We start from the raw sequence: 53,713 nt of genomic DNA, 5'->3' as shown, positions 1-53,713 counted from the left end.
GGCTTATTGTAAACTTCATGACATGAAGAGGAGCTACTGGATTGGCATCCAACCTGGGACGGGAGAGACCCGGAAATGGCTAAATGGAGACACTGCGACGTGAGTCCTTCCCATAAATACTGATAATCAAAAATGAAATGTTTCCCAAGACAGCTCGGTATATAATTGTTTATCAAAGAGCTTCTTCCCTAAGCAACATAATTTTGAACAAAATCACAACTCCCCTGAAATGGGAGTTTAGAATGCAATTTATTTGAAATCCTGCAGGTGGAGTGCTTCAGATCACAGCAGGTGCTACAATAACTATGTTCTACTTTCAGTGTCAGAGGCAACCAGTTGAGAGGAATTGCAAGTGGGCAGAGTGGTGCTGCACTCAGATCTGGCTTCCCACTGTGAGAACAGCATGCTGGCATAGTGTAGGGGGGCTGAGGGGTATTTTTTTGGGGGGGTGCATTCCTTACAATGCCCTGCTGTGTCATGAGCTCGAGGGCACCTTGAGAAGGACACAACAGCTCATGGCACCCTGCACCATTTTTACAAGATGGCAGTATAGAGTCAGTGGCTCACGTGCTTCTGGTTTGCACTCTTTATAAAGATTTGAGGAGTGAGGCTATCACGCCTCTATTATTGTCCATGCCGGGTCGCTGAGCCATTGCTACTGTGTGCTTTCTTTTAGCAGATCGAGATGATCAGGTGACAGCAAAAACTGCAAGGTTTTTTAGTGGGGAGCAATTAGAATAAGATAAACTAGGGCCCAGGGCCTTTTCAGTACTGGCCCCAACTTGGTGGGACGCTCTGTCACAAGAGACTAGGGCGCTGCGGGACTTGACATCTTTCCACAGGGCCTGCAAGACAGAGCTGTTCCGCCTGGCCTTTGGTTTGGACTCAGTCTGACCCTTATGTTTCCCTCCCCTTATGGTCTTGATTTATCGGCTACTTTTAAAATGAGGCTGCATTTTAAATGGCATTTTAACCTGTATTTTAAATTGCCCCCCCCCCATTATGTTCCTTTTGTAATTTTACTGGTGTTAGCAGCCCTGAGCCCGGCTCTGGCCGGGGAGGGCAGGGTATAAATAAATTGTTGTTGTTGTTGTTGTTGATTATTGTTGTTGTTGTGTTGTTGTTGATGTTGATGATGATGTAATCCCCCAAAATGTATTTTGTATAGTTTTTACCTCTATCTTCAGTACATTTTATTTTGTGGCTGTAGCTGATGCAAATAAAGATTCTTCTGATTCCGATTCTTTTTGCCAGTCTCGCAGAGCAGTGCTGGGCTTGCAGGGTGCTGCGAGTACACCCCTCAAAGCAGGGCAGGATCCGCCGGCCAAGCTCCTCACTTTACGGCCAGGCAGGAGACACAACACAGCTCCGCTTTGCTCCAGTGGGCAGGGGTTGCACCCTGCCCCACAGCACGCCATGTGCCCCCTGGCTTGTGCACGCCCACCGCAGGTGCCAACAGGGAACACTCTGCCACTGTGCTATTCACATGCGTTCCAGGTGCCTAGTGAATTGAGCTGCATTCTCCTAACTTGTCAATACCAATTTATTGTTGTAGGGGAGACATTTAACCCTTGCCTGACTCTGTATTTTGTGCTGCAGGATGAAAGTCATTGGAGAAGGAAAATGTGCCTATTGGAAAGCGCAAGATGACAACGCCACAGCCTCAAGGTGCACCTCAGCACATCAGTGGATTTGCAGCAAATCTGTCAAATCTAAAAATCACGATGAAATATGAATGAAAAACGTGTTAAAGCTAGTAAACACAGTCTCCTCCAAATGTGTTGCGCTATGGCTACCATCATCCCTGTCCATGCTGGCTGTGATTAATGGGTGCTTGCATCTTGTTCGCCACCCACCCCTGTGTTATACAGTGGTACCTCTAGTTATGAACTTAATTCGTTCCGGAGGTCCATTCTTAACCTGAGATACCACTTTAGCTAATAAGGCCTCCTGCTGCAGCCACTGGTGAGCGATTTCTGTTCTCATCCTGGGGCAAAGTTCTTAACCCAAGGTACTACTTCCAGGTTAGCAGAGTCTGTAACCCAAAGTGTTTGTAACCCGAGGTGTTTTTAACCCGAGGTACCACTGTATAGGGATGCCATACGACCCAATTTCCTCCGAAAATGGCGTCCTGGATAATTTTTCGAAAATTGGGCAAATGTCCTGGGAAACTGGCAGTGGGGTTTAAATTGTGCCAGAAATGCTTTAGAAAGCTCCAAAGGTGAAAAATTCCTGTGGCTTTTACTTTAAAAAAGCTCAACTTTGGCATCTTCCTAAAGAAAGCTGAACAACTTATGTGGGATGTAACATAAGCAGTCAAGTACAACACTTCCTGTTTTCCCAGAGTGGACACACAGGGGAATGTTACTTCAGTTGCAGGAGGACTTCCTGTCACACCTGGTCTGGAGCACCCTCCCCCTGCGGGTGACCAGGTAGGTGGCCGTGACCCTGGGAGACCCCATAAAAGGGGCTGGTCACACAGCCATCCTTCACTTGAAGCCGTGCTGCTCTCTTGATGCCATCCCTCCTTGTTTTTGTTGTTCTTTTGATGCTGATACAGTGGTACCCCGCAAGACGAACGCCTCGCGAGACGAAAAACTCGCAAAACGAAAGGTTTTTTCGTTTTCGAGTTGCCTCGCAAGACGAATTTCCCTATGGGCTTGCTTCGCAAAACGAAGCTTGCCCAGGGGACAGCGGGTCTTCTCTTTTGAAGCAAGGGGCGGCGGGGAGAAGCGATCTTCTCCCCGCAGCCCCAGGTCCGGGGACAGCGGGAAGCGCTTCCCGCTGCCCCCGGACCTCTTTTGAAGCAAGGGGCTGCGGGGAGATCGCTTCTCCCCACCGCCCCTTGCTTCAAAAGAGGTCCGGGGACAGCGGGAAGCGCTTCGCGCTGCCCCCGGACCTCTTTTGAAGCAAGGGTTTGCAGGGAAAAGCGATCTCCCCGCAGCCCCTTGCTTCAAAAGAGGTCCGGGGGCAGCGGGAAGCGCAGCGCTTCTTCCCCGCTGCCCCCGGACCTCTTTTGAAGCAAGGGGCTGCGGGGAGATCGCTTCTCCCGGTGCTCCGAAGCCGGGCGGGGGGGAGGGAACACCTGCCCCAGCCGCCCCACTTCGGAACGCTGCCCCGAAGCGGGGGGGGGGGGCGGGAACACCTGCCCCAGCCGCCCCGCTTCGGAACGCTGCTCCGAAGCGGGGCGGGGGGGCGGGAACACCTGCCCCAGCCGCCCCGCTTCGGAACGCTGCTCCGAAGCGGGGCGGGGGGGCGGGAACACCTGCCCCAGCCGCCCCGCTTCGGAACGCTGCTCCGAAGTGGGGCGGGGGGCGGGAACCTCTCACCCCGCCGCCGGGCATCGGAACGAGGTCCTGGACCTCTTCTGAAGGCAGGCGGGGGCAAAAGTCTTTGCTCCCCCCGCCTGCCTTCCCGGGACAGCGGAGACTTCTCCGCTGCCCCGGGCGATCTTAAAATGCTGGTGGGCGGGAGCGAAGCGTTCGCTGCCGACCCCCAGCATTTTAAAATCTCCTCGGGGCAGCGGAGACTTCGCTCCCGCCCGCCAGCATTTTAAAATCGCCCCGGGACAGCAGGGGCTTTTAAAATGCTGGCGGTCGGCAGCAAAGCCCTCCTGTCCCCGGAGCTTGCGGGGCGGGAGGTGGGAAGAAGGGCTTTTCTTCCCACCGCCAGCCTTCAGAACAGCCTTCTGAAGGCTGGCAGTGGGAAGAAAAGCCCTTGTCCCCCCCCCCCCCCAGCCTTCAGAAGAGGTCGGGGGACAGACTGTCCCCGGACCTGGTCTGAAGGCGGTTTCCCTAGGAACGCATTAATTGATTTTCAATGCATTCCTATGGGAAACCGTGCATCGCAAGACGAAAAAACCGCAAGACGAAGAGACTTGCGGAACGAATTAATTTCGTCTTGCGAGGCACCACTGTACTGTTGTATTGTGCTGTCTGCTGGCTCAAATCCCCATATGGGATGAGCCCACATTCTCTTCTGTAACTCTAAGCCAGGAGTCAGCAAGGCTTCACTTCACAGTACATTGATTATTGCTTTCATTTTATGGATCAATGGTCTCATTAGACAGTAAAATTCATGTTAAATTGCTGTTTTAGGGGGGTTATTTTAAAAAGTCTGGAACGGATTAATCCATTTTGCATTACTTTCTATGGGAAAGTGCATCTTGGTTTTGGAACACTTTGGTTTTGAAATGGACTTCCGGAACGGATTAAGTTTGAGAACCAAGGTACCACTGTACTGCTATCATGGTTTTCATTGCAGTAACTCCCCATCCTTGACTCATCCAAGGAAATAGTCCAGCACTCTAACCCCCACACCCCACTGGTTCCCGTAGCTGGAGTCTGCAAAAGCAGAGGGACACATGACACTGAATAAAGGACCCAGCTCATTACTAACACATACACACAGCCACACACACGCGGAACCCCATACAGTATTTCCCCACACAAAGAGGCAAGTCTGTCGTTAGACGGGGGGGGGGGGGGGGTGGACCTCTGCGACCTTCCAGATGCGGTTCGACTCCAACTCCCAGCAGCCCTTGTCAGCATAGCTGTCAACGTTTCCCTTTTTTAAAGGGGAATTCCCTTATTCCGAATAGAATTCCTCGCAAGAAAAGGGAAAAGTTGACAGCTATGCTTGTCAGGATGCCCAGTGGACAGCGGTGTTGGGAACTGCAGTCCAGCAACGAGAGAGACCCACAGGTCACTTAAACACACACACACACACACACACACACACACACTTGGGCGAGAATGCTTCTTGCATAGCGCTGCGAGATCAGCCACCCAACGCAGAGCAAGGCGAGGAGAGACCAGCGCTTCCCATTACTCATCCGCCCGCCTGTGCGCTTTTCTGGGCGTCAGGGTGCATTTTAGTCGGAGTCGATTCTCTCTCCCGGCCGAAATGGACGGCGCTCGGAGGCGGCCAGCACTTCGCTCGCTCGGTCCCCTGCTGCCCTGCGCGCCCTCGAGCCGCCGGCAAAGAGGAGTCGGAGGCGACCCCACTTGGTGACATACGGCGCCGCGTCAACTTCTCCTCCTCCTCCTCCTCCGCCCTGGAGCTCCTCCTATCAAAGGATGACGAGCTGCAATTGGAAACCCCGCAGCGAATCCGGCGCGCCGCTTTCCTTTGCGCGCAAATTCAAATTGCCAAGCTCTTCCGGACATCTCCCGTCGGTTTTGCTCTTGGAGAAAGCGCGTGCAGAACACACGGGCCAACCTGTGCAGGTACGGCGATTAAAAACCAGCGAATCGGGAGCGCGGGGGTCTCGACGTGGGGGCGACAGTAGTGGCAGTGACCGCAATTGGGGGGGGGGGTCGTTGCATTCATTGCAGTGCAGTTATCTCAGCTAAAGCATCCAGGACAGATGGCCTTCCAAGCTCTGCTTAAGAACCTTGCGAAGATCCACTAGGGAAGCTAAGCAGGGTCCGGTATGGTTTCAAATGGGTTGGGAGAACAAGTGGTGACATCCCTGCATCGCATGGACTAGATGACCCTCGCGGTCCCTTCCAACTCTGCGCAGTTTTTCTTGAGAGGAGCGAGAGCACAGTCTCTTTACCTTGTATGGCTACAGGACAGATGGAAGCCGGATCAAAATCCGAGGAAGAGCATTTGGACTCTCCCCACCCGCATGTTGACCTTGAGCAAAGGGAGGCATCAGGTACGCGCATCTCCTTTGCTCCAAGTCTTTGTTCTGCAGGTGCCGCCTAAACACTTTGCTTTTATATGGCAGCCCTTTGGCTTCAAGACCTGCTTATAGCTCTGCATTGCACTGGTCTCTCAGCCTGCGAGGCTATTGTTTCTGTTCTTAATACAGTCATACCTCTTGTTACGTTTGCTTCAGGTTAAATCATTTCAGGTTGCATCCCACGGCAACCCGGAAGTACCGGAAAGGGTTACTTCCAGGTTTCGCCACATGCGCAGACGCTCAAAATGACGCCATGCGCAGAAGATGCGAATCGCGACACGCACATGCGCAGACCTGGGTTGCGTTCTGCTCATGTTGTGAACAGGGCTCTAGAACAGATCCTGTTCGCAACCAGAGGTACCACTGTACTGCCTTACTATACAGTCCAGGCCATGTCTGCTCAGATGTACGCCTCGCTTTGTACAGTAGACCTTCTTCTCTTGCAAGCCTGGTTTGCCCTGCTGCCACCCAGCCCTCTGCTTTCTTCCCCTTTCTCCTTGTCCCAGTTGGTTCCAGTCAAAATACGCCTGGTTTTGAAGCCCTCATTGCAAGAAGCAGTGCAGGAACTGCTTGTCTCTTCTTCGATCTGTGTTTCATCTTCCAAGCCATTCTGTATAAAATGAAGCTCTGTTTCCCGTTCACTATAACTTAAAAGCAACTACAGCTTTCTCTCCTTTTGGCCAGATCAGGTGACAGCAAAAACTGTAAGGTTTTTAGTGGAGGAAATTAGAATAAGATCTGTTATTTGATTATTGATGTAAACCTCCAGAATGTATTTTCTATAGTTAAGTTTTTACCTCTATCTTCAGTACATTTTATTGCTATGGCTAATGGCTAATGCAAGTAAAGATTCTTCTGCTCTGCTCTGCCTTTCGACCAGAATGAATGAGCTGAGTAGATTAAGCAGATCCAGTGTTTGTTTTTTTGCTGGATTCACTTTCCCCCATGATCCCTTATAAGGAGGCCTGATCCAGCCTTAAGTTTTCACAAATGCTCATGAGTTTAGCTGTTCTTTTTTTTTCCTCTTTCCACTGTAGCATCTCCCAAGATCTGGAAATGCCTATCAATTAAAGATATTCTCATAGGCGTCCTCGTTTTCCTGGTCATCGCGCTTACCATTACCATTATAGCAGGTAAGTTTTCTGAACCTCAGTGTTACTTCCTTAAGCTTTTTCTCTTCCCTCTTGGGTCTGAGGTAGCTGCATGCCTTCAGCCAGCTTCTCAAAATCAGAACTTTGGCTATTGCCTGGCTTTCAGCCACTGCCATGTCTGACAGCCTTGCCCCAAATCAGGAGTTCAATGATCCATATTCTTACAAGGACACACTGAGACCATGTGCTTTGGCCACAGGTGGGAACATCTGGCATTGGGGGGAAAGAGATGCTTAGCCAGAGGGTTAGAGCAGGGGTTGGCAATCTAAGGCCCGGGGGCTGGATCCGGCCCAATCGCCTTCTCAATCCGGCCCGCGGACGGTCCAGGAATCAGCATGTTTTTACATGAGTAGAATGTGTTCTTTTATTTAAGATGCACCTCTGGGTTATTTGTGGGGCATGCCTGGTGTTTTGACATGAGTAGAATGTGTGCTTTTATTTAAAATACATCTCTGGGTTATTTGTGGGGCATAGGAATTCGTTCATCCCCCCCCCCCCAAAAAAAAAAAAAATACAGTGGTACCTCGGGTTAAGAACGTAATTTGTTCCGGAGGTCTGTTCTTAACCTGAAGCTGTTCTTAACCTGAAGCACCACTTTAGCTAATGGGGTCTCCCGCTGCCGCCACATCGCCGGAGCACGATTTCTGTTCTCAACATGAAGCAAAGTTCTTAACCCGAGGTAATATTTCTGGGTTAGCGGAGTCTGTAACCTGAAGCGTATGTAACCCGAGTTACCACTGATTAGTCTGCCCCCCCCCCCACCAAGGTCTGAGGGATAGTGGACCGGGCCATGGCTGAAAAAGTCCCTGACCCCTGGGTTAGAGGGTGGTATGGTGGTGAGGTCAGAGCAGTGCGGATGCACCAGCAGAGCCTATCTGACACTCCTGCACAGCCCTGACCTCGCCACCTTCTCAGCGCCCAGATAACACTGGTCAACAACAAATTTGTTGTCTGTGGTTTTTCAGTTGATTTAGGACGAATCTGATGCGCTGAATCCAAAAATCACATTGGGTTTGCTCAATCAGGTCAAGTTTTTGAGCTATGGCCACATGTCGTTTTTTTATGTTTTTGTTCACATGTACGCTTGTGTGGAGCGTTTTAGAAGAAATTGGTGGGGGTAAAATGCCATGTCGATCTGGGCGCTGAGAAGGTGGCGAGGTCAGGGCTGTGCAGGAGTACTATTTCTGGGTTAGCGGAGTCTATAACCTGAAGCGTATGTAACCTGAAGCGTCTGTAACCTGAGGTACCACTGTATGCCTCTCCAAATGGGTGGTTTGGGCAGGTTACCCCAGTTTTCTATTCCTTCCACAGTGACAGCCCCCGGAGAAGCCAAGCAACCGGGTCATCAGCTGGTTCCCTCCGCGCTCTGCGGTCTACCATGTCCACATCACTGGATTGGCTATGCGGGAAAGTGCTATCACTTTTCGAAGAAGAAAAGGAATTGGAACTCCAGCAGAAGCTACTGTGAGTCCCACAATGCCACCTTGGCTAGGATTGAAAGTGAAGAGCAGGTAAGAGAGGGGTCCTTTGGCGCGAAGGGGTGATGCTCGTCCCCTCTTAGGCAGCATGATGAAACGAGTCACTTTATCTATGAAGTTAACTACGCATCGTAACCTTGAATATCTTGCAGAATTTCAGTGGCTGCTTTTAAGGGCAAAGCGACTTTGGTGTTGGAGACAATCTGGAGAAATGATGGAAGGAAGGAAGGAAGAATGTGTGTGTGTGTATCCGTTTCCCCCTAACAGCTGTTTTCCCACTCAGCATCATTTCCGCCCAAATCCTTGCTTACCAGGCGAAAAAGCACATGGGGCACGGAAAATAATAAAAATAAAAATAAAAATAACACATTTTTTAAAAACCCCACTCCTGTCATTTCTCTGCTCTAAATTTCCTACTCCTGGTGCTGCTTCACTTAAAAAAGAAGGAGGTTCACTAAACTCCTGGTTTATATGACATATCATGCAAAGCCCACGAGCAATAAGAATATTATTCTGCAGAAAAAGAAGTAAATCCCATTGAGTTCAACAAGGCATAATAATAATAATAATAATAATAATAATAATAATAATAATAATAATAATAATTTATTATTTATGCCTCGCCCATCTGGCTGGGTTTCCCCAGCCACTCTGGGCAGCTTCAACAAAATATTAAAATACAGTAATGCATCAAACATTAAAACCTTCCCCAAACAGGGCTGCCTTCAGATGTTTTCTAAATGTCAGGTAGTTCTTCTTCTCTTTGACATCTGGTGGGAAGGCATTTCACAGGGCGGGTGCCACTACCGAGAAGGCCCTCTGCCTGGTTCTCTGTAGCTTTGCTTCTCGCAGGGAGGGAACCACCAGAAGGCCCTCGGAGCTGGACCTCAGTGTCCGGGCAGAACGAAGGGGGTGGAGACTCTCCTTCAGGTATACTGGGCCGAGGCCGTTTAGGGCTTTAAAGGTCAGCACCAACACTTTGAATTGTGCTCGGAAACGTACTGGGAGCCAATGTAGGTCTTTCAAGACCGGTGTTATGTGGTCTCGGCGGCCGCTCCCAGTCACCAGTCTAGCTGCCGCGTTCTGGATTAGCTGTAGTTTCCGGGTCACCTTCAAAGGTAGCCCCACATAGCGCGCAATGCAGTAGTCCAAGCGAGAGATAACCAGAGCATGCACCACTGATCTCCGATAAGTGTGTGTAAGGGGCTGGGTGGGGCGGGGAGTGGATCTGGCAAAGAGTTCAAATCCTGACTGCCTGTGGGCAACTTTGACAGCTGGGGAGCAAGGGCACAGGGCTCTGCAGGTGCCAACTGATAAAGCCAAGGATATAACAGGTGGGTGTGGTTGGGCCAAACAGAGTCACGGGGAAATTAGGACCCGGCCCAGGCCTAGTTGGGTCCATGAGCTGGAGGTTTATAGGATTATCTACCATCGTATATACACCATGGCAGCCGCTGGGAAGTGAAGAAAAGGAAGGCAAAAGAGAAAAGGGCATTGGGAGAAGGGAGTGGCACTGGTGAAGTTGTGGACTCTCCTTCCAGGGAGGTTTTTAAGCAGAGGTTGGATGGTCATCTGTCATAGATGCTTGAGTTGAGATTCCTGCCTTTCAGGGGGTTGGACTAGATGACCCTCGGGGTCTCTTCCAACTCTACGACTCTGTGACCATTGGCTTTCTCTCCACCCACAACAAACATGTGGCTTCAAGACATTACCCCAAAGGGAACGCAGCCCTTGAAAGAAAAATAGGTTGCCCACTCCTGCGTTACACATGCTAGGGAGTAAGCCCCACTGAACGCATTGAAATGAATGCATATATTATTAATGTACAGTGGTACCTCGGGTTACATACGCTCTAGGTTACAGACTCTGCTAACCCAGAAATAGTGCTTCAGGTTAAGAACTTTGCTTCAGCATGAGAACAGAAATTGTGCTCTGGCGGTGCGGCAGCAGCAGGAGGCCCCATTAGCTAAAGTGGTGCTTCAGGTTAAGAACAGTTTCAGGTTAAGAACAGACCTCCGGAACGAATTAAGTACTTAACCTGAGGTACCACTGTATATAATAGTAACAAAAACAATAAAATTTTACATATATCCCGCCCTCCCCAGCCGAAGCTGGGCTCAGAGCGGCTAACAACAATAAAAGTAACACAGTTTACATAAAATCAAAATCAATTAATTGAAATGCATTCCAAAATCAATTCATTCTAAAATCAATTCACAATCAAATTAATGGCAACCATGACTGTTATTATCAACTAGGTGTACTTGCTGACGTTTTCATCTGACATGTTGACGTGTGCCTGCGTGTTTACTGGCCGAAGTTCTTATCTGTGAATAGCGCAGGGCAGAATTCTAACATCCATTTTCTCTGGTCTTCAAAGGAGTATGTGAAGCGTCTCGCTGGCAACCATGACTTCTGGATCGGTCTCAGAAGAGACCCAGGTCAACCCTGGAAATGGCTAAATGGAGAAAATTCAATGTGAGTCCCTTTCAGTTTTCGGTACTGAGGCATCAGCAACCAAAATGTCTCCAATTCACTGTTAACGGGATGGATTTTCTGACTATTATTCTTCCCAGTATAATTCTGAATCAGATGTCAAAATTTATGCGCAGCTGAAAGCCAGGCGCAATACCAAAAAAACCGAATAAGAAACTCAGTTTCATTGAATCTCTGTAGGTAAACAGTTCCCTTTATCTCTCATAGTTTGCTTTCTTTCATAGATTGCTTTCCCCTACAATAAGCAACGGATGGATTTATAAACAATATTTAAAATAAGAAAGCAATGGCAGACTTTATAGGGATTTGTTTATTATTTTTGGTGTGCTGTCAATAATCTTGATGCATTTATGATATGCTGACGGCCGCAACCTTAGATAGAGGAAAAACCTGAAAAATTGTATGAACCACAGTTATGACAAGTGATTGAGGCCTGTTGAAGCATTCACATCCTTGGTCGCCAGTTTCATGAAAATCAGCTTGTAGAGGCTCAGAGGGCCTTCTGGCGGTTCCCTCACTGCGAGAAGAAATTGCAGGGAACCAGGCAGAGGGCCTTCTTGATAGTGGCCCTTGCCCTGTGGAATGCCCTCCCATCAGATGCCATGGAAAAAAACAACTATCTGACTTTTAGAAGACAGCTGAAGGGAAGTTTTTAATGTTTTATCGCTTATTATTTTTATTATTAATATTCTGTTGTGATCCACCCAGAGCGGCTGGGGAAACCCAGCCATATGGGCGGGGTATAAATTATTATTATTATTATTATTATTATTATTATTATTATTATATAGTGGAGATGTTTCAACAATGAGCTTCTTTCCTTTATTAAACTCTGCTTACATCTCCATCCTTTTCTGGGTCATTTTATTTTAGTCTGCCAGGTTTTTCTCCCACCCCCCACATTTGTGCTAGACTTTAGAAGAAAGATCATCTTGAGCTATGTGCCTGCTGCTTTGATACAGGTTTGTGATGCTTTGTGTTGCAGGCTCAGAATCGCAGGAAAAGGTGGGGAATGTGTCCATCTGGACAATGAAGCCATAGCTGCCGCCTCGGGCTGCCACACAGAACTTCCTTGCATCTGCAGCAAACCTTCCGCATGTACAAATTCTAATTGTTTATCAGCCTCGTAGCCCAAACACTGGAGGAGAGCTGGAGTGAGTGAGTAAAGTCAAGAAAATAAGGAGCCAAGATGACGAATGGATGAACCAGGTGGGATACCACCCTAAGCATGGGTAGGAATTTGTTCTTAAATGCAAATACACTCAGAATCTCTACTATTTGGGCAGCCTTGGAGGCGGCGATCAGATACTCCCCAGCAACTGCTTTGTGGAGCATCTAGTAAGATGGGGTACAATTAAAACTAATTATCTCGTATTTGAAAAATACTCAGCCATGCAGTTAGAATACTTAGAAGGAGTGATACTAAAATGGAATGGAAATGGAGTTCATTGTAAGGGAAAGGACAACGTGCACTTAGAATTTTACCATGTAATATAGAATTTATATATATATAAGTTTTTTTTAACATTATTTTCAACAGTAATTAAAAATACTTTTACATCTTATTCAAATTTTTGACTTCCATCAATCCTGTCTGAAAATTTTCCAATCTAATCTCTCAGTATGCATTTCTTATCTTCCCTATTACATTTCAAACTCATAACCAATATCTCTATCTTTTTCTACTTTGTAACACTTTGTATATTTCTCCTTACAAAGCTTCTTGTAGTCCTACTAGCGTAATTTGTTGATTACAGTTGCTCTTCAAATAATTCATATACTTCTTCCAATCTTCTGTGAAACTCTGGTCCCGCAGGTTTCGAATCCTTCCTGTCATTTTGTCCAATTCTGCATAGTCCATTAATTTCGCCTGCCATTCTTCTTTCGTTGGAATTTCTTCTTGTTTCCATTTCTGGGCTAACAAATGTAATATTGAAGTTTTAGGCTGAATTTTGAAGGTTTGTAATAAGTGACAGCACTGAGACAGTTTGGTGTAACAGTTAGAGTGTTGGACTAGGACCTGCGAGACCAGGGTTCAAATCCCCGCTCAGCGACAAAATTCGCCACAACCTACTAACCTACCTCCCAGGGTTCTAGTGAGGATGAAATGGAGTGGGGAAGAACCCAGTATGCTGCCTTGTGGACACTGACACATTGATCTACCCTCACTAAATAGTAATTATTGTTTTGCAAACTTAATTTTTCTTTATTTTTATAGTTTTGCAACCTAAATAATTGTATTTTTTCAAATCAGACCATGGCTTCTTCAAGTAGACAAAAATGTGTAAACAAACCTGAGGCCTTTTGTTATGTATGTGGCTGCTACGCACTTCCTCGTCAAAGATGCAATATAACAGCGTTTGTGAGGCGTGCCTATAACAGCTATTTTGAAATCCCCCTGGGCCACCAAGGCAAGAAATGGGCTCCGCATATTGTTTGTCACAATTGTGAGGAAATACTTAGAGACTGGACAAAAGGAAAACGGAAGAGTATGCCTTTTGGAGGTCCCATGGTTTGGCGAGAACCCAAGGATCACACAAGGGACTGCTATTTTGGTTTCCCAGTGGTATCTACAAGCCATTGTTATTCAGGTACAGTGGTACCTCAGGTTACATACGCTTCAGGTTACAGACTCCGCTAACCCAGAAATAGTACCTCAGCTTAAGAACTTTGCTTCAGGATGAGAACAGAAATCGTGCTCCAGTGGTGCGGCGGCAGTGGGAGGCCCTGTTAGCTAAAGTGGTGCTTTAGGTTAAGAACAGTTTCAGGTTAAGAACGGACCTCCGGAACATATTAAGTACTTAACCTGAGGTACCACTTTACTTGGTAAAGCCTTTCTGTTGTCCAAGCAAGAAGTTGACCATTTTGAGGTCCACACAGATGGTCCAGTTGTGCTCCTCACCATGTTCACTTCCTTCATCTTCAGAAGAGACAAACCCCTTAAAAACTGGAGTAGGGAGTTCCTCAGGGTGCGGGATAGGTCTAATTGCTGAAGGAATACTGGAATAGGCATCAGAATGTTAGTTGTTCTTGCCGATAGCCTTCGTATTAACCAGACAAAAATAGCATAACAAAAGGCATCAGGCTTGTTTACACATTTTTGTCTACTTGAAGAAGCCATGGTCCGATCAGAAAAATAGAAATATTTAGGTTACAAATCTATAAAAATAAAGAAAAATTAAGTTTGCAAAACAATAATTACCATGTGGTTAGGGTAGATCAACGTGTCAGTGTCCACTTATCCCCTGTGTAAATATGACATATCAGCAAAAGTCGGAAATTGAAAGATAACTATAGCATGTAGATGGAAATCGATTTCAGATTTGAAATCAGCATTGAAAGGACATATAAGAACACTTGAAAAATCTCATGCAAAAGAAAATGGGGGGGGGGGGGAATTTCCCCAGTATACTGTGTATCCCAAGGGAATACATTTTTTTGTATACCTTCAACTGTACATAGATGTCATTTTCAATGCTATACATGTCATGTTCAATGCTATATAAGTCACTTACATTTATACTCATATTGTACTACTTTGGCTATGTGTTTAATAAAATATTGAATTCTTGCATTGTGAAAAGCAGATTATGGTGAAAAGTGAAAAACATGAATTGCAAAAAAACACACCCAACCACTAGAGCTTACAGAACAAAACTTCAGATATGAAATCAGCACGTCGAAATTAGGTTAGAACAACTGCAGGTGTCAATGCAACAAAAAATTTCTTTCTCAATGTTGTAAATGTAACACTAAAGAGAGAAAATTAGTATTTCTATATTTTTTAAGTCAGCTCCTTTGTAACAAAACTTTATAATAAATATTGCTTCACAGCATTTTGGCTCTTAGTCCTACTTTGATGCGTGCTTCAGCCACTTGTATTAATAATAATAATAATAATAATAATAATAATAATAATAATAATAATTTATTATTTATACCCCGCCCATCTGGCTGGCCTCCCCAGCCACTCTGGGCGGCTTCCATAAAAACCAAAAATACAGTAAAATATCACACGTTAAAAACTTCCCTGAACAGGGCTGCCTTAAGATGTCTTCTGAATGTCAGGTAGTTGTTTATCGCTTTGACATCTGCTGGAAGGGCGTTCCACAGGGCGGGCGCCACTACCGAGAAGGCCCTCTGCCTGGTTCCCTGTAGCTTTGCTTCTCGCAATGAGGGAACCGCCAGAAGGCCCTCAGCGTTGGACCTCAGCGTCCGGGCAGAATGATGGGGGTGGAGACACTCCTTCAAGTATACTGGACCGAGGCCGTTTAGGGCCGTTTAGGTTTATATTGTCTATAAACTTAGAAATCCAGAACAGCGAGTAGACAATAATAAAACATGCTTGTGGGTCATAGAATTTCAGTTCTTTTATTATCAACAATACTTTAAGAATTCAACTTCTGAAGGCTCCCAAATCCCCCACGGAACTCAGATCTTTAGCCGAAGGCCAAGGCTGTCCAACCTCCCCAAACCACCCCTGTCATCAGAGGAGCTCATCGTATTTTGGCCAGGTGACAATACCACTCAGCCGATTGGATCAAGAGAAGTTGGTGAGGCAGAGAGGGCAAGAAGCAGGGGTACTCAATGGCCTCTGGTCGTGGTAGTGATTTGAAGAGCTTTCTTTTCGCAGACCCATCTGGCTACAGTAGTACATGTCTCAGAAATAGTTTTGTTCCCATTAAGTCTCCCGCAGCAGTTTTCTTGAGCCGGAGCGAGGTCTTTCAACCTGCAAAAGGAAGGAGAAAGCCAACAGCATTTGTCAAAGACTGAACATATCCACCTGCTTGGCCATTCTTTGCGAGAGGGGCAAGACTCGCTCCGAGGGCCTTCTGGCGGTTGCCTCACTGCAAGAAGTGAGGTTACAGGGAACCAGGCAGAGGGCCTTCTCAGTAATGGCACCCGCCCTTCAGATGTCAAGGAAATAAACACCAAACTGACTTTTAGAAGACATCTGAAGGCAGCCCTGTTTAGGGAAGTTTTTAATGTTTGATGTTTTATTGTGTTTTTAATATTCTGCTGGGAGCCGCCCAGAGTGGCTGGAGAAACCCAGCCACATGGGTGGGGTTTAAATAATAATAATTATTGTTGTCTGTTGTTATTACTCACTGCACAATTGCATTGCCTAGGCTTGCCCATTAGGTGCGATCCTATCACGTGGAATCAAGACTTCTGGTTCTCAAATGTTTTGCCAGTGAGTTTCCCTGGGCTGCAAGAACTTCCTGTGGTTTAACTAAGGTTTTCCCCTCATGCTCCCAGTGAACCACAGGAGGAGAACTTGCACACATTTCTCTTTGAAGGGTGTGGACGTATGCCCCCTTTCTGCCCTTTTGCAAAGGAATTCAAGGCAATGCAAAATTGTTTCACTTATTTCCACCATAACCTTGTGAGGCATTTACTTACTATATATTAAATTTGTGAGTCACTTTATTTTGCCTAGGGCAACTAAACGCAACTTACAAACAAACAAAACCCCTCACTAGGATACATTAAAACCAAGAGGAAAAAAGAAATACATTTTTTAAAAACCCGTCCTGCCCACTTCTAAAAGGCCACAGACCAAACATAGATTTTGCTGAGACAGACTGGTGCAAGATTACCTAGTGAGCTTCACAAGTGAGCACCAGGTAGTTCAGAGGTGCATTTCATTATATATACAGCTTCTGGTGGATGCGGAAGAGTCACATCTACCTTGGCTTCTGACATTTGAAGGGTATGTTTTTAGGACCCACCTTACTTCTGTGGTCATAAGTTGTTTTCAACTGTGTTTTAATGTTGTAACCCAACTTGAGACTTTAGGGTACACTAAAACGGTGTATTTTGACAGATGTCAATGACCTGATGTGATTAGCATGGCATTTGACTGACCAGAGGATTTGGGGAGACGAAGATCTGGCCCTCCCCACCCCTGCTCTGCGGAGTAAGATGAGATACTCACAGTTTGTCATCTAACGGGGAGCCGTCCACCCAGGTCCATTTCCAGTCAGGAGGAGTGGCTTGTAATCCAATCCATAGCAGTGGATATTGGATATTACTCAGTATAAAGTCCTGTAAACAATGCAGGTCTTTAGTCTCTACTATAATATCTAGACAGCATCTTAAAAACCTCGACAGCATTTTAAAAAGCAGAGACATCACCTTGCCAACAAAGGTCCGTATAGTTAAAGCTATGGTTTTCCCAGTAGTGAGACCATGGACCATGGAAGTGAGAGCTGGGCCATAAAGAAGGCTGATAGCCGAAGAATTGATGCTTTTGAATTATGGTGCTGGAGGAAACAAGTATGCACAAATATGCTGTTGAATTTTCATGGGAACTACAGTGGTACCTTGGGATGCGAACAGGATCTGTTCTGGAGCCCCATTCGCATCCTGAAGCAAATTCAACCCGCGTCTTTGCGGGTTGCATTTTGCCGCTTGTGTGCACGCGCATGACGTCATGTGTGCATGCGCGCACGGTGAAACCCAGAAGTAACGTGCTCCCTTACTTCCGGGTCACCACAGAGCGCAACCCGAAAATACTTAACTTGAAGCACATTTATCCCAAGGTATGACTGTATGTTTTTTTAATCAAAGAAAGAAAGAAAGAAAGAAAGAAAGAAAGAAAGAAAGAAAGAAAGAAAGAAAGAAAGAAAGAAAGAAAGAAAGAAAGAAAGAAAGCAAGCAATATGGAAAACTGAAAGGAGGAATTGCACTTCAAAATTCATAGAACTGTGAATTTTAAAGGATATTTACTCCTCAAATGTGTAATGCAGATTTCCTGGCACCCTGCAATGGGAGCTGAGGAACCAACAAAAAGGTTAAATAAGCTATTTCAATGGCTCCCTAATCTTTCCCAAGGCTCCCTATTGTATTTTGAAAAAGAAACTGCATGTGACTGAAAATAATTTTTAGTTTGGCTGTAAGTAAAGTAAAGGTAAAGGTAAAGGTACCCCTGCCCGTATGGGCCAGTCTTGACAGACTCTAGGGTTGTGCGCCCATCTCACTCAAGAGGCCGGGGGCCAGCGCTGTCCGGAGACACTTCCGGCTCACATGGCCAGTGTGACATCGCTGCTCTGGCGAGCCAGCGCAGCACACGGAAACGCCGTTTACCTTCCCGCCAGTAAGCGGTCCCTATTTATCTACTTGCACCCGGGGGTGCTTTCGAACTGCTAGGTTGGCAGGCGCTGGGATTCCTAGCATATCCTAAAATTATTTGGCCAGCCCACTGCACTACAGGGTCACATATTAGATGCATTATGTGCATTGTGTTAGATCGTGGGTAAGGAAACTAAGGCCTGGGGCCCGAATCCGGCCCAATCGCCTTCTTAATCTGGCCCACGGACGGTCCGGGAATCAGCGTGTTTTTACATGAGTAGAATGTGCCCTTTTATTTAAATCACCAAATCATCTCTGGGTGATTTGTGGGGCCTGCCTGGTGTTTTCACATGAGTAGAATGTGTCCTTTTATTTAAAATGCATCTCTGGGTTATTTGTGGGGCATAGGAATTCGTTCATTTTTTTAAAAAAAAATAATAATAGCCCAGCCCCCCACAAGGTCTGAGGGACAGTGGACCGGCCCCCTGCTGAAAAAGTTTGCTGACCCCTGTGTTAGATAATACGATGCAATTGAAACACAGTGGAATACATTTGCCCCCTTTTACAGTATTTATCTTTGGATTTCGACTGTGTGGACTATAAATGCCACAATAAATATATACAAGATGTAATGGTACTCATCTTGGCAGGGGCTCCCCTCCACCCCATCAATAAGGAATGTGGATCTAACTCTTGTTTACTTACCACTTCTTCTTGATTCTGTATCACCAACAATTGAGAGTCTTTTGTTCTGCAGTCGTCTTTGCTCTCGGTCCAGTCTCGTTTTTCACTGGAGAACCAGTAGCACTTGCTATTGAGACGGAACCAGTTCTCAGGGCAGACTGTGCAGTCAGAACTCTCTGGGAGTAGGGCAGGGTGGGCAGGTGGAAGCATAAAAAATTGCAAGTTTACACCAGATAAAATGACAAACCATGGTTTGTAACTGACAGGAGCAAGCCTACACAACCCTTTGTTTGCATCCTCACTAATCCACTTTTCGCCTTCACACACAATAAGTTATTAAATCGTGTTTTTAATATTTTAATATTCTGTTGGGAGCTGCCCAGAGTGGCTGGGGAAACCCAGCCAGATGGATGGGGTATAAGTAATTTATTATTATTATTATTATTATTATTATTATTATTATTATTATTAAATTGGAGCTACAGTGCATTTTGACAGACGCCAAGGGAGAAATCTGAGGACACTATGTATTGAGGAGAAGGTAGGCTATAAATTACAATAACATGAGATTACTCTCGGATTGGTTTCTTTATTTTCTGGGTTGTTTTCAGGGTTTTGATTACCACTAGATACAATTTAAGTGAAATCTAAAGCCTCATAGTTTATGCAAACACTATATGGAGTCCTGTCATCAAGAAATGGTTATGAAGCTTAAAGGAATTGTTATGCAATGCAGACTGGTTCATTTGTGTGAATGGGGGACTAAAACCTCAGTCTGCCCTCAGGCTTCTTCCACCTGCCTATTTACAGCCAGTCCAGGGGGTGATGCTATTGGCTTCCCTCTTCTTTGTCTCAGTGAGGCCCTTTTAGATCTCGGCAGGGAAGAGGATATCTGCCATGTCACTTGTTCCATGTCTCTGATACACAAAATATGAGTATGCTTTGGGGCCACTAGGGGGCGCATAGGAAGATGGCCGACAATAACATCTCTCCGACCCACAGGAGGTAATTTGGAGGCTATGTTGGGAGTAATTAGCCTCCCTACCTACTCAAGACGGTGAGTGGGGCCGTTTGCCTGCTGTGCCCTATACCACCCCCGAATTTTGAGGGGATGGGGGCATTAGGCACAAAAGCCCTCCTGTGGGATCTCGGCACTCCTGGACGCTGTCTCTGACCTGCGCCACTAGCTGCAAGAACTTCAAAAGAAACAATTTGGCACGAAGGAATGCACATACTTCAGGAAATGAGGAGTGAAAGACTGCAACAAAAGAGGTCTCTGGAAAAACAAGATTTAAATTATGAGAAGACACGTCAAGATATGGTATGGCAAATGACTGATGGGGGAGGGGGAAAATGTTTCATTTTCCTCCTTATGTGATTAAACCCAATAATCCCCTCCCTTCAAGAGTCAAAAGCCAGAAATGAGGTTTTAAGGACTTAAGCTGTGAATCTAAGGCTGTGTGGAGATAAACTTTTGAACCAAAGCATGTTTTTAGAAGACTGTGGAATGTATAAGAGCTTTGTTCTGACGCAGTCAAAAATGCCGCCACCATTTTGGGAAGTTCTGTCGGAGGACTGAGTCCGGGAGGAGAAATAGTGAAAGAGAGTGTTTCTATATTGTGGGAGAAACTCCTCAAAGAGGTCTTAAGAGCGACAGAGCTATAATTTACGATGGAAAAAGTGATCTTATCTCCGAAGGTGACGATTTATGGGAACCATCTGGAATTGAGGATTGACGACGGGAAATCCACACAGGAGTATTATTTGTGTTTATCGGCTTAAGGAGACCATCAGAAGAGACCATAAAGGACAAAGAGAAAATATATGATTAAGAAGTGATGTGGAAACAGCAAGATAAGATTGGAAAGAACTATGAATATGTGTTTGGACTGTTGGAACATCTATCTGGACTTATTTGGACTGATTTGGACATTAATGCAGAAGTAAGGATTAGATCAGAACCCTTCCTCGGATTTGGAAGTATGGGACCCCCCAACAAAATTTAAAAATTCAGCTCTGTAATTTGGAATTTATGTGATGTGGTTTGATTCGATGTGATTGGCCGGTTAATAAAAAATTATATATATATATATATATATATATATATATATATATATATATATATATGAGTATGCTTTGCTGACCAAGCCTGGCAGGGTGAAAAAAAGGTATTATTCCGGGAATCCTTGTCACGTTTAAGTTCTTTCATCTGACGAGGGCTTACAACAACTATATTTTGCAAAGGCACATGTTAAGATCTTTCGTATCCTTCGTCTGATACCTGCGTATGGCAGCTGCATACAACAACTATACTCTGCTGTAGGGATGATCGCTGGGTGCGGAGCACACTTCCCATACGCGTGACCTTGGGGTGCAGGGCACACTCCCCCTCACAGATAAAGCCACAGCTGTCTGAACATCTTGCCCTCTGACTAACCTTTTGCAGTCTCAGTAGTCTGCAGTGTCCTGTCTGTAACCTTTGTCTCTGAGACCTTTGTATCCTTCGTCATACACTGTGCAAGGGAAAAATGATGCGGTGGAAACAGGTGCTAAAATAGCTTTGTACCACCCCATGATCTCGGGACTGGAAGATGTGCAAAGGTCACAGCCCAAAATGTATCTGCCTGGGTTTGCATATTGTGTCAATAAAAGGAGCCTCCACAGAGCTGGCCGGCAGCTTGCTTGCAGCTCACCTGTGCGCAGCCCACCTGCATTATCAACTCCTGCCTCATGTCCTTCACTTCACTCTGCAAAGGCAGATGTGGAACATTACAGTGGTGCCTCTGAAGGGTTACATACGTTTCAGGTTACATACGCTTCAGGTTACAGACTCCGCTAACCCAGAAATAGTACCTCGGGTTAAGAACTTTGCTTCAAGATGAGAACAGAAATCGTGCTCCGGCGACACGGTGGCAGGTTAAGAACGGACCTCCGGAACGAATTAAGTTCTTAACCCATAAAAAGAAAAGTTCATCTTTTGCAAGTACTGTTCCTTAAAGTTGTTACGTTTGACACTTGTATTTGCTAAGACATACATGGAGCACAAGAGCTTCTATTTGGTCATTACATATATAAGAACTGATCTATTTGTATTTCCTGTTCTAAATGTTGCTCTATATAGTTAAACACAGCCAGTTACGTTGTGGGTATGCAATGGTACCTCGGGTTAAGTACTTAATTCGTTCTGGAGGTCCGTTCTTAACCTGAAACTGTTCTCAACCTGAAGCACCACTTTAGCTAATGGGGCCTCCCGCTGTTGCGATTTCTGTTCTCATCCTGAGGTAAAGTTCTTAACTCGAGGTACTATTTCTGGGTTAGCTGAGTCTGTAACCTGAAGCATCTGTAACCTGAAGCGTATGTAACCCGAGGTACCACTGTATTTGTTTGGGAAGAGGATAGGGACAAAATGACAATTAGTTGGCTCAGCCTCTCTTTGACTGTGGCTCCCTCTCTCTGTGGTCTTCCCACCTTGTACCCCGCCCCCAGTGCCAAAAGGCAGCAGCCCTCATTTTTTTGACACGTGTTCCTTAAGCCTCATTGAGAAACAACACTCCAGTTACCTGCTGAGCTGTTTTCAAGCGGCTTACAGAAAAATTGCTGCAGCGAAGTCACGTTCTCTAGGCATAGCTTATTTTCCATTTCACCCTGGGGTCCCTGAGGGACACGGGATTTCTCCAGTTCACCCATGAGGTTCCATGTCTGAAAACCTTCATATAAGGAGGTTAATTTTAAGTCATCAACAAACTGCGAAGAAATTCAAAGACCGTTTAGTGTTTTTTGTTATGGTACCTAATTGTATTTCTTTTCCTTTCTTGAATCCAGTGTTCCACATGGATTTTCCCTTCATCATTGAAATAAAACGTGTTTGTTGTTTTTTAATTAAAGGAGAATATCACAGTATGTCCTTTAAGATAACAGCTCAGGCTCGGAAAGACTGCCTGTAATTTTCTAATATTTAGAACTCGTGTGTGATCAATTACCCATGAAGGCGCCGGGCACCCACAAATTTTGGTGCACGCTGCATGGCACCCACGGCCCCAGACACCCACAGTCATGGGGCCAAGCTGGTACAGCTACTACACTGTGACACCTTTATTTGTTCACAAGCAATAAACAGGAAACAAAGTCAAAAAAAGTCATTATTATTATTATTATTATTATTATTATTATTATTATTATTAGTTTCCCTTGTTAGTTTATTGTGATGTGAACCAGTTACAGCTACCTCGGTTTTCAAACACAATCCATTTCGGAAGTCCGTTCAAGTTCCAAAACGTTTGAAAACCAAAAACTGAAAGCAGAAGTGTCAATACAGAAAACTCAAAATGGAAGCTGCATTTCCTGTTCAACTTCCGAGGCGTGTTCAAAAACTGAGGCATTTACTTATGGGTTTTCAGTGTTCAAGTTTCGAAACGTTCGACTACGGAGGTGTTCGAAAACCAAGGTACCCCTGCATTATGAATTCTTGACACATGGAACCTGTTTTTATGTCACAGCTCAATACAGTACGAGAAAATCTGTTTATACGAAATACTCTAATGGCTTTATTAAAAAAACCATATTCTAACGTATGAAAATACCCTGGCTTGTTCCTTTTTCTACAATTTTTGAGCAGAATGCAATGGTTTTGGCAGGGGGTGGCACATTCCCTGTTTCACCTCTGAGGCAAAATGGAACAGGCCACCTTTGCTCCCAGGGACTGCTGCCAAATTATGTTTTGACTATGAATGAAGACCTTCCTATTTCAACAACCCCTTTGAGCGTAGATTTTGATTGCAGCCCGTATCTGTGTTGGATTTGAAATGGGTTTTTATATTTGTCTTTAATTGTTTCATATTTGAAATCTCTGCCATTGCTGTTGCTGTTTTAAATGGTTGATGGTTCTATTGTTAAGTCGCTTCACAAGAAACAACCTATAAATGGAAATAACTAACTAACTAACTAAATAAATAAAAGTGCTCTGTACTTACACAGGGCTATCACGGTGACCCCTAGGATGACATTTCCAGCCCATCCAATCCAGAGAGCAGTCCACCGCCCCTGAGAATGTGGTGAGGCACCTGTAAATTTGACTTTATTAATACTAGGTTCCCCAACACAAGGGTACAGAAACTCAGAGCTGGAGCCCAAATCTGGCCCTCAAGGCTTCTCTGTGTGCCCTCCCCTTGTGACCCTCCCCCTTTTCCCAGGCTCAAACCCCTCCAGCCCTGCTCAACGCTCCTAGAGTGCTTTTGCTCGGCTGAAATGTGTCCCCGGGGATTTCCACAATTTGCAAGATGAGAAAACACTCCTGAAATTCATAAAGTGGTACCTCGGGTTACAGACGCTTCAGGTTACAGACGCTTCAGGTTACAGACTCCGCTAACCCAGAAATATTACCTCGGGTTAAGAACTTTGCTTCAGGATGAGAACAGAAATCGAGCACCGGCAGCAGAAGGCCCCATTAGCTAAAGTGGTACCTCAGGTTAAGAACAGTTTCAGGTTAAGCACAAACCCAAGGTAGCACTGTAGTTATTTAACACCATATCCATATCAGAGCAATACCTTTATTTGGCAAAGCAAAATGCTCCAAAATAGTCTGAAAGCCTTTGAGTTCTCCAGAATTCTTCATCAGTCTGGATTTGAAAAAGGCAAGATGGGTGGAGGGAGGGAGGGAGATGACTGGTGTTACTTTGAGCCATCGATGCTTGAATAATTGTATTCAGTAGCAGAAATACAGCTATTTTTTGTTCTTTACAAAGTTTTGGACAGGTCCTTGGAGCTTTTACTAATCAATTAAAATGTGTTGACATCAGGGTTGGAGATATGTTAGGGTTAGGGTTAAATGTAGCGTTAGGGTTGGATTTAGGGTTAGGGTTATGGGTAGGGTTAGGGTTAGCATTGGTGTTAGGGTTAGGTGGTGCTTTTTTTCATGGGGTACTCAAGGGTACACAGTACCAGAACCTCTTTTTGTTTTTGTTGTTAAAAAAAGTGCAACAACTTCATGGTTAAAAAAACTGTAACAACTTCATGGTGAGTACGGCACCTCTCTTATTTTTGTTATAGAAAGTGTGACATTTGCTGTAACAAGTTCATCGTAAGTACCAGCACCTATTTTTCTAGTTGGGGGGGGGGGGGAGCACTGAATGTGCTCAAAGAAGAAGCAGTTCTGCTGCACCAGAAATATAGAAACTAGGTTTAATTTAGCAAGGCCTGACCATGCCCTTCCTTTTACACACTGATCTCCGGAACTGTGGGTTACATAAGTTACATGTGATTCTTTATTTAGCGGGTTTGCATTTATACAATGCAACCACAGTGCCTGTAAATGGGAGCTTATCATCCGGGGAAGGGCATGGGCTTTTAACCCTTTCCCCCCTGCATATAACTAGGGATGGGCAAATTTGTCCATTTCAATTTCTTAGTTTTCCATTTTTCCAGTCCACAGTTCACATTTCCATATCTGTTTGCTGGTGAAAAAATAACCAGCCTTTCAGTGTGACTTTCTCCTAATATACATGCTTTTGCAAAATATGCACATATTTGCAAAATAATTTCCCCTAATATAATGCCTTGTTATTATCACAAATAGGTGCATTTTAACGCACACTTTTACCTCCAGTACATACATTTTTGTACACGTTACTGGTGTACAAAAATGTATGGTGCTTTGTTTATTGTTTATGACAAATGAATTGTAGTTGTGCAATTAAGCAAACTGAGAATTCTTCAGCATCTTAGTCGGATTTTTTCCATAATAGGCACATTTCTGTATTCCATTTTTAAAAATGTACATTTTGCCTAGCATTTTTTCTAATGCAACGCATGTTATGCCACGTATATGAACTCTTCACCCTAACATTACTACACATTCCTCAGCAGCAGGACTGAATTGCAAAATTCAGAAACGGGCACATTTCAAAGGGTGGCTGTTTCTGAAAGTGTAGATCGGGTAAGCTTGCCTCCAAATGCAAACTGAACTGAATTTCTCCCCATCCCTAGTCCTGATGTTCTTATGCCCACCAACTTTAAGAACTAGATAGCTTGCATTGCTTTACTTCCCTCAAGAAGGCTTGTCATTTTCCCCTGCTCTTTTATTATCATATATTTGCTTATTAAATTTGTATGTGTTTTGAGAGTCTTCTGTTGGGCAGATAAGCAGGATATAAGTTTTAGAATAAATAAAATATAGGAACTGGACAGGGTGGCAGTAGGGAACCTGAAGCCTTTCAGATGTTTCTAGATTACCGTTTTCTTCATTCCTGCTTATTGACCATGCTGACTAGGGCTGATGGGAACTGTAGTCCAACAATATTTAAGGAGGATATTGAGAAGCAAGAACGTGTGGAGAGGAGGGCAACCAAGATGGTCAAGGGTCTGGAAACAAAGGCTTAGGAGGAAGGGTTGAAGGAGCTGGGTATGTGGGAAAGAGGAGACTAAGAGGAGATAGGATAAAGGTAAAGGGACCCCTGACCATTAGGTCCAGTCGTGTCCAACTCTGGGGTTGTGGCGCTCATCTCGCTTTATTGGCCGAGGGAGCCTGCGTACAGCTTCCGGGTCATGTGGCCAGCATGACTAAGCCGCTTCTGGCGAACCAGAGCAGCGCACGGAAACGCCGTTTACCTTCCCGCCGGAGCGGTACCTATTTATCTACTTGCACTTTGACATGCGTTCGAACTGCTAGGTTGGTAGGAGCAGGGACCGAGCAACGGGAGCTCAGCCCGTTGCAGGGATTTGAACCGCCGACCTTCTGATCGGCAAGTCCTAGGCTCTGTGGTTTAACCCACAGTGCCACCCACGACCCTAAGAGGAGATAGGATAGACATCTTCAAATATCTAAAGGCCTGTCACGTGGAAGATGGAGCAAGTTTGTTTTAACCCAGGGGTCAGCAAACTTTTTCAGCAGGGGGCCGGTCCACTGTCCCTCAGACCTTGTGGGGGGCCGGACTATATTTTTTGGAGGGGAGGGAAATGAACGAATTCCTATGCCCCACAAATAACCCAGAGATGCATTTTAAATAAAAGGGCACATTCTACTCATGTAAAAACACGCTGATTCCCAGACTGTCCGTGGGCCGGATTTAGAAGGCGATTGGGCTGGATCCGGCCCCCAGGCCTTAGTTTGCCTACCCATGTTTTAACCTGTTCCAGAGGCTAGGACTTGAACCAGTGGCTTCAAGTTACAAGAAAGGAGATTCCAACTAAACATCACGAAGAACTTTCTGACACTAAGAGCTGTTTGACAGTGGAACGGACTCCCTAGGAAGGCGGCAGACTCTCTTTCCTGGAAGGATTTTGAGCAGAGGTTGGATGGCCACTTGTCATGGATGCTTTAGTAGAGATTCCTGCATTGCAGGGGGTTGGACTAGATGACCCTTGGGGTCCCTTACCTCTCTACAGTTCTATGATTCTATGAATATCTGAATGGGGATAAAATTGGGGGAACCTAGATTAGATACTAGCAAAATGAGCACTGCTTCTGTTTGTCTGAAATCCTTTTCGGCTTCCCTTTTATTTTAATTTAAAATATTGCTGAAGTGATGGAATAAAAGGAAACACCTTGGCAGAATTCGACTGATCCCTGTGTTGTATAAATATAAGTTTGTAGGGATGTACAAAGAAATTATCTAAGAAATATGTAACTGTGCGGTATAAAGTAATGGATAGACAGAGTACAGTGAGATTAATTGGAAGTCAGTTTTAAATTTCTTTTCTATAAATTTTATAATTGTGTTCAATACCAGGAGTATAAAAGGTAAAGGTACCCCTGCCCGTACGGGCCAGTCTTGACAGACACTGGGGTTGTGCGCCCATCTCACTCAAGAGGCCGGGGGCCAGCGCTGTCCGGAGACACTTCCGGGTCACATGGCTAGCGTGACATCGCTGCTCTGGCGAGCCAGAGCCGCACACGGAACGCCGTTTACCTTCCCGCTAGTAAGCGATCCCTATTTATCTACTTGCACCCGAGGGTGCTTTCGAACTGCTAGGTTGGCAGGCGCTGGGACCGAGCAACGGGAGCGCACCCCACCGCGGGGATTCGAACCGCCGACCTTTCGATCGGCAAGCCCTAGGCGCTGAGGCTTTTACCCACAGTGCCACCCGCGTCCCAACCAGGAGTATATATGATGATAATTATATTAATCTTCTTATATCTTATACTGTGGTGGTTTGTTTGATTTTTCTATTATTTGTTTGTTAGTTTGATTGATTGATTGATTGATTGATTGATTGTATGTTTGTTTACTTGTATGTATTTATTTTAAATTTATAAAGATATGAAAATGAAATATTGCTGAAGTGCCCATCTTTATAGCAACCCTCTACAGTTAGTTATTTTGACTAACTACATGCTCACACAAAAGGCAACACACCCTCCTTCTGTGGATACATTTGCTCTAAAAATATTTCAGCGCCTGCAGACCTGCTGTTTTCTCTGTGCTGTAAGTAACAGCTTGGAGCCTTGCGAAAAAAACATCCTCTCCCCGCTCCCCAACATTAAAACTTACCTGATCCTTGCGAGGGGTGAAGCAGCCTGGCAGAGGTTGGAGCTGAAGGGAGAGCAAGCTCAACATAGATAGAGCCATCTGTCATTCCGCTGGAAGCAAAGAAGGCCAAGAGGATGTGTGTGATATGGGACAACTAGCTGCTGCAAGGGAAGTGTGTATATATATTAGTCAAGCCGGCCAACCAATGTAATTCGTTGAAGGAAGCGCTGCTGCTAACCAATGTAGTTGAGTTTTCTGGTCTTTGAAAAACTGAAGCGGAGCTTCCTGGAGCAGAAAGGTGAGGGCAACAAGAATCCAGATGGTTCCTTTTTCTTCCACATCAAAATAGATGTCTGCCTTTTATTTTATTTATTTAGCAAGATTCACACACCGCTTATTTTTTTAAAAAAAAATTTAAGTGGTTCTCCTGTTAAGTATTCATTAAAAATAGCAATAAGAAAAAAGAAGCAACAAGAAAAGAAACTGAAATCAGCAGAGACAAATTGCCGAAATGTGGATAAAATCAACCAGTTTAACATGCACTTAAAAAGAAATTTACATGGTAAAAGTTCATGTCTGGTTAGTAATTATTATTTTTATTTATTTATACATACATACATACATACATACATACATACATACATACATACAGTGGTACCTCGGGTTACATACGCTTCAAGGTTACAGACTCCGCTAACCCAGAAATATTACCTCGGGTTAAGAACTTTGCTTCAGGATGAGAACAAAAATCGTGCAGCAGCGGCGCAGCAGCAGCAGGAGGCCCCATTAGCTAAAGTGGTGCTTCAGGTTAAGAACAGTTTCAGGTTTAGACCGGACCTCCGGAACGAATTAAGTACTTAACCCAAAGTACCACTGTACATACATCTTCTCTGGTGATCACTCATAACCAAGTAAGGTTGTCTTCCATAAACACAGTTTTAACAATGAGTCCGTAAGTGACTGTGGAGGCCAATTCTGGATCCACAGGTCCTTCCACAGTGGGGACATAGGTTTCCGGGTGGGAGTTGATCACGGTGTGGATTTGCCAAGCATGCCTTCCTCTTAGCACATTAATCCCTTGCTTCCTGAGTTCGAGTGTCTTCAAAGCCCATGACACCTTCGGTAAAGGCTGTTCTCCAACTGGAGAGCTTGCAGGCCAGCGTTTCCCAGTTGTCAGTGTTTATACTGCATTTTTTAAGATTTGCCTTGAGACAGTCTTTAAACCTCTTTTTTTGACCACCAGCATTACGCTTTCCATTTTTAAGTTCGGAATAGAGTAGTTGCTTTGGAAGACGATCATCAGGCATCCGCACAACATGACCAGTCCAACAAAGTTGATGTTGAAGAATCATTGCTTTGACACTGGTGATCTTTGCTTCTTCCAGTAAACTGATATTAGTTCGCCTGTCTTCCCAAGCGATGTGTAAACAATTTTCAGAGACACCGTTGATTGAATCTTTTGAGGAGTTGGAGATGGCGTTTGTAAATGGTCCATGTTTCACAAGCATATAGTCAGGTTGGTAGTACAATAGCTTTGTAAACAAGCATTTTGGTTTCCCTGCGAATGTCCCAGTCCTCAAACACTCTGCACTTCAATTGGGAGAAAGGCGCACTTGCAGAGCTCAGGCGATGCTGGATTTTGTCCTTATGGAACGATAACTGCCTAGGTAGGAGAAGTGATCAACATTTTCCAATGTTACACCATTGAGTTGGATTTGTGGTGCTGCAGAGGGTTTTTTGGCAGAAGCGCCAAATCGCAATCCATGTGTACGCAGACTTGGCACTGCAGGTTGCGAACACTGCGGGTTGCGAATGTGCCTCCCGCATGGATCACGTTCGCAACCCGAGGCTCCACTGTACTCCACTACAGCAAGCAGTTGCTCGGACGGTCATGCACCTCCCCCTTCACTCTCTAACCCTCTAAGTCAGGCCCCTCCCTCTGTATTCGATGAGCCCCAAGGAACCCTCTCTGTCCCTGCCTGGCTCTCTGCTCTATTATGTGTAGCAAACACCGTGCCTTGGGAGTGGGAGGTGCTGCCAGGCTTCCAGCAGAAACACTGCTGCTAAGTCTGACACCTGTCTTTGCTCTGTGCTGAGACACCAGCTTGTTTCCTCCTTTTTCTCATCCTCCAAGCTGCCAATCTTTACTACCTCCCAGGTATTCTCCTCTGGGATGTGTCCAGTTGTCCACCACCAGGAGCCCCAATCCAAATCCTCTTCCTTTGCGCTATCCCTGGGGGGGCCTCTTAGTCAGGTGATTTCCACTGTTCTTTCTCCAGGTGTTAACTTTGGAAAGGCAGCATAGAAATAAAATGATTGACCGAAAGAACGAAAATACTTTACGATTTAATTTTATTTCAATCATTTATAAACCACTTACCAATGTACCTTCTAAGCAGTATTCAACAAGGTTACGACTCATTATAACTGACTGGCGATAGTTAAAATTAACCATAAAATTGGGGAAACTTGCTGAAATGAAACAAGTCTTCACCAATGAAGAGGCCTGTTCAACACACATGAACACACATCATACAGCAGTTGTTAAATAGCCATACTTTGTAAGTTTGGTCTTCGCAAGTTGATCAATGTAGGGCTAAACAATTTTTAATGACACCAAGCATTGTTGTCAAGTGCTATGCCTTGATTAAGCAAGTTCAACTCCTGGGCAAATTGTCGAGAACCTTGTTAGAAAATGGTCTTCTTCTTCTTCTTTGGCAATCACTCGTAGCCGAGTAAGATTGTCTTCCATAAAACGAAATGGAATAAAACAGTGGGAAAGATCAGTGCTTGGAGCAAGACAGGCAGCCAGTGCACAGATTGAGAAGGTGCTGTGAAAGTTGATGGACCATCAACTATGTTCACAACTTATTTTTAGGGAGCCCACACTAGAAATGCAATTGCAGATAGGGACCCCACACAACAGGTGGGCTAATCTGTCATTTTTGGTTTCTCACTCTTGAATTCAGTTCTCCACATTTACACATCAGTTAGTAATTTTTTAAAAGTCCTTTTGAAAATTCACCAGCATTTTACTGTTAATCTGTCTGAATAAACACATCTTTCTGTGCAATTTTGCCTAAAATACACAATTTTTGGCTGTCTTAAACCCCTTATATAATGCATTCTTGTATGCTCTTTTCACTAGTATTTGCATTTTTGCACAGTTTCCCCTAATAAGTGCATTTGTACAGAGGACTTGGTAAGAAAGCTGCATTGCAAGCACAAATTCTGAAGGATGGCTTCGATGCCCTATAACCGTGAATTTGATCTGCTGCCAAGGTCTTGAGCAGCTGTAAAAGTCACCATATGACCTGACTTTGACATCTGTTCCAGAAAGTCCAACATGTTAAGGAAATGCAAGCTCATATTGGAATTTGACCACACCCTGCACTGCCACTTTCCTCAAGCAAAGATAGCTTGTCTCTCCCTTTCACTGTTTCTATAGCTGCTATCGTTTTCTCTTCCACAACTGAGAAGAGTGACTCAGACAACAAATATCGAGGAGAGCACTCTGACAGCAAAACAACGGGTGGCAGCTTCCTTCCAGCTTCCACATACACTTTCTGCAATTCTGAAGTTTGCTGCTGGAGCCAAATAGCTTCTAAACTGGTAAGTAGAAAGACAATCAGGGAAAGAGTGGGATTGTGTGAAAGAGAGTAATGTGATTTGGTGCTGCTACAGTGTCTACTTAATGTCCCTGTGGAACTGCTTTGCTGGTTTGAAGTACCATATAGCGTATTTACAGCAACTGCTGTTGTTTAGCTTGCCTTCCCTCTTGCTCCCCTCCCTGACAATGCAACTCCAGGATCGTGGTGAGGCACTAGAAATCCTCCAATGAGGGCTATAGTCTGACTTCATCCAAATCCAGGATTGTGATACAGCACTGCAGGGCCTGAATGACGAAAACCTCACATTTATATATATATATATAGGAATATATTTGCTGTTGCATTGTCACTTCATTACATGATTATGAAATTGTTCTTATTGTGGTTTGCAGAGAAGGGGTAGTGACATAGCTGTCAACTTACAGATTTGAAAATAAGGGATCAGCAGCCAAAATAAAAGATCAACAATTACTTTGATAAAATACATATTCTGTTGCGTGCAAATGGCTTTAGATACCTATTAGGTCCATAAATTACCATATAGCATATATTCAACACACACAAAAACAGCAACAATTTGTTGTTGACAAAGGACAGCTGGACATAGAAAGGGCCCCATTACCTTCAGTAGCTTATTTAAGGGACATCATCAATAAGGGACAGCAGCGGGACATGGCGCTGGGATAAGGGACTGTCCCGCCAAATAAGGGACACTTGACAGCTATGGGTAGTGAACAGTGGAATTATGGGATGGAAGGGAGAAAAGTCAAAGAAGGGGGTGGGGGCATGTTTCAAAGACTGTGAAAGAACATTGAAGGAATGTGGGCACATCAAACAGAAGGCCATGGCTGAGCCACGTTTTTCAGGAAGGGAGCCTGAAAGACTGAATCAAATAGTAACCAAAGATCCAACTACCGTCATACCAGAGCTCAGCTGGGGCCCGGCTGCCAGTTCCAACTCTCCTGACCTTGGACAGGAGAGTCCAAGTCTTGCCTTCTTGAAGGAAGAAAATGGACAATGGTCAGCCACAGAGAAATGTCCTACACCAGAGAAGGTAAAAACAAATAAAATGTTGCCCCAACTCTCTCTCCAGTTAAACACACACACACCCCAAATTTATAATGCTATATTTGGGGGAGAATCAGGAAATCACAGGCCCATGCACTTAATGTGTATCTCACATAGATTTGTGGAAAGCATTACAAAACCTAGAATTGCTAAGCAAATAAACAAACCAGGAAGAGGAAAATGACACATACTTTCAAAGAACAAAAACAGTCTTTCTGAATCCTTCTTAACAAACATGTAGATAAAGCTGATCCATTAAACATTACACTCTCTCTCTCTCTCTCTCTCTCTCTCTCTATATATATATATATATATATGCTTTTGCAAAATCCCTTACCAAAAATACCCCCAAATTTGAACTCATGCAGGAGCAGGTTTCCTCCAGTTTACTATTTGAAGAACAAAGTATAAAAGTAATCATCATCACCGTAATTTTATTAGTACCCTGACCATCTGACTGGGTTGTCTCAGCGACTCTGGATGGATTCCAACAGGATATACAGTACAAACACTGTGAAACATCAAACATTAAAAACCTTTCCAATACAGGGCTGCCCTCAGATGTCTTCTGAATGTCAGAGAGCTGTTTATCTCCTTATCTGATGGGAGGGCATTCCACAGGGCGGGTGCCACTACCGAGAAGGCCCTCTGCCTGCTTCCTTGTAACTTCACTTCTTGCAGTGAGGGAACCACCAGAAGGTCCTTGGTGATGGATCTCAGGGTCCAGGCTGAGCAAAACTGGGAGAAATATGAAGTGGGGTCCCCCAAGGGATTATTTGTACTGGATTTATTCAGTAATGACTGTTGAGTCAGGGAAGAGGGCAAAGGGGAAGACAACAGCAAAGCATTGTTTATTGTTTTAAAAAACGACAACAACCCCCAATCAGAATACAGTAGTACCTCAGGTTACAGACGCTTCAGGTTACAGATGCTGCTAACCCAGAAATAGTACCTCAGGTTAAGAACTTTGCTTCAGGATGAGAATAGAAATTGTGCGGTGGTGGCACGGTGGCAGCAGAAGGCCCCATAAGCTAAAGTGGTGTCTCAAGTTAAGAACAGTTTCAGGTTAAGAACAGACCTCCGGAATGAATTAAGTTCTTAACCTGAGGTACCACTGTATAAAGCGCTTCCAAAGGTACCCAACAGCAGAGCAATTTAAGATGGGCGAGAGTGGGCAATAAAATGGCAAGTGCAGTTCAGTTTGAGTGAATGCAAAGTGGGTCACATCTTCACATTTACTTGTGATGGAGTCTGAGAACTAGCTGCAACCATCAAGGAAAGAGATGTTTCACGGCGGCTAGCTCAAAGGAGATCCAGTGGGACCACCAAACAACAAAGGAGTACAAGGAATAATAGGAGTAATGTGGATAGATTAGAAAGACCCTCGATCCGATCAAGCATGTTCTTTTGTTTAAGGAATCGTCCCGAAGCAAGAGTGCATGAAGGACCTGCAATGCAAGGTGAGTATGAAAGGCCGTACGACGCTGTGAGACACTGGAAACAAAATACTACTGAATAGCGGGACCTCAATATACTATTGAATATTGGAGGACCACATTACAGTGGTACCTCAGGTTACATATGCTTCAGGTTACAGACTCCGCTAACCCAGAAATAGTGCTTCATGTTAAGAACTTTGCTTCAGGATGAGAACAGAAATCGTGCTCTGGTGGCGCGGCAGCAGCAGGAGGCCCCATTAGCTAAAGTGGTTCTTCAGGTTAAGAACAGTTTCAGGTTAAGTACGGACCTCCAGAACGAATTAAGTTCTTAACCCGAGGTACCACTGTATATCTACATCATGTTTTTTTTTAAAAAAAATAGCACATGATAGAGGAGCATGTTGATTACACTGCTGCTCTGTCCGTCTTCAAAAGAGGTCCGGGCAGGAGAACATTTGAGTGGGGAAGACCAGCAAGAAGCCACTTTTGATTTACCAGAGCTGTCACATTCCAGCACTGGGGCGGGGCGGGGGGGGGGACAGCATGAATATGCATGCTTTTATGCCCAATCATCTGTGATTTTTCTACACAAGATGGGGAGAAAGCTAAGAAACCAGAAGATATCACAGAACTGTTTAACATTTCAAAAGCAAAAAACAAAAAACAAAAACTTGGCTTATGTAGTGTCATAAAGGGGAGGGAGGGGGGAATCAGATGGAAACATATTTGGTGCCCGAAGCAGAGCAGCAAAAATAACAGCAACAATAATACATTCAGTGATGAATAATTTGCACCCTTTCTCATGATATCCAAAATTGGCTGCCTAATAGTAGGGCCGGCCGTGCTGTTAGGTTAAATCAAGCGTACTTCTGTGCATTTGCACTTTCCCTCGTTTTCTTACAGTTTGGTAGTTCCCCCCTCCCCAAATTTGTTCATTTTGTTCCTATGACAAGAACTGCAAAATGCCACTGAGATAAAATAAATTATATATTCTCCTTGCCCCATTTTAGGCATTAGCACGGCCCTCCTCATTTGTCTGTTTTATTTCCTTTCAGAGAATCAACAGCGTGTAAACCAAAGAACTATTATCATAGCTGTAATCATAAGCATCCTATTCATAGTTTGGTGGGCAGGTGAGTTTTCTGAATTATTATTATTTTTAGTGCATTGTTCTAGGCCTCTGCCCGCTGGCCATTGCCCCCTGCTGCTGGTGGGTGCCAGTGCTAGGTCTTCCAAGTGGAGATGCCACAGCAACCCCTGCTCAGCTATCCTAGGGAAGAAATGGCAAGGACTGTCCTCTGGGGTCTCCTGGCATGATTCAGATCCCTTTCCCCATCACAACAGGCCTTTGATTCCCACTTCAACCATCAGGTGAGGTTGATTTGATTTCCCTCCCTGCTTGTTCCTGATGTATATCTTCACTCACCCCTTCTTCCCTGTCAGGAAGGGACACACCATTTTGTAGTTTGCCTCAGGTGGCAAAATGTCTTGGGCCAGGTGTGAATGTAAGGGGGGTGGAATTCTGCACAAATATTCATCATTTTATGATCATATCTACTCATATTTTAGCATTGGTAATCTTAAACTAATAATAATAATGTAGGAAAGTTCAGAGGAGAGTTTTCTTTCTCTTACATTTGCAGCACAGCCATACTGTGAGGTGTCATCTGTTCAAGCCTGTCCAGCTTTGTGGATCAACTATGAGGGAAAATGCTACTTTTTCTCAGAGGAAAAAGGAGATTGGGCTTCCGGTCAGATATTTTGTGATTCACATAATTCCGCCCTGGCTGTGATTGACAGTGAGCAAGAAAAGGTACGTCCAACCAATGACATTTGAGAGGCTATTAAGTCTGTGAGGGAATTACTGCTATACAGCGCTGACAGAAACACAAAGTCAACTCTTGATTCATCTTGAATCGTCATAACTTGGGACATGAGCAAATTCTCCATCTCAGCCACCAGGGAACCATTTTCTTTGCCATGTTTTCAAATATATTGATATGCAGGATTTTGGAAAGGTGATGAAAGACTAGGATGTCATTGGGTCACCTATGATGTACGTCATTGTAGATAAATGTTTAAACAAGTATTACAGTGAGCAGGGCTGATGGTAATACAGAATCCATGTACAGTGGTACCTCGGGTTACAAACACCTCAGGTTACAGACTCCACTAACCCAGAAGTAGTACCTCGGGTTAAGAACTTTACCTCAGGGTGAGAACAGAAATCGCGCACCGGCGGCACGGCAGCAGCGGGAGGCCCCCATTAGCTAAAGTGGTACCTCAGGTTAAGAACAGTTTCAGGTTGAGAACGGACCTCCGGAATGAATTAAGTTCCTAACCTGAGGTACCACTGTAATTATTTAAGCTCAGCACTGGTGCTAGAGAGGGGAGACTGGCAATGGTGACAATTCAAAGTGCTGGAGCTTTAAAGCCCTAAACGGCCTCGGCCCAGTATACCTGAAGGAACATCTCCACCCCCATCGTTCTACCCGGACACTGAGGTCCAGCTCCGAGGGCCTTCTGGTGGTTCCCTCGCTGTGAGAAGCGAAGTTATGGGGAACCAGGCAGAGGGCCTTCTCGGTAGTGGTGCCCACCCTGTGGAACGCCCTCCCACCAGATGCCAAAGAAATAAACAACTATCTGACTTTTAGATGACATCTGAAGGCAGCCCTGTTTAGGGAAGCTTTTAATATTTGATGAATTATTGTATTTTAATACTTTGTTGGAAGCCGCCCAGAGTGGCTGGGGAAACCCAGCCAGATGGGCGGGGTATAAATTATCATCATCATCATCTTCCCAGAAACAGCAGTCCCTTTGCTGGGACGGGGCCTGCAAAGCAGTGAAGAGGTCTTTGCAGCTGCCCTGCCCCTTTCTCATCCTGGCAAATACAGAGTGCGGCCACCACATCACCCACCCCATGCTGCTGCTGTATAGGCTGCCAGCTAAGATCAGCTCCACTACAGAATCATAGAATCACACCAACACAGAGGGATAAGAAGGGATTTATTTGAAGACAGCAGTTCTAAATCTGAATTTTGTGTGGCTTTAAGGCATTCATCCTGCGCTACATCAGGGACACTGGTCACTGGATTGGTCTGAAGAAGGACTCTGGACAAACCTGGAAATGGGGAAATGGGCAAGAATTCAAGAACTCGTGAGTCCTTGTTCTCTTCAGTGTCTGGACTCTGGGATGGAAACCACCAAGTAGCCTGACAATTGCCTAGAAGCAGATCTGCCATTCTTCCACATTTGTACATGGTTATAATATTTCTTAGAGATTATTAGATGTTAACCCAATTCTCAGATTAATGTACCACAAAGGGATGGGGTTAGGGAGGGTTGGGATCAAAATTGTGATGGGTGGGTGTGGGGGAATCTTGCGGAACAACCAACAGAATAGGTTTGTGAATGAAGAAGGAAGAGTTCATGTTTTCTGCCTTGGAAAGATCAAACTAGCCCTGACCATGCAGAGAAGAGAAGTATGTTGTGTAGATATGAAGTAAACACAGAGAGTTAGCAAAATATCTTTTTATTATTTGTAATGAGTTCTAGCACAACTTTCACCAGCTCGTTGCAGAAGCTTACATACACAAAATAAAAATAGCACTAGAAACCTATTATAAGTAGAACCACAGCAACACTGTAATCAGGACAAAACAGCATGCTTAAATGTTTATTAAAAAGTAGGCAAGATTAAGTAGAAGAAGAGTTTGGATTTGATATCCCACTTTATCACTCCCCTTCAGGAGTCTCAAAGCGGCTCACATTCTCCTTTCCCTTCCTCCCCCACAACAAACACTCTGTGAGGTGAGTGGGGCTGAGAGACTTCAGAGAGGTGTGACTGGCCCAAGGTCATCCAGCAGCTGCATGTGGAGGAGCAGAGACGCGAACCCAGTTCACCAGAATACAAGTCCACCGCTCTTAACCACTACACCACACTGGCTCCCAAGTGAGGAACATCTGTGATTTTATACATATGTCCATTTAAAATGGGAAGATGAAGGACCTTGTTGACCTATTTTCCCATTTTTAGATGGATGTTGAAAAAAATATTTTTAAAATTGTATAATAGACAACTGGAAGAGAATTCCCTAACTGCTGGTGCCAGCACCAAGGAGGCCCTACCTCTTATCACTAAAGAGGGACCACTGTAGTCAATCTTAAGGTTCCTATGAGCACAGACAGAAGTACAATACATCTGTGCTCTGAAATATATCATTTTGGACACTTTCCTCTTTCTGTGAAACAGAGAATGCCCCCCTTGGCTTGATACTGTTTTCTTGGTTCTTTTGCTGCAGGTTGGAGCTGAAAGAAGATGGAGAGTGTGCATTTCTGAGCACTGACATTGCCGTGTCAGATTGTCAGGTAGCAAGAAACTGGATCTGTAGCCAGCCTGATACTTATACAAGGAGCAGAAGTTAGGGCGCCATCCTAACCCAAGATCCACTGGGGTGAACGGGCAGCATAGGAGATCCAAATGAGAACTCCAGCCAGTAATCTGGTCTCTGCATTTTTGGACCAACTAAATTTTCCAAGTCTCCATCAAGGGCAGCTTTTCCTCTCTTTGAAACAGAGAATGGCCAACTTGGCTTAATCATGCTGTTGTCTTGAGTCTTTTGTTGGAGGTGAAAGAAGAAAATCAAGTGTGCATTTCTGAGCCACTTTCTAAAGCAGAGCCCATATATTCTGTCTCTTTCATTTCCATGTAATAAACCAAATCCTTACAACTTCCTCATATGACAAATTCTTGATTAGGCAAAAGTGTTAAAGGCATGCACACATTTTAAATGGACGCATATACTGACCCCATGCAAAAGGCTCCATTCCTCTCGAGAGTGTACATCAAGTCTCTACACGTATGTGGGTTTAGACATACCACTGACACATATGTGCAGACAGACAGACCCCTGGGAACAAGTGGTTCCATTCCTATGTGTGGTCTAGTCCAGAGAGTAGCATTGAGATAGTGCTTTTTGAACCCCTGGCATTTGTGCTATTGGGTTCTGTAGGGCACTTTCTGCCTCCAGTTCTACTTAATATGAAACCATTGGGAGTTCTGGAATATGGTGCCATCAGCACTCTAATGACATGTAGCTCCATAAGTTCTGTATCGGTAGAGGCTGCGGAAGCCCTGGGAATCAAAGAGTTGGAAGGTACTTCCAAGGGTCCAACCCCCTACAATGCAGGAATCTCAACTAAAGCAGCCGTGACAGATGGCAACCCCCGTTTTGATGGGGGTTACATTCTGGGTCATTGCACGCAATGGTGGAGCACATGTAAGCCCACCCTGCCCCATTATGCCCAAGCCCCATTACAACCCCTTTTCCTTCACTTCTGGGTCCACAGCGATGCATGGGTGCATGGTTCTGTGTGCTTTGAACATGCGGGAAATGGTTGTTGCCTGCAAATAACTTGTGGGTACTCCTGGGTGCAAGGGACGCAGGTGGCACTGTGGGTTAAACCACAGAGCCTAGGACTTGCTGATCAGAAGGTTGGCGGTTCGAATCCCCGCGACAGGGTGAGCTCCCGTTGCTCGGTCCCTGCTCCTGCCAACCTAGCAGTTCGAAAGCATGTTAAAGTGCAAGTAGATAAATAGGTACCACTCCAGCGGGAAGGTAAACAGCATTTCCGTGCACTGCTCTGGTTCGCCAGAAGCGGCTTAGTCATGCTGGCCACATGACCTGGAAGCTTTTTGTTTTTTTTTGGAAATTTCATATATATATGAATTACAGTTTTGATTACCGGTACTGCTTGCTATGTCGCCTAATGACCAGCAGCATAACCCATTCTTAGGATGGCACTCTCTACAAGGTCTAGAAATCCCATTCCTGCCACAGAACCAAGTCTTCAGGCTGGCCTCCCTCTCCAGTAACCTAGATCTTGAACCAGGAATCTTCCTATGTGTGGAAGATGATGGCAAACAGAGCTGAGAGAGATTGGTTTGATCACACAACACAGTCCGCCCCTATTGAAGACGCATGAATAGACAGCTGCCAAATCACTCCTCCAGCCTCTCAGAAAATGGAAATGCCGGGATTTGGCCTTGTGATTGGCAGTGAAAAACCCACAGCACTGTGCCCTGATAGATATGGCAATCCTTTTATTTAAATTATACTCATACTCCCTTTTGTACCATGTGGTTCTCAAAGCAGTTATGTCTGGCCACTGGATGGGCAGAAACGTGGACATATTTGAAGGAAATAAAGATCTTGATTTAATCCACTTTTTAATTCCTCATATAAATATTTACCTTGGACTTGCAACAGAAGGGTTTGTCTTCTTTGATCTATGATTGGTTGAAATCTATGCACCACAAAGCCTTCTCATCCTCTATTTGGAAAGGCACTTTTATGGTCGATTCCCCAACAGGTGAAACAACCCCTTAACTGGCAAAAGACTGACAGAATATGAGACCTTTTCTGAAACTGAGAACCAAATTCAGCTATGAATGAAAAGGTGCACTCCCTGACCAATGCTCAGATAAAAGGAGGAGGAGGAGAACAGCCACACAGGAAATGTGGCCTCTGAACATTTGGCCACTTCTCAGAATTTCTGCTATGCTCTTTACAATGGAAAATGTAATAGTTTTTCATTTCCCGAAACGGTGGTGAGGCACAGACACGGTGTCTTAACAGAACTCTTAGCTTGTTGTCTTGTGGTTTCATTTATTTATTTTTAAAAAGGAGTGACATTACACATATTATCTGAAACCGGGGGCAGGGGGGAGTGTAAAATAAAGATACTTGCTTTGGGAGAAAATATGCAGTCCTGGCATAAAATCTGATAAGGGTGGTAAGGAGTGGGTGGCACTGTGGTCTAAACCACTGAGCCCCTTGGACTTGCCGATCAGAAGGTTGGCGGTTCAAATCCCCACGGCGGTTCAAATCCCGTTGCTCCGTCCCAGCTCCTGCCAACCTAGCAGTTCAAAAGCACACCAGTGCATGTAGATAAATAGGTACCGCTGCGACACGAAGGTAAACGGCATGTCAGTGCGCTCCAATTTCCATCACGGTGCCCTGTTGCTCCAGAAGCGGTTTAGTCATGTTGGCCACATGACCCAGAAAACTATCTGTGGACAAACGGCGGCTCTCGCGGCCTGAAAGCAAAATGAGCACTGCAACCCCATAGTCGCCTTTGACAGGACTTAACCGCCCGGGGTCCTTTATCTTTACCTTTACCTAATATCTGGTGAACTTCCCTTTGCTTTTGACTTCAGATTCTTCACTTAATTGCATTATAATAGTATTACATTAATAGAAAGCAATGATAGGGAACTCAAAGGAACTGACAAACTGACGGGCTTTGTTCCAATATAGCAAAAGTTTGGATTTTATGACAGTTGCCCATTTGGGGAATAAAACCTTACCCATAATACAAAAGTTATTACTATGGCTTTTGGCTTCCTGCCATAAGTCGGTTAAGGAGCATCCTGGCAACTTTAGACTATTCTGGGCTGGAGGCGATCTTGCAAGCTGCACAAGAAGTCAGGGGCCAACTCATTGTTCAGAATGAGATGGTTTCTTACTTCCAACACTTGGCTCCATTTTGTGCTTATATCTGGAAAGCTGCTTTCATGCACATCCAATTATATAAAGTACTACAAGCGTTAGAATTAACACTATTTCGCCTTATCAACCCACAGCTGTTTACTTTAGCAGGGTCCAACACTGTAAACCTGCAAAATAAAGGAAATGATTTGTTGTTGCTTTTCAAAAAAAAAAACAAGAGAGAGAAGACTGTGTCATTCAGTACCAGGATACTGTTTTCATTCTCACATCAAAACCTTTCCCTTCATGTCAAGAGGTGAGCTATTTATCCTCAGCTGACTGACATGAAGCTGATTGACATCCAATTCCCTTTTAAAATGTATTGGGGAGAAGGGGGGGCTCTTGGGCTGCTTTTATAAAAACGTATTTTGTGTTTTTATATTGTGATTTTAAGTTGTAACTGTACTGAGACCTGTGGGTATAGGGCGGTATATAAATTTAATAAATAAAAATAAAAATAATACCAACAGACGTTACCAAATGCCTCTTGGGACAGATGAAAAACTTATACCTTGGCATCAGTAAAGACATCTCTTTTATTTATATTGGTAGTTCATAGTTTTATTTATATTTGTGTATGCATAGATTTGAAGGTTGTTGTTAAGGCCTCCCTTTTCTTTTTATTTCTGTGCTTTATTTACATCACTAGGTCTATGCTTCTTTGCTAACATGTAAATCAATTAAAAAATAAAAAATTACAGAAATCATCTGTGCACACCTGGAACTACTCACAGTTCTTCTTTGAAGGGGGATCCATCAACCCATTCCCAGGTCCACTCTTCAGAGAGTCTGGCTGTTTTGAGTCCCAACCAATATGAGGTTTCCTTTGTCAAATTCTTTATGATTGCCTATAATGGAACAGACAAGGGTGTTGCCAGGGCTTTTCTTTCAGCTGGAACTTGCCGGAACTCAGTTCTGGCACCTCTCAGGTGGGCACCGTTACCATTATAAGAAAACAAGGGAGGTCTTCATGGTGAGATCTGGCTCCTGTTTTTCTAGAAAAATAGCACTGGATGCTGCCATTCTGACCATTGTATTAACAGCTCATGCTCAGTTCCATCAGCTTCATTTCTATGGAACTCTACATTGCTTTACACCCTGCTCCTTAAAGGTAAAGGTAAAGGGACCCCTGACCATTAGGTCCAGTCGTGACCGACTCTGGGGTTGCGGCGCTCATCTCACTTTATTGACCGAGGGAGCCGGCGTACAGCTTCCAGGTCATGTGGCCAGCTTGACTAAGCTGCTTCTGGCGAACCAGAGCAGCACACAGAAACGCCATTTACCTTCCCACCGGAGCAGTACCTATTTATCTACTTGCACTTTGACGTGCTTTTGAACTGCTAGGTTGGCAGGAGCAGGGACCGAGCAACGGGAGCTCACCCCGTCATGGGGATTCGAACAACCAACCTTCTGATTGGCAAGTCCTAGGCTTTGTGGTGTAACCATTAGATCCTGCTCCTTAGCCATCTTCAACTGACCCAGGTGGAAATCCTTTTAGCTGAGGAAAGGAGGGGGTCCCCTACTTCTGTATGTGTGTAAAAGCACCTTCTGTACAAATTTGCATGCATTTTAACTAATGTGTATTTAATATTGTGGAGATGTGCATCTGATTTCAGCAGTGGCTGGCTAAAGCAGCTTTTAGGCCAAGGCAGGATTGACAGCAAGGCTCAAGGGATTGGATGGATGGGTTGCAATTTAAGTGCATTTTTTTGCTACTTTTTATACACACCATTGGAGGGTGAAGAGAATGAAATCTGAACCAGGAAGTCCATATTTCAAATTTCACCTCTGCCATAACATGAACACACTAGGTGGCCTTAGGTAAGCTACTCTCTGAGCCTCTAGTCTTCCAAATGCACTACGGAACATAATAATACTGAGCATTTAAAAAGGTTGCTATAAAGATTACAATTGGATCATGCATGTAATGCCCTCTGGACACTTACGAGATCTATTACAAATGTTATTAAGCAAAGTTACACGTGCTGTTGAGGAATAAAGCATCTTGACGGATGGTTAGGACTTATGGGAGTTGAAGTCCAACAACTGAAGGACCACAGGTCCCACATCCCTGGCCAGAAGTCTCACTCTCTTGTGGGCTTTGCTTCACTGGATCCCTGTGTGGCTAGACTTTTCTCATAAGCTGCATATTTACCATCTCCTGCTGGTCCCGAATCACAATCAGGGTGGAGTTCTTTCCTTTGCAGTCATCTTGGCTCTCGGTCCAGGTTTTTTGCCCTTGAGAGATCCAGTAGCAGATGTCCCTGTGCAGTTCCCAGTCATTGGGGCATATTTTGCAGTTTGGGGCATCGTCTAGTGGTAGAGAGGGAAACCAAGAGGCAGAATATTTCTGTCTGACTTGCATTCGACCAAACTACTCCTCCGGTCGAGCCCTCTGATGTGATTAATGACCTGAGCCTTTGATGAGGCTCCAGGCACGTTCCCTCATTATGCAGAGTGTCCAAGCAGCAGGGAAGGACACTCTACATGCTAAGAGTTTTATTTCTAACTACGCAGACAGAAAAGAAATATACATCCTCTCTCTGTGAGAGCCGAGAGGCAACTTGGACAAAGGAACAGGAAACCAGTAATATAAACATCCGTCTCCCGTCTCCTGTGAGACTTCCAACAGTCTGGAATGTAAACAGAGTCTTGTGACTCCAAGCACTGCACAGGGGCAATAAACAGAAACCTAACAATTTCCATGAGTAAATGGATGCTCTTATTTCCCCCCTCATGGGAGAATCTGAGAATTTATTGCATAGTACAAATGTCTCATTGCAAAGGGGAGCTTTATTTATTTCAGTAAATAAACTTCCCAGGAGTTTTGAGTAACGTGTAGAATCCCAAGTGGTCTCAGATACTAGTTAAGCATTTCTGTCTCTTTTGAGAGGAAACTACATCGGAACCTGACTTCATGCTGCCTTTGTGATGCTGCAAGACTGCGTGAGGAGGAAATGCACCCGGGACCAACGCCCCTCTGGCCCTCCCACGCAATGCCACTACTGATGAACTCAGCGTGTGAAGAGGCTAAGCTGGTTGCTCTAGCCTGGCTGCATGACACTCACAAGCCAAGTTTGTGCTCCTATACCAAAAATTTATGAACTTTCACCACTTTGGAACTAGATTAAGTTTTACTGCCTGTGCCTTTCTGAGTGGTATATGGAAAGGAACATGAACCTGACCTTTAAAGAGTTTGTAAGGAAACCATTTCTAACATACTAAACATGTGATTTTTTTCCTATGCTGAGGGAAGATAGGACTTTTGTGGAACGCAGTTGGAAAGACATATTTTTGAGGTCTAACAGCCTATTTTTCCAGACTTTACTTTGCCCCAAACTTGGATCTTGGCATCCAGGAATTTCCCTTTTAATATATATCATGTTTTAACTTGCAGCAACAGTTTCAACATGCCTCAGTTCCAATTCTTCAGTATCGTCCGCCAAAGCAATCATCCCATCCTGTTTTCCAAAGGAAAGTTAGGTAGCCTCCACACCTGCTTCCTCTTTCTACCTTTGAGTGTGTGTGGCTGTGCCTTCAGATCTGTTTTTGGTGTGTGTGTGTGTGTGTGTGTGTGTGTAACTGTTTTAGAAACCACCCTCTGGTCTTCCATGTCCAGCTGCACCTAGTTGAGGCCTAGGCTGCAAAGTCAGCCCAGGGAGGGAGAACAGGCTAGAGTTGTGCTGAACTTTACACCCTCTATCACATCTTACACCTTGTTTGATTGCTCCTTATCTGTATGTTGTGTGTTAGTTTAATATAACTTAGGGTTATTTAGTGCATGTTGTGACTGAACTACCCCCACTGATGTTAATGGTTGCATATTAATGCTGAGCTATTCCCACGGAAGTGTTGAAATGTGTATGTTTTGATTGTGTGTGCGCTTAATAAATATCTCCATTTTTAAAAGCTGTGAGAGAGAGAGTTACTAGGGAAATCTGCCAAGGTACACTATTGCCAACATCTAAAGATTCACAAGACTCCTAGAACGTGTATAAGTGAAACATTTGTCAACTGTGGAGAGTTGCTAACACACATCTGGGAAAGGACTGAACCTAGCAGCCCTTCTGACCAGGGCATAACTAGAAGCACACTGGCCATTACACAGAAGGCAGCACTATGTAAACATCCCATTGGCACCTGGACATCCTGGGGTTTGCAGGTTAATGAAGCCTGCAAGGTTCTTTTCATTACAGAGATATGAAAATACATTTGCGAACCACAGCATAATCGCTTAGGCTGAGAATTAATTTGAGCAGCCCTTCTAGGAGGAAGCGGAAGTCAATACATCTGAATTCTGTGTCATATTTTAAAAGTAAAACTTTTAAATGGTGTTTTAATAGTAAGTCTCATTCGGAAGATGCAAGTGGCTGACGTCCAGACAGTGTTTCTGGTACACATACACAAAGCATGAGTCATCCATGAGTGGCTGAGGTTACCTGTTCCGCTGTGGCTTGGAGAGATGCACATATAGCTTTTCAGCTGTAGCTTAAATTCAGAGTCAGTGGCGCTGGTGCTGGTGCTGGTGTCCTTTGATCTTTCTTTAGGCTGCAAAACTAAAAACATTTTATACTGTTGTGTTGTTATGGGTAACTGTTGGGATACAGTTTGTTGTTCTTGCACAGGAAAAGAAACATAGCCATTTTGTTTTGTTACATAAGTAAAGGTAAAGGGACCCCTGACCATTAGGTCCAGTCATGGCCGACTCTGGGGTTGCGGCGCTCATCTTGCTTTATTGGCCAAGGGAGCCGGCGTACAGCTTCTGGGTCATGTGGCCAGCATGACTAAGCCGCTTCTGGCGAACCAGAGCAACGCACGGAAACGCTGTTTACCTTCCCACCAGAGCGGTACCTATTTATCTACTTACACTTTGATGTGCTTTTGAACTGCTAGGTTGGCAGGAGCAGGGATCGAGCAACGGGAGCTCACCCCATTGTGGGGATTCGAACCGCCAACCTTCTGATTGGCAAGTCCTAGGCTCAGTGGTTTAACCCACAGCGCCACCCCTGTCCCTGTTTTGTTACATAGCCAAATGTAATTCATGAAGGCATAGGGTACATATGTTTGGCACCTTGTGACCTGTCATCAAATGATGAAGAATCCTGCTGTTAGGACAAAACAAGCAGGGCATCAAGGAGCATTCTTAGGAATATTAAAATATTCCAGCAGGCATCTGGTTGGCCACAGTGAGAACAGGATGCTGGACTAGATGATCCAGCAAACTTTTTTATATTCTTCTGTGGTAACAGAAGCCACCTAGCATGTTGGCATGGCAGGTTACGGTCACAGTTGGATCTGAAACTGTAGTTTTTATCCTACTAAATTCAGTGGATTTTATTTCTGATCCTTGTAAATATGCAAAGGATCGCAGCTTGTGTGTGTGCATGTTTTCTTTGCTGCTTCATTTGTTGTTGTGTGCGTTTTTTCATATTGTTTATTGTTCTGCTATCTTTACTTGTATGGTTTTTGCAAATTAACCCGAACATTTTGGACAAATGGAATACAAATCCGTTTCTTAAATAAATAAATAAATAAATAAATAAATAAATTTTTTTAAAATGCCCACACTATTTTCTGTTCACCAACTGTGTTATGGTGCCTTTGATGAAAAGCAGAGTAACAGTAGCCTTCCAGCATGGTCAGCGTTTACTGGACTGTGCCAGAAAACGTTATTTGTATTCACACTCTCAGGCTGCAATCCTATTCCCACCTGGGAGCAAACGCTACTAAGTTCAACGGGGCTTGACTTGCACAGGCTTCCAAATATTCTTGGAGAAACCAACATTAAGCACTCAGTTACTCACCCAAAACTATCAGCGTTAGTACAGCCAGAGTGAGGAGGAGAATCACAGTGCAGGCAGTTCCAAGAGCGACGCGAAGGCCCTGTGTATACTTATGGACATCTGTAAGAATTAAAAGTTGATAAAAGAACTATGCTTTTTGGTGTAAAGAGATTGCAACTGATGCTGGTGTGACATTATGAATTATGCGTTCTACTGCCTGCACAAACAACCCTGTTCTATATTAAGTCGGGGTTTGGGGGGGATTTACACTCAAAGTGTTTTATTTAAATATGACATTCACAATGCATGAGAAGTACAAGATTCAGTAGGTACAGGGCAGTTTTAATTCACACAAGCTTTTGTACCATTCTAAAAGAGATCCAAAAGAGATCCTTAATTTTTTTATTTTTTTTTAAAGGCTAGCAATTCAGCTAATATAGATAGAAGATCAACTTACATCAAATCAATTACTTATTTATACAGTACATAACTAAAACACTGAATGCAGTAGACGAACACAAATTATAAAGGATAATGGATCAAACCTAAGATTCTTAGTACAGAATTCTGTTTGCAATTATGAAAACCTAATTCTCTCTGGATCAAAGCTATGACATTCTGCCATAGTATTTTTTTACTTATTGGGTTTTATAAACAAGAATAATGCTATGCAAATAAGTATACCAAGTTTTCTCATGTAATTTGTATATCACAAAAATAGCATAATAAATGTGGGAAAATACCTAGAACATTTGTTTCATTATTAAAGGTAAAGGTAAAGGGACCCCTGACCATTAGGTCCAGTCGTGGCCGACTCTGGGGTTGCAGCGCTCATCTCGCTTTATTGGCCGAGGGACCTGGCGTACAGCTTCTGGGTCATGTGGTCAGCATGACTAAGCCGCTTCTGGCAAACCAGAGCAGCGCATGGAAACACCATTTACCTTCCTGCCAGAGCAGTACCTATTTATCTACTTGCACTTTGATGTGCTTTCGAACTGCTAGGTTGGCAGGAGCAGGGACCGAACAACGGGAGCTCACCCTGTCATGGGGATTCGAACCACTGACCTTCTGATCGGCAAGTCCTAGGCTCTGTGGTTTAACTCACAGCGCCACCCGCATCCCATGTTTCATTATTAGTGGACCATACATAAGTTCTTGGTTCATGAATTGGTTTCCCATCACCGCCATACTCTCTCCACTGTCCTGCAGTCTCACAAGATACTTTAGCTTCCCACAAGGCAGCAGGGCAGTTTATACAAAATTGTCTGCCCCTCAGAGACATTGGCTTTCCACCAATGAGGCACTATTCTTGTGTCAATAACATGCTGCAGGATACATCCACAGTAAAATACCTGCCTGGAGGAGTCCTCAAAAAAAATTTTTTACAGGTATGTGGGCTTATCCACACTTACCTCCCCCCTCCCCCACTTTCCAGGCACATTTTCACACTTCAAAGCTCCATGTCTGAGAGCTCTTTTCTTGCTTTCCTCACAAAAACACCCCTCTTTAAACCTGAAGCACAACCAACAGCAATTCAGTTTTTCTGTGGGTTGCTGTTTGCACCAATTCAGCTTTAAAGAGCAGGGTTTCATGGGGAAATCTCCAGGGCAAAAGAAGGAGTGCTCAGACATGGAGCTCTAAAGTGATCTCTTGTGGCAGAGCGTTCCACCAGGCTGGGGCCATGGCCGAGAAGGCCTTGGCCCTGGTCGAGGCCAGTCTAATCTCCCTGGGACCTGGGACCTCCAGGGTGTTATTATTTGCTGACCGTAAGGTCCTCCATGGGACATACCAGGAGAGGCGGTCCCGTAGGTACGAGGGTCCTAGGCCATATAGGGCTTTAAAGGTTAAAACCAGCACTTAAACCTGATCCTGTACTCCACCGGGAGCCAGTACAGCTGGTATAGCACTGGGTGAATGTGATCCCATGGCAAGGACCCTATAAGGAGTCTCGCCGCGGCATTCTGCACCCGCTGGAGTTTCTGGGTCAGCTTCAAGGGCAGCCCCACCTAGAGTGAGTTAAATGATATATAATGAATTGAAAAAGATGTTTAAAATAATATTTGATTTAAAAAACAAGCAGAAGCTTTTCTTTGGGGAATTATAGGGATAGAACTACCCAAACTGTATAGAAATTTATTCATGTATGTGACTACAGTGGCAAAAATGTGATTTGCCCAAAAATGGAAAGAAGAAGAAGTCCCGATGAAAGCAGAATGTATACAAAAACTTACAGGATACGCAGAAACGGGAAAACTTACTGGAAATATAAGAAATCAAGATAACAAACTTTTTTGAAAAAAGAATGTAAATGGTTTATTGAATATTTACAAAATGTAAACAGATAAGAACATTGGCAGGATTATTGTAATGACCTGTGGTTTTATACGAGTATGCACTTAAAGTAGATGAATAAATGACTAAGTTAAGTTAATTTCGAATATGCAGAAAATACTAAAAATATAAAATAATTAAGGACCCACAGAAAGAAGGAAGTCAAGTTTCAAAATGTTAAAATGATTGTAAAATTATTGAAATGTAGAAAATTGAGGATTATAAATAATTTTTTTTAATGAACTGGATCGTTCTGCAGACAAAGCTTGCATTCCATCACTGAGCCCTTTCCTAAATACATGAAGGAAAATAATACTTTCATTAGCCTCCCTTGCTTCCAATTATTTTTATTAGGTGGCTTCATGTTATAGAATTATGCAAAGGAGAGGAAAAAATAAACCCCTTTCTAGTCTCTCCATACTGTTCATGTATTGTAAACCTCTAGCATGTCCACCCTTTGTAGTAAAATTTAATTTTCTAAAATAAAAGAAGGATGCATCAGTCTGAAGACTATCCAGGCGACTACATTGGGTAGCAAGGAAAAGGGGATTTAGCAGAGACCCGCAAAACAGAATGTGAGGATTCTGCAACCCACCTGCAGATTAATTACCCTGCACAAAAGAAAAATACATGAATAAGTGAGCCACTTACTGGAGTTCCTGCCAGGACGAGGCATCGGTATCCTTGAACAGGAAGGCATTTCCCGAATGTTTAGGTCCGCATATGCTATTTCCCCAGCCATGACACATGCAGAGAAAGCTGAACGTGAACTAAAGGAAGGAAGCTGAGCTACAGCAACAGGAGCTGCAGAGGCGAATGTTCGACTCCAAGCGACAGCGACTAGCACACTCAGCATCACAGGGTCCAAGTGGTCTCTGTCAAAGTTTTTTTTAGACTTCCTTTTCTCTTAAGAATCAATTGGTTGAGACCAGTGAGTGCATCTCTGTTTAAATTATAACTGCACCAGTGTCCTTGGCCACCCCTCCACCTGATTCTACAGTTGCTTCTCTGCCAGAAACTGCACTTGCTGGCATCCTGTGACCCCTTTAGGTTTGGGGACTGGGGATTTGGCACCTGGTATTCTTGAGGACTAGTAACCCATTTTTATTTGATTAACCTTGTGCCTTTTAACTGATTGATTCAATCCACAATACAAATCAAAATCCGTTTATTGTGAGGACCATGCCTGTGCACAAACATCAACACTACAATAGTTAAAAATATTAAAATTCATTACATACTATGCCAACAAAACCTTCTTCCCACAAAATAGAAAAGGAGGGAAAACGAGCAACGAGTTAAACAGACGATGAAGGGGTCTTTACATTGTCGTCCATAAATCTTTCCCTGGCTTTCATGGCCTTCATCACAAAAACCGCTACCACATGGGTAATGCGTGGATTTGCATCAACTAACAAAAATTTTACTCTATCTTCAGGACTGGTTATAGAGTTGGGTATAATTTGCAGCAATGCGTCTCTAAAGCCCGAGTAAATGGGGCAATAGAGGAGGTAATGTGTAAGATCCTCTTTAATTTTCATAAGGCAAGGACATAAACGATGTTCTACTGGGGTTTTTGTGTATCTACCGGTCAGATAAGCAGTTGGCAATGTTTGAAACCGTGCCATAGTGAAAGCTCTCCGAAGGGTGGGATCAGTGATCTCCGCCAAGTAGTTGGCACAGATTTTGACTGCTTTTACTCGAGGGAACCAGTAGGAAAACCCAGAGTTTTTTATCTTAGTGGCGTCCAAAAAGGCGTCTTTTTCAAAGATCCATTCCCGAACTTTATCAGGGCTCCACAATTTGAGAGTATTAAACTCAGGTAGGTTGTATCTGGATAGAATGTCTAGTAGGTTTTTATGCCAAGTGGTATTATTTTGTAATGATACAAAGGCTTGTTTAGCCAATAAGGTGTTCGGGGCATCTATGAGGTTGGTGTAAAAACGCAAGAATCCACAATACATTTGTTCATTGTTTTATAGGTGTCTTTTGAGATATTGAATTTTCGAGTTAAATGTTGACACCCAGTCTTAGAATGGAACACCTTTCGTTCCTGGGACTTAGCAGTAGCAACATTGCTTCAGAAGGTCTTCCCTGGGGAATATAAGAAAAGCTCTCTGATCAATGGCCTCTCAAGATCAGGGTCAACGAGACAGTGAATTTTGTATGAATTAAAACTTAGGTGAAATCCAAATGGGAATCCCATTTATTGATAGTCTCTATATACTATCTCTCTTTGCAACAGAGCAAGGTACCCGGCTTTGCCAGTTGGAAAAATATAGCTACGTATATGAAGCACAAATTCGGCACCCAGCAGCACAATAGGAAAACAGGTGCACCTATTAAATCAGTACAGCAACCAAGAAGAGTGTGCTGGTCCCAGGGGGGATAAGGTACTATTACCGTAGGCCAAGATCAACAGGGAGCCGGGCGGGGTAGCAGGAACGATGGTAGGGCAGAAGCAGGAAGCCAGGCGAGGAACAGGAACACTGGTAGGGCAGAAGCAGGAGTCCAGGCGAGGAACAGGAACACTGGTAAGGCAGAAGCAGGAATCCAGGCGAGGAACAGGAACACCGGAGAGTCAGAAACAGGAAGCCGGGCGAGGAACAGGCACACTGGGAGTGCCGAACAAGGACTGGGTAAAGCAGATACTTCACAACAACGTTGCTCCCGCAACCTGGGACCGGGCTGCCTGACCTTTATCTTCTTCTAAGGCCGGGGGCGGTCCCGGCCCCCAGAAGCCCCGCCTCTCTTGGCCTTAAGGCGAGCACTCCTCCTGGGAGACACCAGTTCCCTTCGCCTCTCTGCCCTAAGCCTCTGCAGATCAGGAGAGGCCGAAGGGTTACTGGGCCCCGGGGGAGGCTCACCTGTAGCCACTGAGTCTTCCAGCACCTCTGGGGCCTGAATGATTTCACCTGGTGCCTGCTCTTGAGTTTCCTCAGCATCTAGGCCTTGCCCCAGTTCAGCCGGCCCTGGAGGCGGGGACTCCTGTGCCGGCTGGGATTCCTCCGGATCGCTCTCAGACTCGGAATCCCAGGCCATCACACCATCCCCCCTCCCAGGCCCCCCCCTCACTTGAGGGTCCGGACCCGGCTTGCTGGGGTACGCTGCATGAAACTCCCGGATGCAGGCAGGTGCGTGGACGTTGACCGCTGGTTCCCAGGAACGGTCCTCTGGCCCATACCCCTTCCAGTCAATGAGATACTGCAGCCTTCCCCTGCGGTATCGGGAGTCCAGAATGCGTTCCACCTCGTACTCAGGCTCTCCCTGCACCAAAACTGGCTGCGGTCGGGGACGGTCCGGGTGGAACTTGTCGGGTGGGGCCACCGGACTCAGAAGGGACCTGTGGAATACCGGGTGAACCTTCAGGTTTGCTGGCAACCGGAGACGGAATGCCACAGGCGAGACCTGGTCCACGATAGGGAACGGGCCGGTGAACCGGGCGTCCAGCTTCCGCGAAGGTCGAGAAGGGTGGAGGTGGCGAGTGGAAAGCCATACCAAGTCACTGACGTGAAGTTCCGGCCCCACCTGGCGGTGGCGGTCGGCCTGGACCTTGTACGCCTCCTCCGCCTCCTTGTCCCAGGAAAACGGCGTCTTGGGGCGCAGAAGCCGGGTCAACGGGGTGGTGCGGTGAGCATAATCCGCAATGAAGGTCCGGTAATAGTTGGCGAACCCCAGGAAACGCTGTAGGTCCTTGCGGTTCCGAGGTGCCGCCCATTCTCGAACCGCTGCCACCTTCCCAGGATCCATCTGCACCCCACCTGGTGAGAGTCGATGACCCAGGAAGTCCACTGACTGCTGATGGAACTCGCACTTGCTGAGCTTTGCATACAGACGATGCTCGCGCAAGCGCTGCAGCATGGTCCGGACATGGCCCTCGTGGCACGCCGGGTCA

General features: G+C 44.7%; 4 protein-coding genes across 5 annotated transcripts; 2 read left to right on the top strand and 2 right to left on the bottom strand.

Moving 5' to 3' along the window:
• Nucleotides 1-4,618: 4,618 nt before the first annotated feature.
• Nucleotides 4,619-12,020, top strand: LOC144327047 (C-type lectin domain family 2 member D-like). Its single transcript, XM_077925198.1, has 6 exons — nucleotides 4,619-5,228; nucleotides 5,576-5,662; nucleotides 6,727-6,822; nucleotides 8,152-8,351; nucleotides 10,699-10,796; nucleotides 11,800-12,020. Exons 2-6 carry the CDS (start codon nucleotides 5,581-5,583, stop codon nucleotides 11,942-11,944), a joined length of 621 nt encoding a protein of 206 aa, XP_077781324.1. The 5' UTR covers nucleotides 4,619-5,228; nucleotides 5,576-5,580; the 3' UTR covers nucleotides 11,945-12,020.
• A 3,149-nt stretch (nucleotides 12,021-15,169) lies between these two features.
• LOC114591962 (killer cell lectin-like receptor subfamily F member 1) lies at nucleotides 15,170-28,459 on the bottom strand. The gene is made up of 6 exons (XM_077925196.1): nucleotides 28,058-28,459; nucleotides 23,543-23,632; nucleotides 22,133-22,279; nucleotides 18,594-18,748; nucleotides 16,753-16,862; nucleotides 15,170-15,543 (listed from the first exon to the last, which is right to left on the bottom strand). Exons 1-6 carry the CDS (start codon nucleotides 28,140-28,142, stop codon nucleotides 15,399-15,401), a joined length of 732 nt encoding a protein of 243 aa, XP_077781322.1. The 5' UTR covers nucleotides 28,143-28,459; the 3' UTR covers nucleotides 15,170-15,398.
• A 2,340-nt stretch (nucleotides 28,460-30,799) lies between these two features.
• Nucleotides 30,800-38,949, top strand: LOC114591961 (early activation antigen CD69-like). 2 transcript variants are annotated; one of them, XM_077925195.1, is made up of 6 exons: nucleotides 30,800-31,648; nucleotides 34,132-34,175; nucleotides 35,210-35,287; nucleotides 35,798-35,967; nucleotides 37,208-37,311; nucleotides 38,456-38,949. In XM_077925195.1, the coding sequence occupies exons 2-6, from the start codon at nucleotides 34,169-34,171 to the stop codon at nucleotides 38,577-38,579; spliced, it is 483 nt and encodes a 160-aa protein (XP_077781321.1). In that variant the 5' UTR covers nucleotides 30,800-31,648; nucleotides 34,132-34,168; the 3' UTR covers nucleotides 38,580-38,949. The 2 variants fall into 2 exon arrangements, with proteins under 2 accessions (XP_077781321.1, XP_077781320.1); XM_077925194.1 differs by lacking the exon at nucleotides 30,800-31,648 and having other exon boundaries at nucleotides 33,330-34,175.
• A 2,335-nt stretch (nucleotides 38,950-41,284) lies between these two features.
• On the bottom strand, nucleotides 41,285-50,622 carry LOC144327045 (killer cell lectin-like receptor subfamily B member 1B allele A). The gene is made up of 6 exons (XM_077925191.1): nucleotides 50,470-50,622; nucleotides 47,509-47,607; nucleotides 46,144-46,260; nucleotides 43,860-44,017; nucleotides 42,437-42,552; nucleotides 41,285-41,832 (listed from the first exon to the last, which is right to left on the bottom strand). Exons 1-6 carry the CDS (start codon nucleotides 50,558-50,560, stop codon nucleotides 41,709-41,711), a joined length of 705 nt encoding a protein of 234 aa, XP_077781317.1. The 5' UTR covers nucleotides 50,561-50,622; the 3' UTR covers nucleotides 41,285-41,708.
• Between the last annotated feature and the right edge of the window lie 3,091 nt (nucleotides 50,623-53,713).

The sequence above is a fragment of the Podarcis muralis genome, chromosome 2, assembly GCF_964188315.1.
Source record: "Podarcis muralis chromosome 2, rPodMur119.hap1.1, whole genome shotgun sequence".
In the NCBI taxonomy this organism is placed as follows: domain Eukaryota; kingdom Metazoa; phylum Chordata; class Lepidosauria; order Squamata; family Lacertidae; genus Podarcis; species Podarcis muralis.
Note: the sequence above shows the minus strand (reverse complement) of the source record. Positions and strands in the feature narration are given on the sequence as shown.

Bases quoted from the DNA above. Each gene is read 5' to 3' on its own strand.
- LOC144327047 (XM_077925198.1), top strand. From the start codon at position 5,581: ATGGAAGCCGGATCAAAATCCGAGGAAGAGCATTTGGACTCTCCCCAC. The intron at 5,663-6,726 runs GTACGCGCATCT...TTTCCACTGTAG, and splicing joins TGAGCAAAGGGAGGCATCAG to CATCTCCCAAGATCTGGAAA. The intron at 6,823-8,151 runs GTAAGTTTTCTG...TTCCTTCCACAG, and splicing joins TACCATTACCATTATAGCAG to TGACAGCCCCCGGAGAAGCC.
- LOC114591962 (XM_077925196.1), bottom strand. From the start codon at position 28,142: ATGACAGATGGCTCTATCTATGTTGAGCTTGCTCTCCCTTCAGCTCCA. The intron at 22,280-23,542 runs GTAAGTACAGAG...CCTTATATGAAG, and splicing joins GGTCACCGTGATAGCCCTGT to GTTTTCAGACATGGAACCTC. The intron at 18,749-22,132 runs GTAACTGGAGTG...CCCTACTCCCAG, and splicing joins GCTTGAAAACAGCTCAGCAG to AGAGTTCTGACTGCACAGTC.
- LOC114591961 (XM_077925194.1), top strand. From the start codon at position 34,115: ATGTTCTTTTGTTTAAGGAATCGTCCCGAAGCAAGAGTGCATGAAGGA. The intron at 34,176-35,209 runs GTGAGTATGAAA...ATTTCCTTTCAG, and splicing joins TGAAGGACCTGCAATGCAAG to AGAATCAACAGCGTGTAAAC. The intron at 37,312-38,455 runs GTGAGTCCTTGT...CTTTTGCTGCAG, and splicing joins GGGCAAGAATTCAAGAACTC to GTTGGAGCTGAAAGAAGATG.
- LOC144327045 (XM_077925191.1), bottom strand. From the start codon at position 50,560: ATGGCTGGGGAAATAGCATATGCGGACCTAAACATTCGGGAAATGCCT. The intron at 46,261-47,508 runs GTGAGTAACTGA...AAATGTTTTTAG, and splicing joins ACTAACGCTGATAGTTTTGG to TTTTGCAGCCTAAAGAAAGA. The intron at 42,553-43,859 runs GTAAATATGCAG...GTTCCATTATAG, and splicing joins TTCGGGACCAGCAGGAGATG to GCAATCATAAAGAATTTGAC.